The sequence below is a fragment of the Vitis vinifera genome, chromosome 3 (assembly GCF_030704535.1).
Source record: "Vitis vinifera cultivar Pinot Noir 40024 chromosome 3, ASM3070453v1".
NCBI lineage: Eukaryota > Viridiplantae > Streptophyta > Magnoliopsida > Vitales > Vitaceae > Vitis > Vitis vinifera.
Genome location: NC_081807.1, coordinates 7,029,088 through 7,087,225, shown reverse-complemented (window position 1 = coordinate 7,087,225; position 58,138 = coordinate 7,029,088). Strand labels below are relative to the sequence as shown.

General features: G+C 32.4%; 7 protein-coding genes across 7 annotated transcripts; 4 read left to right on the top strand and 3 right to left on the bottom strand.

Moving 5' to 3' along the window:
- Positions 1-3,053: 3,053 nt before the first annotated feature.
- LOC104878822 (uncharacterized) lies at positions 3,054-6,734 on the bottom strand. Its single transcript, XM_010649624.3, has 3 exons — positions 5,172-6,734; positions 3,698-3,759; positions 3,054-3,552 (listed from the first exon to the last, which is right to left on the bottom strand). The coding sequence occupies exons 1-3, from the start codon at positions 5,287-5,289 to the stop codon at positions 3,340-3,342; spliced, it is 393 nt and encodes a 130-aa protein (XP_010647926.1). The 5' UTR covers positions 5,290-6,734; the 3' UTR covers positions 3,054-3,339.
- Positions 6,735-14,385: 7,651 nt separating this feature from the next.
- Positions 14,386-14,973, top strand: LOC100253131 (ylmG homolog protein 1-2, chloroplastic). The gene has a single exon (XM_002263864.1). The coding sequence runs from the start codon at positions 14,386-14,388 to the stop codon at positions 14,971-14,973; it is 588 nt and encodes a 195-aa protein (XP_002263900.1).
- Positions 14,974-20,878: 5,905 nt separating this feature from the next.
- Positions 20,879-24,223, top strand: LOC100246442 (uncharacterized). The gene is made up of 4 exons (XM_010649627.3): positions 20,879-21,045; positions 21,201-21,337; positions 23,626-23,751; positions 23,833-24,223. Exons 1-4 carry the CDS (start codon positions 21,010-21,012, stop codon positions 23,993-23,995), a joined length of 462 nt encoding a protein of 153 aa, XP_010647929.1. The 5' UTR covers positions 20,879-21,009; the 3' UTR covers positions 23,996-24,223.
- Positions 24,149-29,503, bottom strand: LOC100263572 (FAD-linked sulfhydryl oxidase ERV1). The gene is made up of 6 exons (XM_002263782.5): positions 28,659-29,503; positions 28,023-28,100; positions 27,219-27,266; positions 25,583-25,647; positions 24,753-24,830; positions 24,149-24,425 (listed from the first exon to the last, which is right to left on the bottom strand). The coding sequence occupies exons 1-6, from the start codon at positions 28,866-28,868 to the stop codon at positions 24,308-24,310; spliced, it is 597 nt and encodes a 198-aa protein (XP_002263818.2). The 5' UTR covers positions 28,869-29,503; the 3' UTR covers positions 24,149-24,307.
- A 2,368-nt stretch (positions 29,504-31,871) lies between these two features.
- Positions 31,872-35,164, top strand: LOC100251585 (probable polyamine transporter At3g19553). Its single transcript, XM_002263520.5, has 2 exons — positions 31,872-33,535; positions 34,453-35,164. Exons 1-2 carry the CDS (start codon positions 32,562-32,564, stop codon positions 34,991-34,993), a joined length of 1,515 nt encoding a protein of 504 aa, XP_002263556.1. The 5' UTR covers positions 31,872-32,561; the 3' UTR covers positions 34,994-35,164.
- Positions 35,165-36,953: 1,789 nt separating this feature from the next.
- On the top strand, positions 36,954-39,434 carry LOC100256708 (uncharacterized). The gene is made up of 2 exons (XM_002263458.4): positions 36,954-37,084; positions 37,859-39,434. Exon 2 carries the CDS (start codon positions 37,979-37,981, stop codon positions 39,041-39,043), a length of 1,065 nt encoding a protein of 354 aa, XP_002263494.1. The 5' UTR covers positions 36,954-37,084; positions 37,859-37,978; the 3' UTR covers positions 39,044-39,434.
- A 1,445-nt stretch (positions 39,435-40,879) lies between these two features.
- LOC100241306 (uncharacterized) lies at positions 40,880-44,478 on the bottom strand. Its single transcript, XM_059735945.1, has 4 exons — positions 44,053-44,478; positions 42,650-42,878; positions 41,525-41,649; positions 40,880-41,301 (listed from the first exon to the last, which is right to left on the bottom strand). Exons 1-4 carry the CDS (start codon positions 44,365-44,367, stop codon positions 41,218-41,220), a joined length of 753 nt encoding a protein of 250 aa, XP_059591928.1. The 5' UTR covers positions 44,368-44,478; the 3' UTR covers positions 40,880-41,217.
- Positions 44,479-58,138: the final 13,660 nt, after the last annotated feature.

Genomic DNA, 58,138 nt, shown 5'->3' with positions numbered 1-58,138 from the left:
CATATGAATGTAATCATATATAGTTAATCAAAATAAACCAATGATTAACTAACCAACCGACAGCCGACAAGTTCCGAGGAGTTATTGGTCAGGTTTATGAAATAATGAGTTAATTTTTTTAACACAAGATATTTAATAATTTTTACCTTTTTTTTTGACAAATTAGAATGATGTTAGATTAAAGCTAATATTAGAGAAATGATGAAGGTTGGAAATATAGAAGGGCATGTGACTTAACATTCACTCCAAAGAACAATTGATTGAAAAGTAATACACCCACTAAGTGAAGTTTGTGTAGTAAGTATAAGTTAGCCTGCTTTGGAAGTGATTACAAGCTTTTATGAGAATGACTTTGTCTGGAGGTCCATGCCTCTCTTTCCACTCCAAACACATCAACAAGAAGAATGTGCCTATTTCAATAAGGGTATTCAGTCCTCTCCCATCTTGGTTGCCCAACTTATATGTAGGGTTGGGCTACATTAAAGAAATATCTATCAAAAAAATGAGATTAATCAAGTCATATTTTGAAAAATGCGATCAATCAAGTTACTTTTTTGAAAGTATTATATCGCGTAATATGTTTGTTAAAGTCTTAATTCTGATATTTATACTCTGTTTCATTCTGTGTACTTTGATCTCATTATTTGTATTTTCGTTAAAAAAAAATTAGAATTATGTATTTTATAACAAATAAAAAGTAAAAAAAATATTTGATAATTAGAAAATAGAAAATATAGTGTTCTATAATGAATGTAGAATAAATAATAGGATAAATATAAAAAATAATTAAAAATAAATCATTACATGTAAATTTTATTTTTTATTTTTAAATATTTTCAACACGTATTATATCGCGTAATATGTTTGTTAAAGTCTTAATTCTGATATTTATACTCTGTTTCATTCTGTGTACTTTGATCTCATTATTTGTATTTTCGTTAAAAAAAATTAGAATTATGTATTTTATAACAAATAAAAAGTAAAAAAAATATTTGATAATTAGAAAATAGAAAATATAGTGTTCTATAATGAATGTAGAATAAATAATAGGATAAATATAAAAAATAATTAAAAATAAAGCCTTACATGTAAATTTTATTTTTATTTTTTAAATATTTGTAAACATAAAAAATGTGTTGAAAATATTTAAAGTTTCGTAAATAAACTATTATTCTAAAAGACATTAAAAATTATTTTTTGAGAACAACTTTCAAAAACCTTCCCAAACAAATCCAAAAAGTTTGATAGGTCTTGAATTGGTATCCTCGCTCTTGTTGTTTTTTAAAATAGCTCTTAAAATATGGTTTTTGAAAACAATTGTTAAAATTAGGTTATATTTGTAAAATGTTTTTAAAAGTAGTTCTAAAAATCATTTTTACTGTTATCTTATTTTCAAATATGTTTAAAAATAATTTTATATGTAATGTTTTATTTCCGATCATTCTCCATATTTGTTTAATTGTTTTTAAAATATTTCTCATAAAACTAATGAAAATAATTAAAAATTATTGTCTAAAAACACTTTATTTTAAAAATAATATAAATCTATTTTTTTGTTTTCTACTTGTCAAATATGTTTTGATATCTTTTTCTTTATATTTTTTTTGCATTTTCAACTATTTTTTTTAAAAGAACTTTTATATATAATATTTTATTTTCAATCATTATTCCTATTTATGTATAATTATTTTTTATAATCATATACGGAGAACAAATGAAAAATAAAAATAAAAATTTAAATATATTCTTAGAAAGTAATCCACTTTAAGAACAAGTTCTTAAAAAAATTATTTTTTTGCAAAAAATTATCAAACCCGACCTCGAATAGAAGGGGGGCTTACCTCTAGATCATCCCTGCTTGCAGAGTAGGAAAAAGAAATATTATTTTGGGTTTTTCCAGAAGTAACCCTTCATAAATTTTCTTCAGCTTCAAATTGGTTTTTTTTTTTTTTTTTTTTACTATGAATCATATGCAAATCCCAAGTGAGTGTGTGTTAATGGGATGGGTGAAATCCAACTCCAAGCCTGATGTTTGTCTTGTGATCTTCAACTAGGCCCCATGGATGGAAGGATACCATTTCTTGTACAACATTCAAAGTACTGCTCAAACTTTTGCCTCCAAATCAGACATTGGACTCATTCAAATTCTACATGCCAACCTCAACTGAAGTAAATATAAATTTCCCACAAAAAAAAAAAATCCCCATTTCAAAATATTTGTTATGACTCCATGGAAATGTCATTCCAAACCTTCATTCCTATGATATGGACAAAATTTTGGCAAAAGATCCAGGGCACAAGGGTGTCTGCCGGACAATAATTTGCACACACATCTGGGTACTAATCATAGAGAAAATTGATTCATGTTTGAGAAGAGGAATGAATCTAGAGTGGGGTTGTCAAAAATAGCTTGAGGGAAAAGAAATTTTGATAGTTGTAACCCTAGTCAAAGAGGTTGGTGAAGTTTGTGCTTCATTTCTTTGTGAGAAATTTTGAGCTTCCATGCACAAACACATCAGCTGAGAGCTAGTCGGTGCAGAATAAAAGGTCACAGTGAATGTCTTTGGAAATCAAGTAGACAAGAGCTGTCACTGAAAATGAAAGATAAACATCATAATTAAGTAATTAACACAGTAGAACTGTGAAAATTGTAGCTGAAAGTGAAACTTTCCCAGGAAAATGAGAAGAAAAAGTATGGTAATATTCATCCAGATTGTTAAAATGGAAGCCAACCCCATGTCCATAGACAGCACACCAAAGTCACATCGTTGAAAAGAGTGGTGAGGGAGAAGAAAGGAAGAGAAGGGAAAGGATTCTACTAGCAACCTCCAAGTCTAAGCAAACATGATTAGTAAAACATCCCCTGCAACTGGTGAGAGTTTGGGATTACAGAAGGCCATGAAACCGACAATTCGATGAGCAATGGGATCTGTAAGAATAAATGCTGTCAGAGCAGGAAGTTGTGAGGCTTGGCAAACGATAAAGATATGAGACAAAATGACTTCAGTCGCAATCTTATCAGTACTAGAAGATAGACTGATACAAATGCCATGAATGACAAAGCACAATAATGCAGTGTTAATGGTAATTAGTAGAGTGAAAATGATACAAGAAAACAAAGGAAGAAAACTCCAAGACCTTAGAGGAGATATGGTCAAGAGGATGTTCATGGTTTCTGGAAATTCTTAAACCTACACTGCCCCACAAGGGGGCAGCAGGTTACACTCAGGTCTTCTTAAAACAGACGGGGCCTGATCATTGTTTCCAGGCACTCTAGCAGACAATCTTCAAATATATTACAACAGATAGTTCCCATTTTTTTACTGATCTTTCAGTAGCTTAAACAGGAGGAGAAGATCCACCATCCTGCTTAGGAGGACATGGAGGTGGCACGTTTGGAATGTAGGGGATAATGGGAGTGCCGTGCTCGATGGGTCCAGATGTTATTGCTGCCCTTGAACTTGGAGATGGATCAATTGGGTGGTAGTCTTCCAAATTCAGATTGCCTGGATTACTCTTCCTCTGCTCAGTGGTTGGCTTATAGCTTCCCAGCTGCAAACAGAGAAAATAAACATTGAAAAAGAATTAGGCAAACTCCGATTGGTTGCCAAGAAAACAAGTCCTGTGATCTTGGCAGCCTAACCAAAGCATAAACAGAAACAAACATTTGGAACAGAGTTGAACTTGGGAAGTATACCTCCAGTTTCCTGATAGATCGTGCTCCTTTCATCCTACTTCCCATCATGGGGGAATTCATATCTGGATTCAACTCAATCAAAGAATTAAGTATTTAGAATAGAGCACTCTCATAGCCATTACCACTGTCACAGTTCTACAAAGTTAAACTAAAGCTCAGTTCTTTCTGAAAACCTAAATTCTTTGAGTTCCAAACACTAGATACCAGACAGCATGGCTCTTTTTTTTTAATAACACATATAACCATATAAGACTATATTAACTTAACTTGGTGTGTCCAGTCACCGGGCTCGAGTTGAACCAAAAGCCAAACGGCTAGATTTAACACTCCATGACATAGTGAGATTAGAAGCCACAACGAATTCTGTCCTACTCCAAATCTACCATTCTCATTCTTCATGTGCTACATTGATTCTCAACACAGGCACCACTTGTCAGACGAGGAATGTAAATGACTGGCAGGTCTCTGATGATGATAATGCATGGGAATATATGTTCATAAGTCTTAAAGGAAATCATTAAGGAGCATTAAGCTTGGTACAGCTGTCATAAATAATTACTATGAGATTACTATTCTGTATGGCCCTTGATAGTAGTTCTTAAGTCATCATCGCCAAATATTGGACAAAAATTTAAGGGATAAAACAACTCATGCACCCACACACAAGATGATTGAATCCTATGCCCTCTCCGAATCATTTGAGTCTAGCTCTAACTTTGGATATTAGATTCAGTACAGGAGGTGAAGACATCAAGTAGGCCGTTTATCAATGAAAACTTCCCTATAAGGAGAAGATTCCATCAATAATAACATTCATCTGTAATCAAACAGCACAGGGAGGCTGTCAATGTATTTGCCGGAAGAGAAACTTCAACTGAATGTTGAGTTGACTCAAGAATCGACTAAACCTAACCCTCAAGGCTTGCTTAAAGGAGTGGGGCAGTGTTTGGGTAGGTCTAGGTTCAAGTCTCTTGATATTCTCCTTTGCACAAAATTCCCATTCCTTATGTTGCAAGAATGTCCTGAAAAGGGGAATTTTAAATATCTGAGCTCTCAAATCTATAGATGCAGCTCCAATCTTGTGAATATGGCTTGCAAATGGAACAACAACATCTTGAAGCAACAATAAATTGGAGCCCACCTTAAAATTTTACATGGCAAAATGTTCAGACGGTAGTATCCAAATCCAACATGCAACCTAACGCAGCCCATGGATCTAGACAAGAATTTCCCACTTGTACAAGAAAAAGTAAAGGTAAATTCTCTTTCAAAGATGCTAACCAAATAAGGCCTGTACATCTAGCTGCACTAAAACAACGAAGGTAGAGCTAACTTTACCAATAAAGAAAGAGACAGAGAAACTGTCACAGCCAAGAGAAAGGCGAAAAATAAAGAATATCGCTGTCACCAACAACTGAATTGAAAATGAAAAGACGGGTATGGTGAGAAATGTCAAAAGGTTGACAAAAATTACCAGGCGTAGAGGAAGAAGTACTAATGGTGGAGAAGGCAGGCAACATAAAGGCTGTCCCAGTCACCACCACCACCAGCATAACCCACAAGTAAAACCCTAGTAGTACCTTCATCTTCATCTCTCACAGCACTCAATATCCCAAAAACTCACTTTTTCACCAGAGCCCAGATGTCCTAAGTTGAAAAATCTATAGGGTAGAGGTGGTAAACCCTGTTTGTGAAATGTGGCTCTCTCTAAAACCCTCTTCCAAGCAACCTAAATCTATGAAGAAATGTCCAATTAACAAGGAAACTCACAATGTCTCTCTTTGTCTCCCCCTCATTAAGAAGGTAGGAAAAGAACATTTATTGTGTCATGTTAACCATAAGAGTGGGTGTGAATGGAATTGAATGCTGGGTGTTGTGGAAAGAGAGCCCCCTCTGAAAGCTCTGCAGATAGATAAAGTGGATATCAATTGGGCTCCCATCTCAAGCAAAATACTTTTATCCTCTACTCTTAAACTGGTGCTACCAGCCAAGATCTGAGGCACTACATCCCTATAAACAGTATGTCAATCATGGGCAAAGTCCAAATGTTCTGTATTAGTTATAAAAGCCCTATCTTCCAGGGATTTACCCCAACTTGAAGAATTCAACTTCTCTGAAACAAATGGTGGGTCAGATTGTTTTGTCATGATGTCATTGATTTGGGCATCTGCAATTTTTCCACTTAGAAGGTTAACATAAAAACGCCAACTTCATTCATTGCCGAAGGGGAGTTCAATATACATGGCAAACGATGGGGACACATACACAAGGAAGAACCGGATGTAAAAGCATAACTACCGTTGGTTCACAGCGAACAAAAATATGTCTAGTGTATCTCCTGAAAGATGAAAATATAGATTCAAATTTGCTTTTGCTCCCAAGACCTGTTAACATTCATTAATGCCTTGTATTTTTAATACGGCTGCAACCTACAAGGTGAAAACAATCGGTCATTGTCACATGCCACTGGAAGCTTGCTGCTCCATTTTGCCAGCAAGTTCAATCAAATTTTCGTCGCCTTGCTTCTAGCCCTATTTGTAACATTTACCATAATTGCCCTCCCAGTAGAAACAAAGAAATTGTCACTCATGAATAGAGCATTTCATCTAGGCAATTGGAATCCTGAATAATCCAATCAACCAGCCTCCCCTATGAATTACCCTCTTCCTGTAAATTTAGTGGGTGCATATTGCATAAGTGGAGGCTTTATATAACTTGCCCAACTTAAAAATTCATTGATTTATATCACATATATTTCTAAACTGTCATGTTTGGATCAAAGGTTCATAAATATAGACTAATGCCATGTTTGGCTGTTCAAAAAGGACAATAAAAATAACTTAAAAACACAAATCCAACTCAAATAAACATTTGAAAATTTAACACAACATCCTCCTCCTCTAAGGAAATAGTTTCACACTCCTCTAGGTCCCAAATTGAGCCGCTAAGTTATAAACAAAGTTGGGGAAGCTCCCAAAATTACAGGAAAGCAATTTCCTTTATGTGATATCTCATTCCCATTACCATAATTAAGATCATGTAAATCCATTCCAGCAAACAAATTTATGTTTGGCAACTTGCAAGAGGGAAGAGAGAAAAAGGAGAAAATACGCTTCATAATCATGAAGTGAAGTTTTACCTAACAAAACAAGTGATGACAAGTAATCACTGATCCAAACAATTAATTCAAAAGTTTTCAATGATGGTTTAACTAAAAACATGAAAGAAACATATCACATTGTTCCTTCAACTAAAGACAATACGATCAGCATTCTACTTTGACAAAATCCTCCTCTGTTGTGGAAGAGATACCAAAAAGCATTCAGCGGTACTGCAAAGAGCAACAAATGAACTTGCGTCAAGTCCCTCAAAGGATGACAAAGGTCTAGGTGATGAGTTACAAGCTTAAAGGTATAACACCGATATTTCATTTACCAGTTAGGGAAAATATGATTTACCTTAATAAAACCAATTTCCTTGGCATTGCTGCGGAAGCATTGTCTGCAACACATGAGCCCATACTTCCGGATCAGCCCATGAGGGTTCCCGCACACACGACTGCCAACATCACAAATGTATTAAAATAACAATCATCTCAATTTACATATTTTCTTAGAAACTATTCAACATACAACTGTCAATTTAATTCTGAAACTATACACCTAAAGCCTCCTTGCATTCAGAAATGGATAAAATCACAACACAATATACAGTTCAAAGAGGTCGATGAAGATAATTTAGCAGGGGGGAAATTTCAAATTGAAATAATACCATAAATTCGGAAAAGCAATGAAACCATAACTTTATAAAGTCAATACCTTCAACTTGCTGGATAGAAAGGTTCATTTTTGCACATGGAGCTCTGATAAACCAAAAATTGCTCAAGCAAAAATATCTTACACTTAATTGGTTGGATACAAAAGACCATTGATACATACAAAGCTCTAATGATTTCATGAATGGAATTATTTGTTTCTTTTATTGTCATTTTCTAATGACTTTGATAACTCATGCAAAAAGGATAAATGTCTCAAATGTAAAAAAAGAAACAAAAAAAAGGAAAAAATAAACCCAGCACAAGGGAGAATTAAATCCCTTGTATTTATGTCCAATTTTATCTACAATCCATATTCCTAAATGGGGTTATCTCACCAATAACATCAATAGAACTCCTGTTATCAATTTTTTATGCATATTTATAACTTCAAAAAGTACAATGTCAAATTCAGTGGAAGAGTTCTATGTCCATCTTTTTTTAATAGGCTAGAAGAGTTCAAACTTCAATGTCCACCTTGAATTGCACAAAAAAACTAATTAAAATTAACTTCCCCCAGTTATCATCAATTCTCAACTATCATCTCCTAGAGCCCTAAACGGACTCCATACAAGCAGTGACCATTAATATTCAACCAGCATTTCTTAAAACCCTAAATTGTCCAAATTTTAAACCATTCACAATGCACTATGAATATTTCATCAGCATATCATAGAACCATAAATTTCCCAAGCCTCAAACCATTCCCTAGCTTCCCTTAATTTTCCTCACAAATGACAGAGCAAAAAAAGTTTAAATCACATTGTTTTATAATTAATCCAATATTCACAAGAAAAACAAGTGTAACCCAATAACCAATAATATACAGAGAAACCTCATTGTAGAGTTCTCACAACATTCTCAAAATATAAGCCTTCACATGAAGATAGTGACCAATTTGAGTTATGAGAAAATGTATAATAGAATTTTATTTTTTTTGCTCATCTTGTTCCAGAATTTGAATTTGCCAAAATCCTAACTTCAGGTCAAAATCAGAATATCTTTGCTTGGTACAACCTTCCTAAATAGTCCTTTTTTATTAGGAATGGGACATCTTATCCACTGAAAGATTTGTAATTGATTATGGGTGCACCTCTTTCTAACTCAGCTTGATTTGCTGCACAACTCCAAGGAAACTTGCTTTTTCAAGAAGTTTGTGTTTTGTTTTTTTTTTTTGGCAGTACACAAGCCATTCTTCATTCATTTGGATTGGTCTTGCCTTGGTGGAAAAGTCCTTTTCATTAACTTCTTTAATACATGATAAGGATACAATATATCTTTCTTTCCCAAAATGTATTGGGAATAAGCATATTTATCCTCCCAATCCAATTTTAACTTATTAATTCTCTTCATTATTTCCTTACGGCTTAGTTGTTTTTCAAATTGTTTATATTGAATTTCTTTGGATAAAAACCATGTGTAATTACTCCTTTTTGAATAAAATTTGAGTTTTTCAACATTTGAGTTTTTCATCATTGAAGTTTCTTAAAGAATATTTATTTCTTTTGCTTTCATGTGTCTAATGAAATTCAAAACATATCTCTTGACCATTCATTCTTGTTTTTATTCCCTCAATTGTTGCAGATCTACTAGAAAAGGGTAAATCATTGAAAAAAAAAAAAGAGGTTTCCTAATATCATTTGTTGTTGCATGTCCTTTACAAGAATAAATGTAGTTTTTTTAATAGGTAAATAGAGCTTGCATTTGAAGCGCCTAAAAGTGGCAAAAACAGTACACACAAAGTATACAATCAAAACACCCAAGAAACTAGGCAAAGAAGACAAAAATCCTTTCCTCTAACTAGACATATAGTCATTCTATAAAATCAATCATAAACAAAGTGTGATCCCCCATAAACACCCTAGCCCAATTTACAAGAGTATACAAAAAGGAATGTTTTAAAGCTTGGTTCAACCATTCGATATCATTGAACGCTCTTTCATTTATTTCCTTCCATAAGGTCCACATTAAGCATAAAGGGGCAGCCCTCTAAGCTTTCTCCCTTCTCTGACCCACAAAGACACCATGCCAACCAAGCAAATTCCTTTTAATCGAAGAATGCAGAACCAATTGCACACCAAAAAGGGAGAAAATAGAACTCCAAAGCATTGTAGCCTTTTCACAAAACAATATTAAATGATCACTGGTTTCCTCTTTCTCTTTACACAAGTAGCACCTATTCAACATATTTCATCCCCTTCTTTTGAGTTGATCGATGGTTGAAATTTTGTTCCAAGACACTTCCCAAGCAAAAAAGCTCACACTCATCGAGGCCCAAGACCTCCACATAATACCCCAAGGAAAAAGATCACTAGAGGCCCTCCTACAAGAGCGTTAGAGGGGATCTAACAGAGAAAATGCCATCCCCACTTTCCTTCAAACTCAAAACATCCTCTACTTCTCTTCTCATTACCAAAGGATGCAGTTTTTGGAACAAGCCCTCCACTTCTTCCAATTCCCAATCATTAAAATGCCTTGAGAAGTGAAGATTCCAACTACCCAACTCCCCTCCCAAGCATTTGATAACCACTATTCATCTTTGTTAACCATCAACCGGTATAAGTTAGGGAAAGCTTCTTTCAAAGTTTGGTCCTCACATCACAAGTCCTTCCAAAACTTGACCTTTCTCTCACTCCCAACAATAAAACGAGATTTGCAACGAATACCCTCCCATTCTTTTCTAATGGCTTTCCACATCCCCACACCATAGCTTCCCATTGCTCCTCTTGAACACCACCCTCCTTCCTCTAACCCAAATTTGTTGATGATGACTTGTAGAATAAATGTAGTTAACAATGCATGTCTTAAATTTTATAGTTAATTTTAAATTTTTGAGAATTTAATCTATACAATTGTTCAACTGTGTTTTCATAATATTGGGTTGGACTTAATCCTTGTTGAATATAGCAAATTTAACCCTTCATTTGTTCTTAGTTCATATTCCTTTACAAGGATTTTGACAAATACATGGCCATTTATGAATACGTGTTCTTGATTTGATTCAAAAATGTTGTTTCTTCTTTTTCAGTATCCTCAAGGCCATTATTTTTTTAAAGTTAAGATACCTTTTCTGGAAATTTTGAAGAGTAATCTATTTCAAGAATTAATATTTGAACTGATTTGACAATAATCTTGTTCTAATTTTCTTATTTATTTTTAGTTCTCATTTTGCAGATCTTGAAACGTTATCAAATGACTTTTCCCTTATCCAAATCTTCTTAATATGTTTCTTAGCTGGTAGGGGTCTTGTTCTAAGCGTTAATATGTCTCTTTGAATGCTTAAATTTTCTGATTTATCTATTATTTCTAATATTAGATTCTGATCGTCTGATGGGAAAACTTAGTCTTGGCTAGATGAACTAGAGAAGTCGTTCATCATTCGAGAATACAGCTTAGTCTTATCCCAATGAATTGGAGAAGTCTTTCATTGTCAAAGATTACTTAACAGTGAAAAACATCTCCAACTCATCAAGATAAGAAAGACTCAACACCAACAATGAAAGGTCTTTTTATCAAAGATTCAAATTTGCAGATTCAAAACTCTCTCAAGTCCAAGGGATCAAGGCATTATGAAAGTCTTATCATTATCGCTATAAAATGGAAGTCTCTTCATGACAAAGACATTGTCGGAAAACTCCCAGAAACAACCAAAATTCTTTGGAAAACTATGTATTCCATGCTTTCCTTTTCTGTCCTTGTCCTTCCAACTTTTGTTACTCAATCCTCTGCATCTCAATTCCCTCATTCCTAGACCTTGTAATCAAGATCCTGACAGATAAATCCAAATTTATTCCAAATATTTGCGATTACTGATTCAAATATCACAATTTCAATTAAGACTATAATCAAACTACATCTAGGAATAGTGTTGGTCAGCCCATGAGAGAGTAAGAAAGACAATCCCCTAAGCCATAGATCTAGAAACCCATATGTGTTTGTTTAAGAGATACAAAACATAATAATTTTGGAGATTCATTAGAACATCTGGAAACAAACATGGCTTATGGACCATTCTATTTCAATTTTCAACTGCTATCCTAATTTGGCAGTAAGTTGTATAGATTATGATTACATTTACAAAGTGTTAACCTCAAACATTTGAACTAAACGATACAACTTGAATTCAAGAGTAAAATATTTACAAATAATCTACAAAATATATTATAAAGCAATTACCACTTCTCTCAATCCTAGATGCCTAGTCTCTTATCTAAAGAAGAGACTTCAATATTTTAAGCAAATATGGTGAGCATGCAACAACAATGCTCCATAAGCTGTTACCATGGGATCAATTGATGACTTCATCTAAATGGGACTTCAAAATTTTAACAACCTCTAAGAAAATTGAAAACATTCAACCAACCTATAATATTGAAGATAGAGAAAGAACCAATAACATTAAGTTCTGTTCTTCAATATCTAGGGATTGAGGAATTACCTATCAAAAAAAAAAATCTAGGGATTGAGGAAATAAATCAAGAGACTCTTCATCTAGATCTTCCTTTTAGTTATACTCCAACCAGAATTAGAAATCAAGAACAATATGTAGTAAACTTTCAACCCAGTATCCCAAGACCTCTTATCAAGACAATATTAATACTGAAAACGGATCACAAGGTATCTCCAATAAACCAAAACTTGCTCAAGCAAAAATTTTAATACTTAGGATTGGTCGGATATGAAAGACCATTAATAATTACAAAACTCTAATGATTTCATGAATGAAATTATTTGATCCCTTGATTGTCAATTTTTTCTTCCCACAGGAATCTCATAAAATCCTAAAATGCTTAAACTGCTAATAATTACCAGCTATCATCAATTTTCATCTATCATTCCCTAAAGGCCTAAATGGCTCAACGCCAAACAATGAACCAGTGACCACTAATATTCAACCAGCATCTCGTAAAACCCTGAACCGTTCAAATTTCAAACTATTCAGAATCCACCAGTAATATTTCACCAGCATATCATAGAACCCTAAATTTCCCAAGCCTTAAACCATTCCCTGACTACCATCAAATTTCCACACAAAGGAACAGAGTTAAAAAAAAAAAGTTTAAATCGCATTGTTTTAGAATTAATCCAATATTCACAAGAAATAAAAGTATAACCTAATAATCAATAATATTAAACACAGAAACCTCATGGTAGAGTTTCCAAGCATTCTCAAAATATAACCATACACATGAAGATAGAGACCGATATGCTGAGAAAAATATATAATAGAATAATTTAACTTCCGTGCTTTCCATTTTCCGAACAACCAAACAAAGGATGAAATCAAAAGAGATCTCTTACCAGGTGCGAGAGCCGGGACCGTAGCTCTTGGGATGCGAGTTCCAGACGTTAGAATGACCCATCTTCTGCTCTCAGTGAAACGCAACGTTTCGTGGAAGCACTAGGCACAGAAGACCGCAGCCGATGCAGAAGATTCAGGATCTCAACTCCGAGAAGAAGCTGCTTATTTATAGAGCAACCAAAACCCTAATCTTGTAAGATGCACGGTGGGCGTATTGCGCACAACCCACGTTTATTTGTACGTTGGGCGGGTTGAGCCCAACCCGGATCGTGCAGTGAAATCCGACCCGAGTTTCGGCCATATGAAGAAAATAATTCTTATGAGAAACCGATATTCTCTTTCCTTTTTTTTTTTAATTATATTAAATTTAGAAGTTAATTAACATAATAAATATTAAAAATAATTTAAATGTTTAAAAATATCAAGATAATGGCATAATGATTTATAATAAAATTAAAATGTTATTGAAATAATTTTAATATATTCAATTATTGGCTTTTTAAATCAAGAGATTTTATACTTGGAATAGTGTGGATTCATGCAACATATAGATAGATAGATTTTTTGTTCAATAAATTTTAAAATTAAAAGATATGATATATATAAAAATAATAATAATGCGGATTGTTATTATCTTGAAGACTTGTTTTAAAGTTGTTAGGAAGTGGCTTAAAATTTTTTGGTTTTTGAATAACGACCGTTAATTAATCCATAAAATATGAATATTCCTTATCCAATTTTAGTTTAAATAAATTTTAAATCTTTCCCTATGATAAAATGCATTATCTTTTCAAAAATAAAATTATTTAAGAAATGATATTGATTTAAACAAAATTTATCCCTCTTTATAGGGGTATTATTATAAATTATCATCATCATTTTTAAATCTATTTATTTATCATTTAGGTTATGTTTGGTTTTAAGAAATAATTGCTAGAAAAGTATTTTTTTTATTGTGAAAAAAATAAAAGAATAAAAATTAAATATAATTAAAATTAGTTAAAAAATTATATATTTTTAAATTATTTAATATTTATATTAAATTTTTAAATAAATAAAATAAGTTTGAAATAACATATAAAAATAATTTATTAATTTTAAATTTTTTTTATTTTTTATTTTTTTTAGATTTTCCATTAAATTTTTTTGGAACGTTTGGTTATTGGAAAATACTAAAAAAAGACAAAAATGGTAAAAAAAATGATTATATATATATATATATAGTTTTATTATAAAAGAAAGGAAAGAAAGTCGAATATAATTAAAATGAATAAAAATTTTATATAATTTTAAATTATTTAATTTTTATAAAAATTAAATAAGCATGAAGTATGATATAAAAATAATTTATTAAATATCATTTTTCTCTTTTTTTTATATATATATTTTTCTTCAAATTTTTCGATCCATAGCATTATTAACTTTGATACTAATTCGTTGGCTTAAAATAAAAGAAAAAAGAATTTTATTAGGGCACGCAAGGCATATGATAAAAAGAAGCTCCAGCTCTTTTTAACTGTTTGAGCGCAATCAACTACAAAGACCGCCCACCACTCACCACTAGCCTGTCTCATGGCTTCCCAAAGCCTCCGTCTCCGCCTCCCAACCACAAACCCCACCTCCTCCTCACCACCAATCCCATCATTCCACGTGTCCCTCCCCACCCTCCCACCACCTCCCAGGCCTCGCCGCCGCCTGTCGCTCTCTCCCTCCACCTCCAGCGCTGTTGTCGAAATCTCTAGACTCTTCCTCACTAAACTCCAACAAAATTTTCTCCCCAATGCCGAAGAGGTCGCCGCAATCAAGAGCCTCCGGGACACAGCGGTATGCGCGGCGGCGCCACTGTTCTTTGCTGCGATGCGGGACCGGCCGAGAGGGTACTTGAACACGCCGCTGACGGTGGTGGCGGCGGGAATGGCGAAATGGCTGGATATATACAGCGGAGTGTTGATGGTGAGGGTGATGCTGAGTTGGTTTCCAAATATTCCGTGGGAGCGGCAGCCATTGTCGGCGATCAGAGATCTGTGCGACCCGTATTTGAATCTGTTCAGAAATATTATTCCCCCGGTGTTTGATGCTTTGGATTTAAGCCCGCTGTTGGCATTCTCGGTGTTGGGTGTGCTGGGTTCCATTCTGAATAACAGCATGGGAATGTACTGATCAACATTCCTTCTTAAAAATATGTCCAGTCTCAGTAATAATATTTGTCTTATAGTATCGTTTATTCAATCATATATTGCACAACTCATTTCTTAACGGTGTGTTTGGTTCCGAAGAGTTTGAAGGAAAGTGAGAAAATTTAAAGGAAAAGAAAAACTAAATTTAAAATCAATAAATTATTTTTTTATATTTTTTCAAAGTAATTTTATTTATTTAATTTTTTATATAAATTTCTAATTGTTTTTAATTATATTTGACTTTATTTTATATTTTTTATGGTAAAATACTCCCTATATGCTATAATATAACTTATAAATAATGAATAATTTAAATTAAGTTCGGATTATGCTTGAGCTATTTTCAATTGAGTTTTCTTAACCTAAGTCTAATCTAATTATTAAAATTATTTGATCGAATAATTAAACCCTTCCCAACACTTGGATCTAAATATTTGTGTGCGGTCATTTATTAGAGCAATTATAATTTGGATGTAGATGTGCAAGTGTTCAAATTATATCACAATTAGGGATTTTCATTATCTAAAGTTATGATCATATTAATTATATTAAAAATGGGAAATAGGTATTAAGGTTCTTTGGTAACTATTTTAAAAAATAATTTTGAAAAATAGTTTTTAAAAATAATTTGTTTTTAGATTTTTATAAAATAAAAGTTTGTTTGAAAATCTAAAATATTTTAATTTTTTTTATAGTTTTAAATATGTTTTAAAAATAAATTTTATATTTAGTGTTTTATTTTTAATCATTCTATATATTTGTATTATTATTTATTGAATGATTGAAAACAAAACACTAAATATAAAATTTATTTTTAAAACATATTTAAAATTATAAAAAAAATTAAAATATTTTAGATTTTACAAGTGAAGACAATATAAAACAATTATAAAATATTATCTAAAAATCAAGGTTTTAAAAATCGAATCGTATTAGCCGATTCAACTAGTACGATATAAAACAATTAAGAGATGTTATCTAAAAATCAAAAATCAGATCAAACCAGCCAATTCAATTGATACGACCGTTGATTGATCACGATTCGGAGATTGGTTGAACTGACTAATCGGGCGATTCCCTTCGAACTCTGATTCAATCATTTTTTTTTTCCCGGTTCAACCTTTTTTCTCCTAGCAGCCTCTCCCGGCAGAACCCCCATCCGAAAGCCCCATTTTCTCCCTTCGGCAAAAAGTTAAAAACGTTTTTATCTCCCCACTACCTTCTTCCCCTTTTTGGTCGCCCCACTCCTACTTTCCTTTCCACAATTTTTTTTTAATTTAAAATTTTTACTTTATGATTTTTAAAACTTATGATTTTAATTTAAATTAATGAAAACATTACAATTTTTAAATAATTTTATGATTTAAAATAACTTTTTGATTTTTAAATAATATATATTATTGTTTTTATTTTTATAATTATTTTAAAATTTAATAATTTATAAATTATATATTTATAATATTAATTCATCGCCACCTTGTTCCATTCCTTTCCATATATATTTTATTTATTTATTTTACATCATCTCATTATTATTTATTTTCTTTTGATTTTAATTTAAATTAATGAAAACATTACAATTTAAAATAAATTTTTTATTTTAAAATAAGTTTTTGATTTAAATATAAATTTTAAATTTTCAAATTTTAAATTAAAAGTATGATTTTAATTTAAATTTCTAATTTGAAACTAATTTTTTGATTTTCAAATAAAAATTTAATTTTTAAATAATATATAAATTATTATTATTATTTTAAATTTTAATAATTTTTAAATTATATATTTATGACATTACTAATTAGACTGTCAGTTTGACCAGTGAACCATAAACCGATAACTTTTTCAATTCAATGACTAATCCAATTCTAAAAACATTGTTAAAAACATCTTGTTTTTTCACTTGAAAATAGAAAACAAAAAACCTTTTTAGTTGTTAAATATGTTTTGTGTGTTTTTTGTTTGGAGAACATAAAAGTGTTCTAAAAAAATAGTTACCAAATACCCTAATTATTTATAAAATCTCAATGAAGATATTTTCACATAAACAAAATTTAAAGGTCTGTTTGATAACTATTTTCGAAAACAGTTTTTTGTTCTTAAACAAAATAACAAAAAAAACATGTTTGATAATCAGAAATTGTTTTTTATTTTTTGTTTTTTAAAAACAGAAAACATAATGTTTTTCAAATAACATCTTTTAATTTTTTATATCGTTTTGTGGACCCCGCATTTCGGCTCGTGCGTTTTCCACTCGATGGCGAGCTCGACTCTTATTTTGAAAAATTGATTTGGATTTGATTAAGAAAATTAACTTGGAGTCGCTACTTATTTTTGTTTTATTTTTAAAAGGGTGAACAAAATAAGAAAGAAAAACCCTAAGTGTGACTCCTTACTTTGGAAAAGATGGCCTGTGAAAAACCGGATCGGGTTCGGGGGTCAGGTTACTTATCGGGAAGGTACGGTAAAGACCGTAGCACCCCTCTAAGTCCCTAAAGTCGGGTCTCTACTAATAAAGTGAAGCTGATGTGGCATAACAATTGATTAATTAAGCATGGATACCAAACAGTGATCAAATGTGTGAAAGCGAGACATGCATGATGATCAATAAACACAATCGGGGTACGGGATGTACCTTAGTCACAAGCTGAGCGCTATCATAAGAGACAAGGTTAGTGCACAAATACAAAATAATCGCATGCAGATCATAGAGTGAGGCAAGCTAATCAAGTATGGCAATCAAGCAATCAATAAGAAAATCACATATGTTGGGTCCCACCAAAACCCAATTGATCCTGCCTGAATTAATCTCACGAATCCCATTATTTCGGAATCATGAAGATTCATCATTCTTGCTTGTGTAAAAATCAAAAGAAATAGAACATTATTTAAAAATCGGAGTGGAATTAAAACTGTTCGAGAGAAAAACTGGGTTTTTTGAGATTTATTTGGAAATTGAAGTCTCGAAAATTATTTGAAGATGAGAGTCTTGAGAACTAAATTTAAGAATTAGAATTTTGGATATTAAATTCGAAAGAAATTAGAATTTTGGAAATCGGAAATTAAGTTCAGGAATTGGAATTTTGAAGAATTGTTTAAAATGGGATTTCAAAATAAAATACTAAAATAAATAGATTCATGTGAGTACTGGAATTTTGGAATTAGAAATTAAATCGGAAGTCGAAAATTTTAATGAATTATTTAAAATGGAATTTTAAAGTAAATAAATAAAATTATAACTAAATAGATTAATGTGAATTTTGGAATTTTCAGGAATTAGAAATTAAAATCGAGAGTCAGAAATTTTAATGAATTGTTTAAGATGGAAAGTAAATAAATAAAATAATAATTAAATAGATTAATGTGAATTTTGGAATCAGGTATTAGAAATTAAAATCGGGAGTCAGAAATTTTAATGAATTGTTTAAAATGGAATTTTAAAGTAAATAAATAAAATAATAATTAAATAGATTAATATGAATGTTGGAATTTTGGAATTAGAAATTAAAACGGAAGTCAGAAATTTTAATGAATTTATTTAAAATAGAATTTTAAAGTAAATAAATAAAATTATAACTAAATAGATTAATGTGAATTTTGGAATTTTTGGAATTGGAAATCAAAATCGGAAGTTGGAAATTTTAATGAATTGCTTAAAATTGAATTTTAGAATAAATAAATAAAATAATAATAATTAAATAGATTAATGTGAATATTGAAATTTTCAGGAATTAGAAATTAAAATCGGGAGTCGGAAATTTTAATGAATTGTTTAAAATGGAATTTTAAAGTAAATAAATAAAATAATAATTAAATAGATTAATGTGAATTTTGGAATTTTTGGAATTGGAAATCAAAATCGGAAGTTGGAAATTTTAATGAATTGCTTAAAATTGAATTTTAGAATAAATAAATAAAATAATAATAATTAAATAGATTAATGCGAATATTGAAATTTTCAGGAATTAGAAATTAAATCGGAAGTCGGAAATTTTAATGAATTTATTTAAAATGGAATTTTAAAGTAAATAAATAAAATTATAATTAAATAGATTAATGTGAATCTTGGAATTTTTGGAATTGGAAATCAAAATCGGAAGTTGGAAATTTTAATGAATTGCTTAAAATTGAATTTTAGAATAAATAAATAAAATAATAATAATTAAATAGATTAATATGAATATTGAAATTTTCAGGAATTAGAAATTAAAATCGGAATTTTGAGAAATTATTTAAAAGCCGAGTTTTTTTTATTTTTTATTTTTTTCTTTATATATAAACAAATAAGTAAATAAATTAAAATGATGATAATTAAATAAATCGAGGTGAGAAATTCGGAAATTGGAGTTTTGAGATTATTTGAAGATTGTATATATTGTGAGTAGGATTGGGAAGTTGGAATTTAGAAAATTTATTGAGGAATTAGTGCTTTTTAGAAACGTAAATTATATATATGTATAAAAGGCAAATGGGTTAACTTAAAGTGGGTGGGCTTGAAATAGGCATGGGCCAAGGTAAAGTGGGTGGACAGAAGCTTGGACTTGGGCTGCAGCTCTAGCCCATGTCCACTAGCATGAAGCCCAAGCTTTTAATCTTTAACAAAATTTGCCTTCACGCCTGGGTGCTACCTTCCATCTAGGAACCTCCATCATGGACGCCGCAGTCACCGGAGTTAGGACTGTCCCCGACGCCGGCGACATGGAGACCTTCGTCGTGAGTGCGGGTGACGACACGGAAGACGCTGCACTCGCCGTCCGCGAGGAGGGCGCCATCAGTGCCGGCGTCACGGGGGCCATGCGTGGCTGTCATTGGCGCATTCTGCTGGGAGCTCCGTCATTTGCGTAGCCTTCACGACCAGCATTCATCCCCAGCCCAACTATCTTGGCTTCCACGTCCAGTTTTGCATGCATGGTGATTGGTAGGCATGAAATGGGTGGAGAGTTTGGAGGGAAAGTGGGTAAGGATGATGCAAACAAGAAAAACACTACTACAAGTGTCAAAAGAAAACAGAGCCCAGCAGATCTCAATAATAAAAAAACCAAACAAAAGAGAACGAACATGTTAGGACTCTTTCAAAGCAACCTAAAAAAAAGGAAAACATTCAGAATAGTTGTACGACCCTCTACCCATTCACAGTCAACCTAATGCCCGGAAATGATCAATAGAAAACTGAAGAAAATAACGAATAGAGGGAAACGAGATGGTTGCCGCGTTCATACCTGGATTTCTCCCGTAAGCCAAAAAAATGGTTTCCCCCTTCCTTTCTTCTCTAGCTCCGGCAGCTTGCCTTCCCGTCCAAGCTCCCTAAAACCCTCTCTAGATCCCCCCCTCTCATGGATCTCCTTTTCCTTCCTTTTTCTTTTCTCTGCTCCTCACTCTTCCAGTCCCCCCCCTTCCCGTGTCTTCCTCAGCAAGTCTCAACTTGCTCTGCCCCCACATCTAATCTGGCCGCCCCCATCAGCATAAATCCCGGGGTGGTCAGAGGAAAGAAATATATAATATAATAATAAATAAATAAAAAAATCATCAGTTCTCTCATGGGGGTCTACACGTTTTTACTTATTTTCTAATAATTGTTTTAGAAAATAATTATATAAGCATGTAGAATGATTAAAAATTAATCATTAAATATAAAAATTATTTTGAAAATATATTTAAAAATAGGTTAAAAACATTGCAAGTTTCCAAGACAAATTTTTGTTTTACAAAATATTAAGAAATAGTTTTCAAAAACTATTTTTAAAGTGTTTTAAAAAACAGAATCAATTTTTAGGCCTCTCATTACTTTGAATTACATAGATCAACGGCTCAGATTTGATAGCAACAGTTGGAAACGATAGGATCAGTGATTCCCTTGAAATACTTTTGATCGGCCGAGACAAATATAAACGACACCGTTTCAAACTCAACCCAACACACACAACGCCCCCCCCCCCCCCCCCCCCCCCCCCCGGGGGGAATTCGAGACCCTGAACTTGATACTTCAAACGACGCAAACTCTGAAGCTCCAGCTACTGCATCAATGGCAAACCAAGCGTCCTCATCCTCTACTGCGCTGGTAGTGTCCTTTTTCTTTTGTTCATTTTTGTATGCTTCCTGAGAAAATTTCCTGAAAGAAAGGATTGTGAATTTGTGAGTCTCTGGTTTTTCATTGCTAATAGTATAACCACGAAACCTAACGGGAGGTTTAAATGCTTTTGGTTTCTCTTTCAGGAAGTCCTAATCGAAGATGAAGAGTTCTTGTATGGAGCTGAATCGGGTTGGGTCGAGGCTCGTACCTCGTGCGATCACTTGGCTTCTCTGTCGTCCGATCTCGTACACATTCCCACTCCTGAAACTCCCTGCAACAGGTCTGATCCTGTGTCTTTGAAACCCTAATTGCTTACCCAGGAAAACCCTATCATCAATCTCCAAAACTGGAACAACCCTATCATCAAACTGTTTTATCTACGCTGCATTTATTTTGTAGTCCAAAGATAGTTGCAATTGGTTCAAGTTTTAGGCAGAATGCTAGTTTGATTTTAAGATCTGTTTGGCTGCCTAGAAAAAGAGGGAAAAGAAAAGACAAGAAAAACTGAAACCATATCTTTCCCAAAATTTAATTCTCCCAGCCTAATTATATTTTCTGAATTGTATTTTGCTTGCTACTTCTTCGGGAGATCAATTTGCATGAATTCCAACTGTAAAATGCTACTCTTATGTGTTCTGGAGGGTGCTTTAATATTTTGTTGGATCATTGGGGTTTAGATTCAAGGTTGTTTCAAACAAGGATTGAAATATCGGTTTTTACAGATATATCGGTACTTCAATTTTACGGATATATCGGAAATATCGGTGAAATATCGGTGGATATTTTTTCATAAATATCGGTGGAGTGAAAATTATTTAAAATTAATAGGAATGCTTGAAAAAACTTCAAAAAATGATAACATAAGTAAGAATACACATTTTAAAGTTATCTTGTAAGTGTAATTGATATATATATAATTAAGAAGAAAAATATCGTAAATAGAGATATATTGGTAGATTCGATATTTGAATTTTAAAAATAATATATATGAATTTTGAAAGTGTATAAAATTAAAATTGAGTTAAGAAATATGAGATTGCAATAGTCCTTATACTAAGAAAGATATCGATGTAGTTTCAATATATTATTAGATGAAGGGAGTTCATCTTGTTGAAGACAGTATTTATTTTAAAAATTTTAAAATATTTTTATTAAAACATATTTTATTATATTTTAAATGAAAAATTAAATTAATTTATATAAAATATCTTATTTGAGATTTAATTTTTAAAATTTTATTAAAAATATGTGATAATAACTTTTTCTATTAATATTAATTTATTTAATAATAAAAATAAAGGTTGATAATTAATAATTATTTATATAGAGAGTGGAAAATTGTTCTCATGATTTTTTTTATATATTTTATTATATTTTAAATGATAAATTAAATTAATTTATATAAAATATCTTATTTGAGATTTAATTTTTAAAATTTATTAAAAAATGTGATAACAACTTTTTTTTATTAATATAAATTTATTTAATAATCCAAATAAAAGTTGAAAATTAATAATTATTTATAGAAAATTGTTCTCATGTTTTTTTTATTTTTTATTTTTTATTTTTTTATCTCCCCTAAATCTAAAAATAAAAAAAAATAAAAAAGGCACCCACTTCTCTCTCGGGCATCAAGAACCCTTTTCTGAAGGTGTCTTCCAGCGAGAGAATCCCTAAAAAGCCCTATTTTCCTCTGCTACTCTCAAATCTCAATCCTCGCAGGTACTAATCTAATCATGTTATTATTATTATTTTTTTTGCAACCCCCGTTTGATTCCCAAGAAAATCCATCCCCATTCGATTTCCGGGAAAATTCATCCTCGTTTGATTTCCGAGAAAATCCATTCAAAACTCCCAAAGAAAACCAAAAAAATTGCTTTTCTTTTGCTCCCTGTGTTTTCTGGATCTGTTTTAGGGGTCTCTTTGCTGTTGTGCCATTGGATTTAAATTTCACGAACCCTAAATCCACGATTTTTGAGCCAGGCTGAAAAACACAACTGCGCGGGCTGGACTGGTAGGAAATATCGCGATTTTTCTCCGATTTTTCAGTGCTTCACCGATATTTCGCCGATATATCGGAGATTTTGTCGATTTTTGACCGATTTTTCCGTCGATCGATAATCGGTGCCGTTTATCGTTTCCATGCCGCCCGATAACCGATATTTCGACGAAATATCGGCGACATTTTCCGATTTTTCAATCCATGGTTTCAAACGACCTTGGTATACGAATCGTCTTCTAGAATTTAGAGGCATAGAGCTAGATATTCCCCCATTTGCAAGGATGACTTATACAGATGTCCGTCTTACACCCAAGTTTTGGTTTTCATGTGGTTGGAAGTTGATAACATGCTACAAAAATTGAATTTGCTACTAGAATTCACATAATGCTATAAACCTTAACCGATATATAATTCTGCATTCTCGATTCCTGAACTGTATCTTATAGAGTAGTCTCCAAAAGGCAGCCGTTAGTGACCAAAAATTTCTTAGAATCAAAGCCTTTCTGTGAATAAGAAAATGAAGAAATTGCATTTGCTAATGGAATCCACGGCTTTACATTGTGAAGGTGCCATAACCCATCCGAAAATTGGTTATGTTTGTGCTGTAAGGAAGTTCTTTGCAGCCGTTTTGTAAACAAGCATATGCTTGAGCATTATCAGAAAGTAAACCATTGTTTGGCACTCAGCTACAGGTATGCATTAACATATCTGTTTTAATCTGTAGTTTCAGGATGATGCATTTGATCTGTTCTCTCTTTTGACTTTGTGAACAGTGATTTATCGATTTGGTGTTTCTCATGCGATGCATATTTGGATGCTCAAGCGATTTTGCAACTCCATCCTGTTTATGAAACTGCATATATACTGAAATTTGGCCAGGCCCCTCCATTTCCAACCACAGATAATCAAGCAGAAGCTTCAACTTCAGGCAATTAAGTTTCAACAGAGTACATTAGATTTGTAGGTTCTACTATTGAGTCCTTTTTTTAGTTCTTCTCATTTTGAAATTGGGAAGGATGTTGGGTTCTGGTTGGTTGTTAAGAAAAAACCAGTTGTTCACAACCATTGTTGAAATTATCCTTGAAATAGTTAAGGAAAACTGATTCTGTTTTATACAATACCAAAGAGAGTTATACAAGACATTCAGATGATTTCCTATATTAATTAATTTCAAATGACTGTTATTATTTGCAATTGTAACACTGAAAATCGAACAATAACATCAGTTGATGGTTTCTGGTAATTATGTTAATGTGATCTCTCACCAAAATCTGGAGTTCCTTGCAGATCACATGCACGCAGCTCGCAGTCCAGCTTGCCCCACCTTGCATCAACTCTCTTACAGGGAAATATTGGTTTATTAAGGCTGTTGAAACACAAAACAATTACAAATTAGCGCAAACAAAGCCAACTTGCAAGTTGATCAGGCGGTTCTGGTTTATGAGAAACTTGGTTTCATTCATCAAATCAGAAACCTGGATTGATTTGGTAAAATGGGTCATGTTGAAAACCCAGCAGAAAAACAGATGGTTCGGTACCTATTTGGTTTCATCTTTGTATCCATTCTATTTTCAGGAGATGAATGTTCAAACTAGTAGATGAAAAACCAACTAGCAGGGGGGCTAAGGAGAATATTTATATGTAACATTAATAAAATAGTAATTCTATGGTACCAGTATGGGTAATCTCTTACCTTCTGTTAACGACATTGTGCACGTGACATAGCCACTGGGAGAACTCAGCTTGAGATCCAGCTTGTACAGGATTGGCTCTGTCAATGATTCACAGAAGAAATATCCATTTTTTAACAAGATTACGAGATATATCCAGAGAAGATACTTTTCTATCTGAGAAGGTGCAAAAAGCGCATAAATGGATGTCCTGGAAAGTTAGTTTCTGTGTCTTTTTGGCATAAAAGCTGCAGTGAGTCCACTTTGTTTCGTAGTATTTTAAGGGAGTGTTTGTGCGTCACTTAAAGGATTATATTGGGATTTAAGTAACAAGGTTAACAACACCTTTCAACCTCACTTTTGCTAGTGACACCATTTATTCTGCACTGAATCCATTCTAAAGGACAAATGCAGCCTCTAATGCTATGGCAACAACGAAGAAAAATAGGAAGAACTTCATTTCAATATGCCATGCAGGGCCTCCTCCATCAGCCATTTCTTCTGTTAGTGTTCTGAATATGGCTCAACTTGAATATAGTAGCAGGAAGTAGGAACCCAAAGACATGCCACCAATATGGGGTCAAGAATTCTGTTGCCAGGAAATAGCCGTTTCACAATATTCCTACACTCAGTGGAGGGGCTTACCACAGAGAATAAGATGAATCACTGAAGATATGAATGCATGATCAGTTGAGCTTGAAATTCCCGTGTGTCAAATTTTGCTAGTTACACCAACACTTTTAACCACAAGGCTTTGGGGCACTGCAACCGGTTTGGTGGGTGTTTATGTAGGTAAGGGGGTTGAGTGGGGGTTTGGGATGTTGGATGGGGGGATGGGGTAGGGATATTGTACCTTAGAACTTCTTTGAAGTGATCTGCACATTCCTTGCATGGGTACATACGAGATAATATTGCCATCTGCATGCCAAATGCAATTATGTCAGTTTTCTTAATACAGAATAGGAACAATGCTTCAGCTCAACCATAAAATTCTGCTCCTACTTTCTTCCTAGATTGTGAATTGTGAATTGTCATACAAACAAACACACACACACACACACACCCACTGACATGATTGTAACAGCTTACTGCTATTACTTCCTTGAATGACAATAGGAATTCAAATTCACAAATAGCTTTTGTAGTGACAATAAAAATTCAAATTCAAATATGGTTTTTCTCTCTTTATTTATAGCTGAAATCAATAGGTTCTTTGGCCACTTCCCTTCATATTTAATAACTTTTTCCTCATCCAATTCCCAAAGGGATTCATTTTCACAACAGGATGCAAAGATACATAATACAAGACATGTACAAGACACCTAACTTCGCCTCACAAATTTCATGTTTAACTTAATTCACCTCAGAGAAATTAAACAAGTGTAAACAAATAGCTTAAAAGATTATTATAGAGGCCCTGCAATGTTTTTCTGTACATAGGCAGTAGAAACAGGGGAAGGACATTCAGGTTTCACATTTTTCTCCTAAACTTTTAATAAATCGACCATAAATTTTTAGAAATTTTTAGTAAATTTCTACATGTATTTATGCTTGATAAGTTAGTTGATCATTTCGGTTTCAGTGGATTTTTATTGATCAATAAACGAGCGGTGGGATTTTTTTATTAAGGAAGTATTACATTGTAACCTAGATAAAGTGATCGGCAGAGTGCAATCTGCATGCTAGACCCCAAAAATATTAGGGACAATGCTATAGTTTTAGTTGAGATAAGTAGTATTTCCATTTATTTGATCTTATTCCAAGTTCCACATCTGAAACTTCAAGCATAATATGCTCAATGAACAAAATATTTCCATACCTAGAAAAAACCAACTAAGGTATACTTAAATCAACAGATCACAGAAAACCTGATCATTCAAGCTGGAAGAAACATTCTGCCTTAATGATTAACCTGAGTTGATCATCAAGTCAGAAAGCATGAAATTGGTCCCACGTGTTTCAGAAGATGTTTTGGTTGTCCTCTGGAATGTGAATGAACTAGTATTGGCTAACCCTGTGCTCTGCTCTGGTTTACCATAACTATGAAATATATCACTAAATCTTGGGTTATCCATATATCTATTGCTGTCTATATAACCATACAAACATATACACATTGACCTTTAACATTAAAATGATCAATGATGCTTTTTCCCTACCAATTGGATCTGCTCCATCTAGTTTCACCCATTTCAGAATGCCAGATGTCATACTTGGTTAGAGATATGCAATGGAACATTTTCCCATCAACTCCAGCCACATCTTGGCTTTCTCCTTGTGCATTTAGACGTTTGATTTAGACCCAACTTAAATCCTTCTGAAGACCATACCAATGGCTTTACTAAATGGTCAGTTGATTCCCTCATTATATCTGCAATATATAAGGCATTCCACATGTTTCTAATCTTGAATTTTTTTGACAGAGTAGATGTTAGATGCTAAGTAGCATCACTACCATGTTGTTGAGAGAGTGAGGGAGAGAGTCATACCAGTTCTTTTACATCCTTCTTCTGCTGCCGAGTAGGATTGTCTGGAAACTGAAAAGTTGAAAATTTTTCTGAAAATTCAATCTACTTTGAAGGCTCAAGAGAACAATCATGAAATAATATAGAATTTTATTCTGACACAGGTGCATGTAAAGATTGAAGTTATCTTCCTGTACACTGTATTTACTTACATACTAGCACAAATCAATCAAGCTAGTTTTATCTTTGAAACTAAAACATTTCATGAGGCAATACATACAAACTAGCAATAGCAAGTTTTGCAGCATATAATCCAAGTGTACAGCCATTCTCATACATAGAGGATTTCCAGGTAATATGGGAGGTTACTAAGATACTACAGAAGCATGCAGAGACATTAAAACTTCTGCCTTCCCATTATGCTCAAAGTTGACTCAAGGTAAATAACTAAATGCATTCAGATAGTATTAAGACCCAGGACACAGATTTATTTGCTTTAATTGAAAGTTCATAGACTCTGATAGTGCAAAATTGTTACATTTTTCCTAAATCACAAATTACCAAGTTTGACTAGTTAAAGTACATGAAGCTGTTAACACACTTCAGAAATAGTGTTTAAAATTCAAGTTCAGATGAACTATTATGGCAGAGATTATCAAATACAGTGGTTTTGCTATTAAGTTGCTTAGATTAGTTTTGCATCAAGATTGTCCAAATTAGATTGATTTGAAGTAAATAACAATTGACAGTTGAGACCTAAGTAGTCGTCAACTGATTGATAATGTCAAAATCATATCCAAACCTCCAAAGCAAGAAGTTTAAACAGACCTGAGCTGCAAGAGTATGGAGAAAAGTCCAAGTAGCCCTTCCAAGCTCTACTTTAGTCACAGGATTAGCTGATATTCCCTGAACAAAGAATTAATGAAAAATTTAGCAAGAAAGCCAAGTCTTACACAATAACATATGATAGAATAAATTCACCAAGTTGATGCAAATATGAATAGATATCGGTATTAGAACACAAATCAGGCACTAAGAATCCTATATCTGGTATGTGTAGAAGGTTTCACTGGATCATCAATTTTGACATGGTAAGTTCCATGTAGCATGATAGAAGTACCAAACCGAGAGAGATGGCATAAAATGGGGAAAACCCACTTGAACCAACAAGCCAGGGTGATTTTACTGAACATAAAACAATAGAAAAAACAGTATCCATTTTCCCCAATTAAGAATTTTTAAATAAACAAAGAAATTTTGAAAATAAACGGCCATTATAGGAGGTCTGTGCATAACCCACATGATACGCTAAAACAATGCTAGACTATTCATTCAGTACTTTTATCGAACAGGTACTTAGCTTCAGCTCCATCCATGGCACAAAAAACTATCAAAAAAATTCGGACCACAAACTAAATCCACTGCAAATTATCAAGTGGGTACAAAGAGGAAACAAGTGGATACCTCGTCCACAAGACCTTTCTGCTGCCGAAGGGTAAAGTCCTTATTTGATGAGTTTGCCTTAGAGGATGATGTAATAGAGAAATGAGGCCTTTCATTTGTGGGTGATGAGTGGCTTGGAGTACCACCAATGAAATTGGAGAGATGGTTTTGAATGCAATGTGAGAGTTTTTCTAAAGTTTGAAAGAGAGGATGAAATGGGGTTTCAGACATAATGCACAGCAACAGTGATGTCCTCTAAAGGTTACAACTCGACGGCTCTGAATGGTTTTCGTTAAACCCGACCTTAATTCCAAAACTTTTCAATTCCCAAACCCTAAACCCTTAAACAATTTGAACAACCCGGGAAGAAGAAAGGAAAATTGATAGAACTTTTCTTCTGAAGGTTCAGAAAAGATTACAATAGCGAGATGGTTTTTCCCCTCCCTTACAATACCAAAATTAGGACCGATTCTCAAATCCCTTTTTCCCTGCTCAGGTTGAGTATGGAATCGATTATTTTTTTAAAAAAAAATAGATATTCTGGGCATCAATTGAAAGTAACGGTCGGTTGAAATTTGATTGTTTTAGATGACATGGTTAAGTTGGGGAGAGGATGAGAATGGTGAGTTAAATGTCCTGTAGAATTCAAGCATCTGGATGAGAGAGAGAGAGATAGGGTTTACAATTCGATTTTCATGGAGAAGAGAATGGAAAAGAACGAGGGGATTGGCTGCGAGAGGAAGGTGAAACTCCAACTAGGACATTTACACCGCAGGTGGAAGGAACGGAGATACGGTTGTAATGACGAGAAGAAGAAACGGAGTAACTAAAACCATGCGCCAACGGAGGAATCAAAACCAAAGTGGGGGAAAATAGAAAATGTAATACAAACCAAGCATGTTATGACTTTCACCAAGGGATTTTTTAATATATATATATATATTATTTTTAAAATATAAATTTAAAAAGACAATTCTTTTTAATAACTTGTTTGATTTTTACATTGAATTGACTTTTTCAAAATATAGTTTACTTTTGAACTCGTTTTTTTGAAGATTTCGTTGATCTTTAAAGAAAATGAATTCATTTTTTATATTTTGAATAATTCCTTGGACCATTGGATGTGCAGGATGAGATCTTGACCATCCATTTTAATAGGTATTATTTAATTTTTTTATTATAATTTTACACGTGTTAATGACCCATTTGATAATATGTGGAGGTATAATATCAAAAATTTGTTTTTCTATATCATAGTTTGATGAATTTTGTATACTCATTTTTTCAAAAAAATAATTCATTTTTTTTCATATTGAATTTATTTTTTAAAAACAAGATTGCACTTTTATCATTAAACTCACCCTTTTAAAAGACAAGTTACATATAAAATTAAAAAATAGGATAATTCTAGAATTATTTTTGGTGGAATGACTTTTTAAAAAATTATTACAACCATACAAAAAGCCCCAAAATAAGTGGTAGTCTATAGACTCATTCTCCATGGAAAGTGTTGGGGTATTAAGTTTTTATTCTATTTGTTAGTAATTTTATTCCTTTTCATTCTAACATAATAACAACTTACTTTCCATTCCATTGAAAAGGTTGGCCATGTCCGATTACTTTAACCACAAGGAGGAGGATGTCGAAGGCAGGGTTAGTGACTCGATTGAAGTCATAATAAGGTAGCTATACTAGAATGTATGACTAGATCACCTCCTTTTCGTAGAAACTGTTTATCTAAGATTATCCCTTAACTTGTTGATTCTTACACAAGATTAGAATTCTAACACTTACTTTTCATAGAAGTCGTCTATCTAAGATTGTCCCTTAACCTGTTGGTTCTTACATAAGGTTAGAATTTTAACTCTTTTAGGATGGTATCTCACTCATGGCCACCTCCTTTTCATAGAAACTGTCTATCTAAGATTGTCCCTTAACCTATTGATTCTTACACAAGGTTATAATTCTAACACCTCATTTTCATAAAAACTGTCCCTTAATCTATTGATTCTTACACAAGGTTATAATTCTAACTCTTTTAGGGTGGTATCTCACTCATGGTCACCCCCCATAAGGAGGTTTTCAGAGGTAACTTTGAAAGTATTTGTTAGAAGCAAGTTAATATGAAAAAAGGTATGGAAACAAGTTTATGGATTGACCTTATAGAAAAATTGAATTAAAATGCCTTAATTAATTTTTGGAAAGTTAAGATTTTATGTTTTAAAGAAAATTTTGTTTCTGACCTTCTAGGCTCTTATGTTTATGTATACATTTTTAAAACCTATTTCAGGGGTTGATGCAAATCTAACTTACTCTAGTATTTTCTAAACTTGAAGTCTCATATATTTTTTTGAATTATTGAAAGGACTTGTATCCCTTTAAAGACTAAACTAAGAGCATTATAAATGTTCCGTCATGGATGTTGATCATAATATAGGTATTTGAGAGTAAACCGATACGATAAATGGTCAATTAAATTTACGTATTTTATTTTTATACAGTGGATTGTTAGATTAGAGGTATAGATCTTATGGTTTTTTATTTTTATAGTTGGTGCAAAGGTTTAAGATTCATTTGTCTTATCGTGTAAATGTTTTTTATTGTTTATTCGTAATATCATACACATGTTAATTGTTTCAATAAGGGTTAATTCTCACTTTCTATTTTAATGGGGTGAAGAACTTCAATCCTATATCATAATATTTTACAAACACCCATCTGCACCTCAATGGCAGATATGAGTGACACATGGACAAAAAACCTCAACTCATAAATTATTATTTATTTATTTATAATTACATTATTTATTATCTTAAATATAGAAAAATAAATGAATAAGAAGTATAATCTTTCTCTTTTTTAATTATATTAAACTTCTTTAACAATTAAAATTATTTTTTATAATTAAAGTTCGAGCTTATAAATTTATTTATGTTAAATTAATAGTTAATAAAAAAAATTATTTTTCCATGTCCCATTATATTATGAAATACAAAAAAAATCAAAGATAATTATAATTAATTAAAAATTCATGTATTTTTAAATGTTTAATTTATAAATCGGATACATAAAAGAAGTGAAATAAATATGACGTAATATATAAAATTTAAATTTTATTTTATTTTTTTATTTTCCTATTGAACGTATTAATTTTCGGATTTGACGCAGACTAACTGCTCAACGGCCCTCAGCCTAATAAAATAAGGACGAGAAAAATGGTCACGAGACTAACGTTCAGTGATTTTTTATGTTCAATACGATCTCAAAATCGGCTTTGGCTGCTACCGGAAACACCCAAAACAAAAACAATAAAAAACGAAAACAAAACAAAAGGGAATGATGAGAAATTGAGAGAGGGTGATTGGGTTACGTGGGAAATGGGATCTGTGGACTAAACGCCATCCTGGATCAGTCCTGGCTTCCAATTTCTTGGAGACTCGTGCCGTAATCGAAGCCAAATTGCGAGATTCACGCGAACTCACAGCGCTTGTGTAGCGCCTCCCTCTTACGCCACTACCCCATCACAAACTCTCGTATATTCCCTTCGACAAGCATACTTTTTTTATTAATTGTTTCCGTTTTGGGTATTTCCTATACCCTCTGTGGAAAAAAGAGTGGGTTGAGTCATTGACCAATTGCGTAATTCAACATTGGTGTGGATCAAGGAATGGTAGGAGGGAAAGGGGGGTGAAATTCCGGCAAGACCCATCTCGGTGATCCTTCAAAGCAGGTAGTTATTGAACTTCTTTCACGCAGATTTGTGATTTGTGTGCTTTTTTGTTGGTGGGTCTGAAGATAGGATGCTTTTTCTCTAACGGATCTCTCAAATCCACTCGCAACCCCGGTTGATTAGGCTCTTCAAATCGTCTGAATTTCGGGATTTGTGATTCAACACCGCTCTCTCTCTCTTTTCCCTGTTTGTGAATGGGTGAAGAGGGAATAGCAAGTGATGTCAAGAACACTGGTAGTAAAACAAATCCAAAGCTTACACTCTTGCCCCTTATTGCTTTAATCTTCTATGAAGTTTCTGGGGGGCCTTTTGGTGTGGAAGATTCAGTCAGTGCTGGGGGTGGTCCGCTTCTCTCCTTGCTTGGTTTCTTAATCTTTCCCTTACTTTGGAGCATCCCAGAAGCTCTGGTGACAGCTGAGCTTGCCACAAGCTTTCCTGAGAATGGTGGATATGTCATTTGGATATCAGCAGCCTTTGGACCCTTCTGGGGGTTCCAAGAAGGGTTTTGGAAATGGTTTAGTGGGGTTATGGACAACGCCCTTTACCCGGTATTGTTTCTGGATTACTTGAAACATTCATTTCCAATCTTCAATGGATTGGCAGCCAGAATTCCAGCTCTTCTGGGAATTACATTTTCATTGACTTATTTGAATTATCGAGGCCTACACATTGTTGGGTTTTCAGCAGTTTCTCTTGCAGTTTTTTCTCTTTGCCCTTTTATAGTAATGAGTATTCTTTCAATTCCTAGAATTAGGCCTGGACAATGGCTAGTTGTAGATTTTAAGAAGGTGAATTGGAGGGGTTACTTCAATAGTATGTTTTGGAATTTGAATTATTGGGATAAGGCTAGCACTCTTGCAGGGGAGGTTGAAGACCCGAGTAGGACTTTCCCAAAGGCTCTTCTTGGGGCTGTGGTGTTGGTGGTTTCTTCATATATAATCCCACTTCTGGCAGGGACAGGAGCTTTGAGGTCTGCGTCTAGTGAATGGAGGGACGGGTATTTTGCAGAAGTTGGGATGCTGATAGGAGGGTTTTGGCTCAAATGGTGGATCCAAGCAGCAGCTGCAATGTCTAACATGGGGTTGTTTGAAGCAGAAATGAGCAGTGATGCCTTCCAACTTCTTGGGATGAGTGAGATAGGAATGCTTCCAGCTATATTTGCTTCAAGGTCGGTTTTTTTTTTTTTTTTTTGCCTGGTTCTGCTTCTTTTCTGGGCCTATATCATTGAGAATTATTTGCCATTTTCCTTTCTATTTGAACTTAAAATTTTTCATTGAAGCAACTTCAAGGGAGACTACCCTCTAAAATTCTAATAGCCTATTTCAATGTTTTCCACCTGCTCCCCCAACACACACACACACACACATCTAATTGCCTATTTCAATGCTAGGCAAGACACACATCTTCTTTTTAATTTCTCTCTGGAATCATGTGTTGCATGATTTTTTAAGAATTATTTTTGACAGGTAAAAAGAGTAATTAAATTAAAAGCGCTTGTAAGAGGCGCATCGAAGTACACATGTAGTATACAAAAAAGCACCTTCTGGGAAGCTAAAGGAAAGGGCAACAACAACCTGCCCCCCAAACCAAGGCTAAAGCTTAAAAGACCTAGAGAAAATAAAGTACCCCCAGAAGACAGTCTCGTAGGCCTGCCTACCAAACTGGTTGCTGTGACCCAAACATAGCAGAAGCCCATCTAACAATCCAAAAAGATGAAAAAAGGCATCTTCTAACCACTGCTGTGATTTCCCACCCTCCCTATCCACACCCTCATCGTTTACCTTCTGATCCCTTGTAATTCACAAAACAGGCCAGTTTCTTTAATTCCCTTTCAGATTTTTTAAGAATTATATCAGCTATGAGATTATATACATTGGATAGACCTTGAAAACCTATATTAACATTTCTAGTCTAAAAGGCTAGGGAGGATGATGAGATGTAATTCTTTCTTGAATTTACTTCTTTTGAGTTTTTCTTTTTTAGGTTTGTTGGAATTAGGAAAAGTGGAAAACAGATCACTGTTATGAGCAATTAGATGACATTTTTCATTCCCATTTTTTTTTTTTTTATGTTTTTTGATTGCAGATCAAAGTATGGAACGCCTACCATTAGCATCTTGTGCTCTGCAACTGGGGTCATTTTCTTATCATGGATGAGCTTTCAGGAAATCGTGGAATTCCTGAATTTCCTATACTCTATAGGAATGCTTCTTGAGTTTGCAGCTTTTATAAAGTTGAGAATAAAGAAGCCAGATCTTCATAGACCTTATAAAGTTCCTCTGCAAACATTTGGTGTGATCATGCTTTGCCTACCTCCTTCATTGTTGCTTGTTCTTGTTATGTGTTTGGCTTCTATAAGGACCTTTCTAGTCAGTGGTGTAGTTATTGTTCTGGGATTCTTCTTATACCCTACTGTTGTTCATGCAAAGGATAGGAAGTGGGCTCGATTTGTTACAGAACAGCCAGCAGTGCCCTCTGATAACATTCTTGAAGCCCATCCAATTATGTCACAACTGCATCAAGAAGCTGCAGATGAGGCTTCTGTTAGCCTTATTCCAAACTTGTCATCTACTAAGGCAGAACAAGAATCTGAACTTTTGTTGGAAGAAGCCTTGAAAATGGAATGAAAGGTCTTTAGTATAGGATTGTACTATATTCTTATCAGTAAATACTGCACACAGTCTATGAAATTAGATAAAGATTTTACCTTCTTGGGTTGTACCCTTATTGTGATTCATTAAGCAACAGCAACACTGTATTCAATAATTTGAAGTTATATCAGTATTTTTCTGGGTAAATCTCTTGCTGCGGGTTCCTGTTAAGTTGTATCGATATATACTCGATCTTCTGCTGCATTCAGATTGATGAAGCATGTTCTGAAGCCATGAGAACTTGCATTTAGGTCTGCGTGATTAGCATTTTTTTAGACCCATTTAGCCACTGTCATGGATCATGTCAGAAAAGTGAGGTAACTAGTCTCGCCATATCATATTCCTATTGATCTTAAGGATGGCTTGCCCTCTGTAGGTTCTGATGATAGTTTTATTATGAAATCACCGCCTCTGCTTCCCAACTTGATTCTTAGCTATATATGTATCACTGAAATGCTCCTCAAGGCGCAATTCTATGGTTTGCATAGGATGCAGAGCTCAGTGATTACTAGCATATGAAGTCTAGAGGGTTTTCAAACATGTGAGACTGAAATTTTTAACTTGTTCTTCAAGATCAAAGGCTTGTCTCAGCATGTGACATAGAAAATAATAAGGAAAGAAAAATAAGTTAAATAAGTTTGGAATAGCATATAAAATAATTTATTAATTTTAAATCTATTTTTTATTTTCCTTTATTTTTCTTTTCTTTTCTTTCATTTTCCTTCTCTATTTTATTTCCCTGCATTTTCTGAGAACCAAACATAACTTAATCTGTGTGCTTATATATATAATTTGCTTGTTCTTCAAGCAATTAAGAGTTGGTTTGGGACATTAAGAATGAAATGAAGGAAATGAAATGGAAGTTTTTTGAAATATCAACACTTGTCATATAAAATGTAAATTTTTTTTTATATTTAAAACATTTCTCTTTGGACTAGGATATCTAGGGGTAATTTTGATGGGTTGGTCCGGAGTCAATAAAATGTTTTGAGTAGGTTTTGACAACCATTTTTAATATTTTAGTTTCTGTTTAGATTAAATTTTTTTTAAAATTCAAGTCAATTTGAGTTAGACTAAACCAAGGTTTGCATAATTCAAGTTTAATTTGAATTCAATTTAATATTTCTATAATGCATATTATCTTATATAATAATAATTATTTTTTAAGAAAAATATTAAATTATAATTGTATCAAAATAATTTGTCAATTTTCTATATAGAGATATAAATTTATTTTTATTTTTTTATTATCTTGAAATTTTGTTGTAAATATATTTTAAAAAATTAAAAATATTGTGGATGAATTTTGAATCGTATAAAGCAATTAATCCCGATTAATCCTAATTTAGAAAAAAATTTGTGATTGAGTTGGACTTTAATTAAGTACTTTTTTTTGTAATTGACTCAATTGTCCATTTCTTAATTCAAATTGAACTAAACCATTCAAATTGCAACCCTAAAAATCCAAGAGTCACATGATCAAAAAATAACTTTGTTTGAAAATTTTATAAATTTTGTTTTAATTAAATATTAGAACTCGTGAATTCAGCTATATAATTATTCCACTTTATTTAGTAGTATAAGAAATTATTATTTAATCTAACAAGAATTTGAAATTAACGAAGACAAATAAAGAGAAAATAAGAAGAAATCCTTTTGTCTGAATCAAAATTTTTTAGAAAAATTGAAGTAGTAAAAAATTTTTACTACGCCAAAATTTAAAATATATATATATATAATAAATTTTTAAAATTTTGAAAAATCATTTGTTAGAGAAAAAAAGAAAGAATTTAAAAAGTGCACAATTTTATTAAATGTTTTCAAAATATTGTATTTTTTTTTGTTTGTTTGTCGGCTCCAGAGGTGAGAAAACAAAAAAAACTGAAAAACATAAACAAACAAGGCCTTAAACAGCGCACACATAAATACTCGCACATGTGTCTTAACTTCGGAATGGCTTGCACCAAATCAATAACATAAATAACATCAAAACGCAGACAAACCTTCGATCGTCAAACAAATTGGGGCCAAAAGAAACACTTCCAAACGTCAAACCCTATCAATCAGGTCTACCCTTCTCTCCACCTTTTTTTTTTCTTCAATTCGCTCAATGGATTTTCAATTCTCTTCGTTATCTGAGATGGGTATCAATTGCTTTTCAAAATCATAGTTCGAATCCCTCATGTTTGTTCTATCTTTTCCTGCTCTTTGTTACTTCATGGAATTACAGAAAAAAAGCAGGATTTTCTTTTCTTTTTTAGTTTCTGTGCTTTTGGTGGTAATTGATATTAGTTTGTAGGTATAAGATGATCTTGATTTCAGTAACGTTGGGAACTATGTTTTGAGCTGAATTGGTTGTGGGTTTTGTTCTTTTTTTGTTTTGGAATTCTATGAGCGTGTACATTGTAATCGTACTTCGATGCAATTGTGGTAAATTTATTGGTAGGAACTGTTCCGGATATTAGGGTTTCTGTTCTGGAGAGTTCGTTTCTTACTCAAATCGTCATCGAAACCTTAATTCGTTATTTTTTTATTTTCAATTCTGATTGAAATCTAAAATGGGTTTCAATTACTTCTTGAAATTTTAGTTCACATCTCTCCAATTTATGCAATTTTTTATTCTGTGCTTCTTCTTTAGTTTATATTTTGTGTGGTTTTAATGTTTCTTTGTTAATTGATTGTTAGTTCGTGATTCTAAGATGTCTTGCATTGATGGAAATAGAATGCTGGTGACCATGATTTGAGCTGGATTTTCATATTGGCTTTGTTCACTTTTGTTGCAGAATTGATCAAGTGTGTATATTAGAACTGTTTTTTTATGTAATTTTTGTACATATACAGATGGAACGATGTTGTGGAAATTAGGGTTTGAAGTTTCAGATTGAAAATGGTGAATTTTCTCATCTGAGGTTTTCTGCAAAATTCAAGGTTCTGACAAGTGAGAGGAACTTCGAAGATAAAATGGTGCCAAATCAAAATTTTACTCGAATTGACACATTAGAGCTAAAAGCTCTTATTGTTCGAAGGATTGGCCGCCAGAAAGCAGAAAAGTACTTTGATCAGCTGAAAAGATTATTTAGTTTGAAGCTTAGTAAGCGTGAGTTTGATAAGTTTTGCCTCTGGACGATTGGAAGAGAGAATATCCCTCTTCACAATCGACTAATTGGTTCCATTCTTAAGAATGCTTGCCTCTCCAAAGTTCCTCCATTGAAAGGTAGAAATGTGGGTGTGCCCAAAGATGTTAAAGTTGCTAATGGGTATCAGAGAAACTGTCTGCAGTCACTCTATGGAGACGCATTTCCTCCATCCCCTCGCAAGGGCAGGTCTCAAGTCAATCGGGATCGCAGGTTTCGGGACCGCCTGAGTCCTCTTGGGCCATTAGGAAAGCCCCAAAGTGTTGCATGTGAGGAATTGGCTTCCAAGGCACAAGAGCAGCAAAGTGCTACTGAATTGCTTTCTCTTGGTAGCAGACCTCCAGGTGAGGTGGTTTCCGTGGAAGATGGGGAAGAAGTTGAACAATTGGCCGGGAGCCCAAGCGTCCAAAGTAGAAGCCCAGTTAGAGCTCCTTTTGGAATTTCTATGAACATGGGTGGTCGTAAGTCTCTGTGTAATGGATCTATCTGCAATTATCATCCCGAAACCTGTCATAACAGCGGTGAGCTACCTGATACTGGATCTCTCAGGAGTCATTTGGAGCGGAAGTTGGAGATGGAGGGCTTTGGTGTCTCGATGGACTGTGTTAACCTGTTGAATAATTCATTGGATGTGTTTCTGAAGAGATTAATTGAGCCTTGTCTGCAATTAGTGGGATCCAGATGTGGCAATGAGCACTTGAGACAACTAAATGCCCAAACCTTGCCTGGTATGAATAGGATTTTACCTGGAAGATATATTCAGAAGTCGAGAAAACCCAAATATGCATCCGTGTTGGATTTTCGTGTTGCAATGGAGTTGAATCCCCAGATTCTTGGAGAAGATTGGCCTATACAACTTGAGAAGATTTGCTTGCATGCTTCTGAAGAATGAACAAAACTTAATATCTGTGATTCATCAGATGATGAGATCATGAAAAATTAGTTTGAGAGCACATTAAATTGGCGACTTAGTGTTTTTAGGCAAATATTCACTCAAGTGAATTTCAACCTCGCTGGTATGCAAATTCTACAAGCATTTTCAAAGGGAATAAATTGTTAATGCTGTGGGAAGCTTCAATCCAGTTAGGTGGGATGCATTTAAATGTTAGTGCTGGTGGGAAAGGGGCCCTGTCTATACAGTAAAATGTAAACATCTGAATACAATTAAGAACCTCACTGTTTCAAGAGTTCAAAACCATTCTTCAATTGATATCTGTTTCTGTTAGTTGCTGAATTTTGCTGTGAAATAAAAGATTATTTAGTTTCAGATTGGCTACAATCAACACTGTTGTCAGTTATAATCTCTTCCGAATTATGAATTGATCTGGAGTTTTCTTTCCTTATTCACATAATTCTATCTGAATATGTTATTCCTCCCTAATGTTATGCATGTCATTTCATCTTATATCAGTTTTGAGTTGTTTTTCAATATTTGTGACTCTGGTACTACAGAATATCTCCTTTGGGATATTTGCAGGACGGTCTTGTATCATCCTTGTTTGGAGTTAACTAGGTTGTTTCTTGGTTAAAAACAGCTTTTAGATTGATTGTGCATTGCAACATGATTTCAACAAAATGGATTACGTAACGGTATTTGGTAAATTGTCAGTGTTTGAGAGTCTAATGCTCCCTTATTCTCATATTTTTACTGCTTAAATGGTACCACCACATCATCAATTTGTCATTTCCATAACAATTATGCCATCCTCATTCTAACAGCATTAAATTACTCCCCCAATTCCTTATGCCATACATACGGTTCTTCACTGGAACTGTCCAATATTACTATAACTATGTTCTGGTTTGTTCAAGTTCTACAGAAAGCATCTTTGGGTAGCTTCAAGTTGTCATTACTCACGAAATGCAGGCCTTATTGCGGTTTCAAGAAGGTGTACGCTTTCCCAAATGGTCTGGTGAGATTACCTTTTGACTGAATATAATTCCAGTAAACCGCAGGGTCACCTGTGAGCTCATTATTCATTTTCAATTGGAGATAAAAATGAATTCTATTACCATATTCACGACATGCTTGCAAATTCTTGTTATTTCATGGTTATGAGTTGATTTAGATGGTCAAAACTTGGCACATCGTGTGCTGGTTAAAAATGAGTGAAATGTTTTCTTGTATTATCAAAGAAAAATCTTCAGTTTGGCTGGTCATTAGCACAAGGCTAGTAATTACGAAGACTGCAGATTGAATGAATGTGAAAAGGCACGCAATGTAAAGTTCAGAGTTTGTTTAATTATATTCGGAAGGTTAATTACATGTACCACCATCCTGGCGACAGGCAAGTGAAGATCCTGCTGATTGATGGACGTGTTCATGGAATTTCCTTGTTGATGTTCACCTGTGATTATTTTCTTCTTTTTTGGGACTTATTTTGTTCTTGGGATGGAACCTTTAAGTTCAAAGTCTGTACAGGCATTGTATCTAAAAGTTCAATTTGGTTAATGCTCTCTAATCACAATTACAGTTGTTTTTTAAGATTTATTCTGCAGTATCTTCCTTTGTAAGTGGTGCTGTATATTGCTACTCTGCTGCCGCCTTCTTTTGTGGCTTCCAAGTTCCATTGATATGACACAGATTTCCCACTACCCATTTCCATTGTAGATTCCTTCTTTTCAATTTATCAAGGGTGGACATGACAGGAACAATGTGTAACTTCTTCACTTGAGAATGTTAATAATAAATTCCAAATAAAACCAAAAGCAATTTTGCTGGAGAATGTTTTCAAGAAAACAGAAACAGGAAAAATATTTTTCATTATTAACCCAATGATTTACAACACCCTGAAACTAAAATTCAATGATTTGATTTCCTATAATGAAATGTTTCACAATTACAATGAATGCATGAAGGTTGGAGTTTGCTGCTCAGTCTAAGATTGAATATTAAGTGGCGCTCTTTAATTCTGCTTCACCCATGCTTCTGCCTTAAGATGTCACATAGGAGATTGATTTGAATTGATTCTGCTTTTGCTACAACTAGCTGGAACACAAGGGGACGAATTCAGAACATGGAGGATTCATGGGGCTCGATCAGACAACAGATACCGTTTATAATGATCACTGGGTGTCTGCTCTCTCAAGGCTTGCCATGTATGTCATGTAGATCGTCCATAGGTATGAAAATGAATTGCTTACTAATGGCTGCCAATACAAAAACACCCATTAAAAGATTGAAGTAAATAATGACCAGGTTTATCTTAGAAGTAAGAAACAGATGGATCACATATAAGGAGAAAAAACAAAAATAATAATTCCTAAGGCAACTCTAGGCACTTGTCTCAATGCATTTACTAGGCTTCACTATATACCCAACCACAATTTATTAATCTAAGCTTAATATGAATAACTGAAACCTTGCACATACCTGTAAATGGACAGGGATGAATTTGAATGTAACAAAATCGCATAGGGGCCAGTACATAACACCATTTATCAGTGTAGGAATCAAGTCTCGGTTCAATCGGGCAATGATATCTGAACCATTTTCACCTGAAAATGGCAATGATTAAGATATGAGGTTAGATATTATTAAACATAAGCTTACCTACACAAAGGCTATTGTCAATGGCAAATATAGATATGGACACTGATACAACAGTCGAGAGACAACACATAAAGATATCCAAAACTTGTATATGAAAACATAAAGCATACATTCACTTCCCAGACAATCATTTATTTCATGTCACAAGGAGAAAAACAAAAACAGATTTATTACAAAAGTTTAGACCCTGATGCATCTCAGGTTCCAACCTATATTCAAATCTCAACACTTAATAAAAGCAAATCATGTTTATTGCTTAGCTAGTGGATAATTTGCCTATTTTTGCTACCACTGTACCACAGAAGGAAAAGAACCTAACTAGTGTATTCTCATTTGTGATGAAAGCACAACCTCTGGCAAGCTGTTCCAACATCTTGCTGCAAGAAGCCCACATCTCAACATCATTGATTTCAAGTTACTCAAACTATATGCCTTTCTGTACTTATTTGGCTCTGTAAGTGCTCAATCTTGTACGTAATAAAAAAAAAGGATAAAAACTTTAAGAAAAAAATGAAAATTGGGTGACATTTTATAGAAGTCATGCAAGATGTATGGAACATAAGCAAAATTTATGTGCACCTCACTGGCAAGCAATTTGACAGCTCTGATGAGTTGACCATCATAAAGAAGAGACATAAGGCAACCTATATGGTTATGGAATTAAAAACTTATTATAAGTTCCTAACATCTTTTTTTAAAAAGACAATCACTAATGATATTAACAATACATCCAGTCTACAAACAAATACAGCACACTGGACACCCTGGATTAGTTTATATCTATTAAACATAATTCATAACTTATAACATATAGATTCCATAATGAAATCCTTGATTTAGAAATGAGAACACAGGAGACAACATTGACATTGAAGAATGTACAATACAAATTCTATCAGAAAAAAAAAAAGAAAAAAAAAGTGTAATATACAGAATCTTGTATACCTTGTACAGCTGCATTTGCGGAGAAGAAAATAGCAGTCATAAAAGGTCCAAAGGTTGTCTGCCCCAGGCATATTTTCTTCAATGTAGTGATTAGATCCCGCTGTGGAAGGACTTTTGACATGAAATTGAACCAAAAATGCAGTGATGGTCCTAAAATTAGCATACCATATCCAGCCATGCGCAGAGTCCTCATAAAATCATATGGTTCTGTAGATTGACGAGAAATTGTCTGCAGAGAATCATCATAAATGAAAATGGAGATATAATTACTGCTCAAAGAATTATTTGGTTGCCAAAAAAATAGAACTTGCAGGTAGTCAAAATAGTGCCGTGGTGTGCCACAACCATACAAGATCATAGATAGATTTGTATTAAAAGCAGAAGGAAGAAATTGCTAACTTGAATTATAAAAAACTAACAATAAATAAAACTTTTCAAAATCACAAATTAAACCACTCAATTCCTCATGATTTTTCCTCCGAATAGAGGAGATGGTACAGTCTACAATTAAGCCTTTAAGGAACCACCTATGAGGATAAAGGAATGAGAGAGATCGGCGATGTTGCTGCATCTAGTCACCTCTAACCAACCTCTTTAGCTGGCCCCCACTGGCAATAATTTCAAAGAAGACCGAAGATGGGGATGCACAAGCTCCTAATCCAGCTTCTCCATCAAACTCTAGCGTCTTTTTTCCCCTCCTAATCAGCCTTCTTCAAGTACTCCAATTGGTTTCTTTCTCTAGATAAATCATGGAGATCCAACCCAAGCAACCATATGTTATGCCCTAAAATTATATACCATGTCCTAAGATCTTCCACTCATTCATTCATCTGCTATGAAAATCTATTAATGTACCATGCATAATACCACAAAGTAAGGCTCCTAGGAATAACTTAAGTTATCAAATCCAAGCAGAATCCATGATGGACTTCCACAAAGGGTCATATGGAGATGTCATGGAAATTAAAACAATTTTCTGAGTTGAGAATAGGCAATAAATCTAGTTTTCTTTCATATCATTGTTCTTAACAGAGACATTTTCAGAAATGAACTTATTTCAATTTTATTTTGGGAAGGTAATGCCTCTGCATCAACCGATAACTTCAAGATACAATTGCAATATGGCCCGCCCCACTGATTGCTACCACCATATCCAAACACACCCATATGTGGAAAATTTTCTATAATTAAACAAATGAAGGTACAAATATGTGAAATAAGCAACACCAAACAAGGGTTTCTCTTCACAAGTTTTCTCTAGATGAAGTACAAATGTGAAAGAATTAACACTACTCAAGATTTTCTTGTTCTTTTCTTTTCCAGATAGGACATCCAAATTTCAACAGCAATACACATTCAAATACCATCTATCCAAAGAAAACAAAACAGGAGTTTTATTATACCTGGGATGTGCAATCCGCAGCAGCGTAAATAAGCGAGGAAGTGACACTTTTGGTGAGAAGGGGTCGTGACTGGACCAGCCCCAAATACCACGCAACAAATCCAACTCTTGATCGAGAAGGAGATGATGAAGAAGAAAAGGGAATAGAAAAGGCCCCCGAAGCCGATTCTCTGCTCTTGTTCAAGAAATTGTGATAATGGTGACTGCCCTTAGCATCACGATCTCTGGGGATCAGAAATGGGTTCTTCGCATCAGCTGACTTGCAAATCTGAGAAAAACGATGAACAAGACCGTTCTTGAGAAAAACGCCTCTCATTTTCAGAATGGTGAGAGGCGGAGGGTTTTGGAGGGTTTTTGGAGGAGTACTTATAGGAAAAGTGGAGGGAGAAAGGCCTCTGGTGGGAAATCTGCAGAGTTCAATTTTGTTCTCTCAAGTACTGAATGGGCTGCTACTCGCTTTTTCATACAGCGTCTCAAATTTAATTTTACAAATTTGGTGTCTTAAAAGGTAAATATATCTTACGGACGAAGACTACCATGTTTTTCTAAAACAGTTTTTAACCACAGTAAAATGAAAATTTAAAATAGGTAAAAAGTAAAAATCCAGAAATATTAATAAATAAATAAATAATTCTGGTTTTTAATTAAAAAGAAAACTTTTTTTGACCTGTGGGCACATAAATGGAAGGAAGAGCGAGTAGCGGAATTTGGAAGACGCGAGCGAGTAGGAATAGCTGAACCCTAAAAGTGAAACACTTTGAAGAGTCCCCAGCGTTGAAACCTCTCTTCCGGGTGTTTAGGTATGCAATAACTTTTGAACACGTGTTTACCTATGCCAACCGACTCTGCCACGTATACCTTCTTTTCACATGTTTCATACATGCTTTTTTTCTGCCACGTATACGTTCCGCGCCCTTTCTGGAAAAAAATTAAAGGAAATTTGGGTCGTGCTTGGGTTGGCGGCTCGAGCAACTTGAGTTTGACCCAAACCCCTATATATGAAAATTTTAAATTATAATTAAATATATATTATTTAATAGTAATATACTAATATCTATTTTATTTGAATTAAGATATATTTATTGTTTTAAATATTAAAAAAAATAATATAGAGTTGGGAATTGATTTATAATTAAAAACTTGGTTATTTAGGTGTTAAGAATAATTAATTTGCCCTTTTAATTTTAATTTTAAATGTAATTTTGTTATTATGTTAAATACTCCATATATTTTTAAATTACTTTGAAAAACATAGAAAAATCATTGTTTTTTCTATTTGTGATGAGTTGTTGGTTATTGGCTTTTGAAAAGTTTCATTCAATTTTACGTGATATTCTTTTGTTTTATAACTTTTGATTAATTTTTTGATTTATAGCATAGTGTAGGTATTGAATTGATTAATTAATGAATGTTATGAATAAATTTTTATTTATTAAATATAAGTTAATCATTATTCTCTTTTCATAATTTAGTCTAAAAGTTATTAAAAAATTATAATATATAATGAAATTTATTAAACCAATTGCAATTTACTTAATTACTCATTGTTCATAGAATCATGTTTTCAATCCTAGGGTGTCTCCAAATTTTCCTTTTATATCCCGTCCCCCAACTTCCTTTTTGAAATTTCGAACTTTTAACCTTTTTTTTTTTAACCTGTAATAAAAAAGTTATTTAAGATTTTTTTTAATAATTCAAATTGCCCTCTTTTTAGAAAATGGAAAATTAAAAATAAAATAAGAAAAAAAATACAAATACAAATAAAAACAAAGAACTAAAACTAAAAATAGAAATAAAAATACAAGTGTTAATAGTGAGTGGATTTTGGTTCAATATGAATTTATTATTAATTTATTGATATATAATATTACTTATAATAAAAAAAATATATCAATATAATAAGATAATAAATATTAATATAGTGTAAATCGAACTGGTTATAAATTTAAACTATAACCTATATTTTAATATCTAAGGTGGTGTTTGTTTTTTGGCTTAATAGAAAAAGCCAAATATTTTGGCTTTTTCTATTAAGCTAAAAGTAACTTGTTGATACTATTCAATATAGATAAAGTGAGCTTATTATCAATAAGTTTAGTTTAATGATGTTGGTTGATGTCAATAAGTTACTTTTAGCTGAATAGAAAAAGCCAAAATATTTGGCTTTTTCTATTCAGCCAAAAAACAAACACCACCTAAGTCCATAAGATGGGTTGAAATGGTTTGATCAATAACATTCAAGTTCATCTTATTCTTCTTTGGAGCTCATTCATATTGGCAAATAGGTTGTGCAATCATTTGAGCACGCCCATAATTTGGGAGCTATAAATTTACATACCTATTAGGGATATATAGTAATTCAACTCCAAAAATCATGAATCATGTCTTGTAGTATCCGAGACTTATTTAATTATATTTTAATGTATATAATAATATGACCAATTGATGGTGAATATATCTTTGTCAATGTAACCTAAAAAAATATTATTTTTGAGCTTGTGTCATTTAAACAAGAAAATGTTATTATGGGTGATTGCATTTGGTCATTATTTCCTTTATTATATACCTTATTTTGATACTTAATCAAGGTGACACATATACTTTTCATTCATTTATCATATTAATATATTATGTCTTATTTTGACTCTTAAACATATTGATTGGAGTGATCTTATGAGATAGCCAACCTTTATCTGATAACATACTTATAAGAATATATTTATGTGAATGCTAATTTCATATGCAATGATAGAATAACAAATACTCGTGTTATTTTACCACATGTATATAGTATCTTACATCTAATTAATAATGATTCATGACATATGATTAATATAAATTATAACCTACAAGGTACTACAACCATTTTACATATAGGTAAATGTTTTAGATTTATTTATTTATTTTTTTTGTGTAATATTACCTCATGTAAAATTGATTTTGTTATTTATATGTTTAGTTATTTCATGATATTTAAAATCCTTTAAATAAGTGATCATAGTTTGATTATTCTATAAACTATCGTTGATCCAAAAACGTTCGACTAGCATGTGTCACCAATATATATAAAATAAATGCAGACATGCAAATAAAAGACATGCTAATTTATCAAAAGATAAATATTCATATCATGTCTTACATATCAAATTGTGGACCTTTCATTTTTTGCTCGATCCGTTCCCACTCGAAGGTGAAACTCGTTTTTTTATTTATTAGATGAAAATATTGATTTTTAGAAAAAGACTTGGAGTTGTCACTTATTTTTGTTTTATTTTTGAAAGAAAAAACAAAATAAAAAAGAAAAACCCTAAGTGTGACTCCTGAACGAAAAACAAGTCTGTGAAAAACCAAGTCTGAGTCCGGGGGTTAAGTTACTTATTGGGAAGGTACGGTAAAGACCGTAACACCCCCCTAAGTCCATAAAAACGGGTTTACTAAATAAGGTGAGTGTGACAATTGATAAAGAAATCAATGGATGGATATCAATGAAATGATCAAATAATAAAACGAATCATGCATAAGAATAAACAAAGTGAGAGTGAAATCGTACCTTAGCAGCGAGTAATAGTGTACTATCATAAAAACAAGGTTGACTCAAATATAAAATATCACATGCATATCAAAGAGTAAGACAAAAATCAAATAATATTCATTAAGTATAGCAGTTGACAATCAGAAGAGATCATATGTAGGGTCTCCACCAAAGCTCAATTAATTTTGCATGAATTAATCTCATAAATTCCATTATTTATGAAGTTACGAAAATTCATTAATGCTTATTAAAAATTAAGGAAAACATGAAAATCAAATAAAATTTGTGAAAACACTTATTTGAAGGGAAAGGTAGCAAGTTTATTTAAAACATGATTTTTAATAACTTAAAACCTTAATAAATGATGAAAAATGATATAATAAAAAAATATTTGAAAATTGGAGTGAAATTAAAATTATTTAAAAAACTGAAATTTGAAAATTGAAGTCTAAAAAATTATTTGAAAATTGGAGTTTTGAAAATTAAATTTAAGAATTGGAATTTTGGAAATTAAATTTAAGAATTGGAATTTTGAAAAATTATTTGAGAATTGGAGTACTGAAAATTAAATTATGAAAATTGGAAACTTGGAAATTGTTTAAAAATGGAAGTTTTGAAAATTGGAATTTTGAAAAATTATTTGAAGATTAAAGTTTCCAAAATTGGAATTTTGGAAAATTATTTGAAAATCGAAGTTTTGAAAATTAAATTTAAAAATTGGAATTTTGAAGAATGATTTGAAGATTGAAATTTTAAAAATAAATAAATAAATAAAATAATAACAAAAATAATAATGATTAAATAAATAAATGTGAAAATTGGAATTTTGGAAATTGGAAATTAAATTTGGAAATCGGAATTTTGAAGAATTATTTAAAGATGAAAATTTTAAAAATAAATAAATAAATAAAATAATTATAATAACGAGAATAATAATGATTAAATAAATAAATGTGAATAATGAAATTTTGGAAATTGGAAATTGAATTTGGAAATAAGAATTTTGAAGAATTATTTAAAGATGGGATTTTTAAAAATAAATAAATAAATAAATAAATAAAATAATAATAAAAGTAATAATGATTAAATAAATAAATGTGAAAATTGAAATTTTGGAAATTGAGAATTACATTGGGAAATCGGAATTTTTGAAGAATTATTTAAAGATGGAATTTTAAAAATAAATACATAAATAAATAGAATAATAATATCGAAAATGAAAATGATTAATTAAATAAATAAATGTGAAAATTGAAAATTTGGAAATTGGGAATTAAATTTGGAAATTGGAATTTTGAAGAGTTATTTAAAGATGGAATTTTAAAAATAAATACATAAATAAATAGAATAATAATAACGAAAATGAAAATGATTAATTAAATAAATAAATGTGAAAATTGGAATTTTGAAAATTGGGAATTAAATTTGAAAATCGGAATTTGGAAGAGTTAATTAAAGATGGAATTTTAAAAAAAAATTAAATTTGAAAATAATTAAAGTATGGGAAGTCAAAGTTTTGAAAGTTATTTTTTTTTTAAATGATTAAATAAATAAATGTGAAAATTGAAAATTGAGAAATTGGGAATTAAATTTGGAAATCAGAATTTTGAAGAGTTATTTAAAGATAGAAAATTTTAAAATAAACAAATAAATAAATAAATAGAATAATAATAATAACGAAAATAAGAATGATTAAATAAATAAATGTGAAAATTGGAATTTTGGAAATTGGGAATTAAATTTGGAAATCGGAATTTGGAAGAGTTAATTAAAGATGGAATTTTTAAAAAAATTAAATTTGAAAATAATTAAAGTATGGGAAGTCAAAGTTTTGAAAGTTATTTTTTTTTTTTAAAAAAAATGGGAGTTTTGAAAAATTAAATTAAAATTGGGGCTTTAAAAAATTAAATTAAAACCAGAGTTTTGAAAAATTATCTTAAGATTAAAATTTTGAAAATAAAATTTTCAGGATAAAAGTTGAAGAAAACTAAGAAAATAATAAAACAAAAGACATATGACGTGTACATGCACATCCTCGAGGAATAAACAAATAAAAAAGAAAGGGCACCACAAACCCATTTCCTACTACTCAATTCAAAAATCAAAGAACTTTTCCCACAACCCACCAACCTTTGGCACAATACCCTATGCAAACTCCCATAGTTAGATATTTCATGCACATAAACTTTATTTTTTTTTTTAGGACGACATGTTCAGAGATAAAGAAAAAAAAACCAGAGCCAATTATCCTTGTGACGTCACCTCCAAGTAAAACCTTTAGAACCATATTGATTTAAGTATTCCATTTTACTTGAGAGCGAAGTGGCGAACGCACTGGCGATTTTTGCATGGCGAGAAGCAGCGATAGTTTGGGAAGGGAAAGGAATTCTCCTATGCAAAACAGTCGCAGCTCGTCTTAGAAACATTTTCTCCGCAACCCTGTTTTTGTGCTCCCACTCACAATAAAGCTACCACCCCCACTGAATCGATTTTCCAGCAGGAGTGCGAAGGTGGAATTGGTTTGGGAAGGTCACCACATCCCACGACGACTAGTTCAGCAGGCGCGCATATGTTTGGAGCATCTCTGGTGGGCATGCAGGACGAAAAATGAGTATGGTTATTTAATTTGGTGGGTATGGAAGATATAGATGGATGAGAGTGATGAATATGAAGGACATGGATGCCATTAGTGAAATGGGTAGTGGGAGAAATGGATTAATGGGGTATTTTGATGGAGGCTTGAGGAATGCTAAAAAGTCATGTACATGAACTACATGCACGTGGGATGGACAAGGAATGAATGAGTGGGAAATAGGTATGGTGAACTATTGCAAGATAATAGGTATGCAACTTCCTTGGCTTGATAAACTTCAGTTCATTGAACGTACAATAGGGCCAACGGTTTCCAAAGATTTGATGCTGAACTCTTCCGGGGACATTTCGATCCAGATAGCCAACTCAATGCAGGATACCCAACACTCCAAAAATACCAGAAACAGAGGAGAAAATGAAGAAAGAAAGAAAAAAAGAACAGAGCATGTAAGAGGAAGAAACACTGTTACATTTAGTTCCATTTCATGATGAGCAATGAACTATATATAGGTGGAAAAATCTCAAGAAGCAAGAGTATGATTTCTATTTATCAAACTCAGGGAAAGATAAATACATCAAGTATTTTCTAGAGAGAAACAAAGATATCAAAACATGAGAACCCTAATAGAGCATGCACATAAGAAATCGATATAGCAAAGCAAATGAGTGGCCCTTGATGTCCACACCAACCAGCAAATGAACCCAAAAAATAGGATAGAGCAGTCTGAAATGAGAAAATGCAAAAGAATGTTGAAATCATACCTGGACCGAATTGACAAGTTTCTTCCCTGTTTCTTCTTCAGTTTCTCTCTAAGGCTCCTCATTGGTTCCCTCTTAAGCTGTCTCATTCTCTTTAAGCAACCGCCAGCTTCCCTTTCCCTCTAACCCTCTCTAGAACAGGCTCTCCCTTAAACTAAAATCCCCTCCTTTTTTTTTTAGCTCTCTCCCTCTCCTTTTCAAAATATGTAGCTTACTCTGTATTTTTTTATTTCTTCTCCTGCAAGCCACTACCCGCTCCACTCACTACAAGAAAATGTACTTTTCGTGACAAAAGTTTAGGGGCGAATTCTAATTTTGTCGCTAAAAGTAACTTTTACCGATGAAATTTTAGATGTTGTCAATAATGCCAATTTTCTACAAACTTTTCCTAACGAATTTGAAATTTTTGTCGCTAAAAGATGTGGCGGGAAAATTTGGCGCTTTTTTTTTGGCGCAAACACTTTTGTGACAAAAATAAACTATTTCCCTACGAAAATATTTATCACTAATTATAATTTTTGGTGACGAAAATAATTTCCTCACTAAAAGTTACAACCTTTTATCTATTTTTGCTTACAAAATGGTTTCGTCGGTAATTATATTATTTCTTGACAAATTGAGTAATTTTGTCACCAAATAATGTTATTAAATTGTGATATTAATAAAGAATATTAATAAATAATAGATTATTTATACTATGAAATAATACAATATATATTTGTTGACACTTAATATTTATACTATAATATTTTATTTATATAAATAATAATAAAAATTAAGGATTCGCAAAATTAAATACTAGAATGTAGATTTATTTAAATTTAAATGTTCTATTATGTGATAATAGTATTGTTATGAAATAACAAAAATGTAAATTATTTAAGCAATTAATATTTATAGTGTAATATGTTATTTATATTTATATATATATATAAATAATAACAATAGATAATCCAAGATATGTAAGATTACATCCTATGATATAAATTTATTTAAATTTCAATATTATTATATGGTGCTACACATACATAAATACTACTAAATGATTTTTATTATATTAGGTAAAAGTTATCCATACAAGTCCAATGTAGTATTAAATTTATGTTAGCTATGAATAAGTAAATTTATTCAAAATCATACCTTATCCACTTAAGAAGTAAATTTATACTAACATTTAGTTACCTAGTTTAAATTAATAGATTTTTTTTTTAATTATTACTTGGTTTTTAAATAATTGGTCAAAATTAACTTTCTCAAATAAATTGTCTAGTATCTATAAAAACATTCTACCTACATAAAATTCCAAATATTATTTATGTGTACGAAGATATCATATATTATTAATAAATAAATAAGTATAAGTTAAATATTATATGATATAATATATTGTAAGTACTATATGCCTAGCTCTATTTTCATATTTACAAAATAAAAAATGTATGATATATATAGCACATATGAAATTCTATATAAATATAAAGTTTTTTTAAAAGTTTTCAACCACATCTTTATTAATAATTGGTTATTTTATTTTTTATTGATCAATTATATATTTATTATTTTTAATTATTAATTACTAATTTATCAAAATTGATTAGTTATTAAGAATAAAATCTTAAATTATACCGCAAAATAGTAACTTCTATGGCTACTAACTTGTAAAGGAGTTTTTATACTTGTATGCATTTTTAATCAAATATTTAAAACAAATGTAGTTATAAAAATAATTGAAATATATCATAAATTATTATATGATTTATATTTATAGTGTTTCATTATGTTTGATATTTTTGTTTGGAATAGATGAGAAAGGGAAAGAAAAAAAAATGATGTAGAATCCTAATTTCATTTTGATCATTATTTTATTAATGTCAATATGAGTATTACACTTTGGCATTCTCCTAACATTGTCTTTCAATTATACTTTTATTTTATATTTCAAATTTATCACTTTAATCCATAAGTCTGGAATTGAATTTATTCTAGCTATTAATAAACTATAGTCCTCTAATTTGTTCTCATTCAACATTAGGTTTGTTTAGAGGTGACAAAATTTGATATGACTTGTCAATATGACTTGAATCTAACACCCTTTCATGATTTTGGGTTGAGTATAATTGAGCTCAAGTCAAATTCATGTCGACTATGGAGAGTGACCTTAAATAATATAAGATCCCAATTCTGATCACCAATTGGTTTTCAGAACAAATGGGAGTCTTGTCATAAAATACTCTGTGGTTAAGCGTGCTGCAGTCAAAGAAATCTTAGGATGAGTGACCCACTGGGAAGTACAGAGCACCTCGATCTACAAGTGGTATCAGAGCTTGGTCACATGTTTGACAAGTGAGCTAGCATTGTGGGTGAATGGCGAAGGCCTAGGGCGTGGCCAAGACAACTAACAAAGACGGTAGACTATCACCGACGAAATTAATTTGTTACCAAAAATATTTGGCAATAAAAATAAAATTCGTCGACATTAAATATTGACGACTTTTGGGACAAATTTTATTTTTTTCGTGACAAAAATTCTTACTTTTGTCAATGAAATATTTCGTTGGAAAACACCTTCAGTGACAAAATTTTATTTCATCAAGGAAAACTTTGGGCGACGAAATAAGATTTTTGTCACGAAACTTTTAACGACGGGTCTAGGGTGACGAACAAGGCACGAAAGAATTTTCGTTGGGGAATGTTTTTTAAGACGAAATTTAGACTTTCAGTGACAAAATATTTTGTCGCTAAAAGTCAATTTTCTTGTAGTGACTACTCCTTATTCAAGGATGATGTCATCACCTTCAACCACCACCATGGTGAGCCATGCTTTTTGCCACATGTCCATGCAGCTTGCTCTTCCAAAAAGAGGTCCCCCACTTCAAAAGAAAATCTTTAACTCTTCCCGGGTGGTGGCCATGAAATACCCTTTGATGCAAATTATAAAAACAACAATAATAATATAAAAAAACAACTAGGACTTGGTATACAAAAAGGGGTCTACACAAATACTTATAATTCTATGTTAAAAAAAAATGAAAATCTAAAAAGAAAACCAACCTCTTCATTTGAAGCTAAAAGAAACAATATTTGGATTAAATGTTGTCCCCGCTTTAATTCTAGAAGTTGTTTTCAATAACCATAAGCATCTAAAAGTTTTGTGTTTGACATAATTTATATTTCTCAAACTTTGCAAGTTAGGAAAAACAAATAATGTTGGTGTTTGCTTAATAGAATTTGTCGCATTTCATGTTCACCAATGTTCCTTAAAAATGTTTATTAAGTCATCAAAAGATTTTTTACCGACCTCTTAAGACTTATTTGAATGATTTTTTATACATGTTGATATGGTTAGAGTTCCTCTTATAGTTTATGAGCACATCCAATTTTGGCTAACATTCTCTACCCCTTAGTACTTTTATAATTGTTTTTATTCATACCATTTCAGATCTTAAAAAAGATATATTAATTAATTTAATTTTAATGAGTAATATATACTTATACTTTAATTAAATATTTAAATAAATAAAAAAATTAATTATAAAAATCTAATTATTTTTATTTTTTTAAATAAGTTAGACATTTTGTATATCTTTGCCTAATTATATCTTCAACAAACCAATATACAAAATTTGACTAATTTAAAAAAAAAAAAAAAAGGTTTCAGGCTAAGTCTTAACTATTGTTTAATTAAAATATAGAATTAATTCTCCAATAAAAAAATCCAAAAAAATAAAAGAACTCTTAGATAGGACCCATAAAAAAAGAAAATCACATGAAAACCACTAAGAGAAATGGTCATCAACAAGAAATGCCTTATACAAATATAAGTTTGAATTCCCATCATGGTTGGTACAATCCCCCTTATGGGGAGAAAAAAATAGGCCGTAATACATGGGGTAGCTTCAAAGCTACCCCACCATGGTTGTACGGAACTTCCCTCCTAGTGGTATTTATTAATATTTATGTTTTTTTTTTAATTTCATAAACTGTAATGTTTTTCAAAACATACTAATAATAATATAAAAAGGCTTGTAGTTCTTTAGAATATTTTTTTTTTCATAAACATAATGAAAAAAAGGGTTTGTTTTTTCCAAAGTAAAAAGATTTCATATATATATTTTTATAAAATGCAATCCTTGTGAATTCCCAAAAAATAAAAATAAAATAAAATTAAAATTGCATAAAAAAAATCACAAAAAACTTGAATGAGTGATCAGGAATGGGGATACATGAAAAAAAATATATGTAAAATAAATAGAGAGAAATGAAAAACATGTGATCAAAGAAAAAAATATATATAAAATCAGATTGTGAGGTCTGTTAATGTGTGGACCTCGCATTTCGGCTCATGCGTTTCCCACTCGATGGCGAGCTCGATTTTTATTTTGAAAAATTGATTTTATTTGATTAAGAAAACTGACTTGGAGTCGCCACTTATTTTTGTTTTATTTTTAAAGGGTAAACAAAATAAGAAAGAAAAACCCTAAGTGTGACTCCTTACTTTGAAAAATGTGGTCTGTGAAAAATCGGATCGGGTTCGGGGGTCAGGTTACTTATCAAGAAGGTATGGTAAAGACCGTAGCACCCCTCTAAGTCCCTAAAATGGGTCTCTACTAATAAAATGAAACAATCATGACAATTGATTAATCGAGCATGGATACCAGATAAATATTACTCAAAACAAAATAATTGAATGAATAGAAGAGGCAAAAAATGTACCTGAGTGATGAACCGATTTACTTCAATGAAAGCGAATGTTAGCAATTAAACACAGAATAATCACATGCATATCATAGAGTAGAATAAATCAATCGCGCGTGACAAACAAATCAATAAATAAATCAATCAATCATAAAATCATGTATGTGGGGCCCCCACCAAAGCCCGATCGATCTTGCATGAATTAATCTCACAAATTCCATTATTCTGAAATTATGAAAATGACATTCACACTTATATAAAATTAAGAGAAAAAAGAAGATTATTTGAAAACCAAAGCGGAATTAAGACTGTTCGAGTGAAAACTGGATTTTTGAAATTTATTTGAAAATTGAAGCTTTGGGAATTAAATTTGAAAATTGAAATTTTGGGAATTAAATTTAAGAATTGGAATTTTGAGAATTAAATTTGAAATAAATTAGAATTTTGGAAATTGGAAATTAAGTTCGAAAATTGAAATTTTGAGAAAAAATGTTTAAAAATGGAATTTTAAGATAAACAAGTAAATAGAATAATAATAATCATAACAAAAAATAGTAATGATTAAATAAACGAATGTGAATATTAAAATTTTGGAAATTGAAAATTAAATTTGGAAGTCGAAAAATTAGAATTTCAGAAATTGGGAATTGAATTTGGAAATCGGAATTTGTTTGAAAGATTTATTTTAAGATGGCATTTTAGAAATTAAATTTGGATATTAGAATTTTTGAAAAACTAATTTGAAAATTGAAGTGATTGAAAATCTGAAATTTTGAAAGTTGTTTTAAGAATTCAATTTGTGAAAACGTGTTCGCCAAAAAACAAGAAAAGAAAATGGACATAAATATTCAAGCCCACCAAAAAGTCTTCTGCCATGTTATGATTTCCATGCAAGAAAGGAATAAAAAAAAAAAATATAAATGGCTTTGAGAGCTTTACTCAAAGTAAAAATAGGCACGAACCCAAATGCCTTGCTAGTAAAACAATTTGAATTAAAATCTTTTAAAAAGCATCCCACTGTCTTATAATCCCCTAGCCGCCCAATTCTTTTCTCTCTCTACAAAAAAAAAAACAACGAATTCCTCATCCCCACAGTAGGCATGAAGATTGAAGACTATACCTAAGAGAGAAAAAGAGATGTGAAGTTTACAAAAAAAAAACCTTACCTGAAAGACTCCTCCCGAGCACAGCTTTTTTTCGTCTCCCTCAGACTGTCTCTATCTCCCTTTTCTTTGTTTTTCTCCTCTCCAGATATCACCTTCTCCCCTTTCAGCTTTGGTTTTTTATCTCTAAAAATCCGGACCTCCACTCTCTTCCTCTGAAAAATCCCTTATTTTCCAAAACCTCCTGCATAGATCCCTAAACGCCAGCCTCAAAACGCCCTAAAAAAAAATCTTCCCATTTTCTTTTTCTCTTTTTCCAGATTTCCCCCCCCACCAGCGGCTGCCCGGTTTTGCCTATTTTTTCCCCCCTCCTTCTTTCTTCCTGTCGCAACCTTTCCCCTTCTGTTGCTGCTCATTTTCTCTCCAATGCATGTGCTGCCCGGTTTTCCTCTCCAATGCATGTGCTGCCCCGAAAACTCGAACTGACACGGAAAATGACCGATCAATATAGGTGCGGTCCCAAAAACACAAACTGATATGACAAGGAGATGGTCGATCGATATAGGTGCAGCCCCGAACTCTAACTGACAAGACAATGACCGATCGATATAGGTGCGGGGTCCTAGAAACTGAACTAACATGATGATGACCGATCGATATAGGTGCGGCCCCGAACTCTAATTGACAAGACAATGACCGATCGATATAGGTGCGATCCCAGAAACACAAACTGATATGACAAGGAGATGGTCGATCGATATAGGTGCGACCCCGAACTCTAATTGACAAGACAATGACCGATCGATATAGGTGCAGTCCCAGAAACACAAACTGGTATGACAAGGAGATGACCGATTGATATAGGTGCGGCCCCGACTCAAACTCAAACTGATAAGATGATGACCGATCGATATAGGTGCGGTCCCGACACAAAGTGAACATGAAAAGTGATAGGAACATGGCCGATTGATATAGGTACGGCCCTGACTCAGACTGACACGATGAATGACCGATCGATATAGGTTCGGCCCCGACTTAAGCTGAACACGAAAAGTAATAGGAACATGGCCGATTGATATAGGTGCGGCCCCTACTCAAATTAACCCGAACTGACAAGATGATGACTGATTGATATAGGTGCGGTCCCGACTCAAACTGAACTGACATGATAAGGAGATGGCCGATCGATATAGGTGCGGTCCCGACTCAAACTCAAATTGATAAGATGATGACCGATCGATATAGGTGCGATTCCGACACAAATTGAACACGAAAAGTGATAGGAACATGGCCGATTGATATAGGTGCGGCCTCGACTTAGACTGACATGATGAATGATCGATCGATATAGGTGCGGTGATTCGTCTCTAGCAGTGGCAGTGGCAACGGCACCATTTGATTCGGGG

Excerpts from the sequence above, each read along its gene's own strand:
- LOC104878822 (XM_010649624.3), bottom strand. The coding sequence starts at position 5,289 with ATGAAGATGAAGGTACTACTAGGGTTTTACTTGTGGGTTATGCTGGTG. Across the intron at positions 3,760-5,171 it reads TACTTCTTCCTCTACGCCTG|ATATGAATTCCCCCATGATG; the intron begins GTAATTTTTGTC and ends AGTTGAATCCAG. Across the intron at positions 3,553-3,697 it reads GATCTATCAGGAAACTGGAG|CTGGGAAGCTATAAGCCAAC; the intron begins GTATACTTCCCA and ends CTCTGTTTGCAG.
- LOC100253131 (XM_002263864.1), top strand. The coding sequence starts at position 14,386 with ATGGCTTCCCAAAGCCTCCGTCTCCGCCTCCCAACCACAAACCCCACC.
- LOC100246442 (XM_010649627.3), top strand. The coding sequence starts at position 21,010 with ATGGCAAACCAAGCGTCCTCATCCTCTACTGCGCTG. Across the intron at positions 21,046-21,200 it reads CCTCATCCTCTACTGCGCTG|GAAGTCCTAATCGAAGATGA; the intron begins GTAGTGTCCTTT and ends TTTCTCTTTCAG. Across the intron at positions 21,338-23,625 it reads CCTGAAACTCCCTGCAACAG|GTGCCATAACCCATCCGAAA; the intron begins GTCTGATCCTGT and ends TACATTGTGAAG.
- LOC100263572 (XM_002263782.5), bottom strand. The coding sequence starts at position 28,868 with ATGTCTGAAACCCCATTTCATCCTCTCTTTCAAACTTTAGAAAAACTC. Across the intron at positions 28,101-28,658 it reads AGAAAGGTCTTGTGGACGAG|GGAATATCAGCTAATCCTGT; the intron begins GTATCCACTTGT and ends TTCTTTGTTCAG. Across the intron at positions 27,267-28,022 it reads TCCATACTCTTGCAGCTCAG|TTTCCAGACAATCCTACTCG; the intron begins GTCTGTTTAAAC and ends TCAACTTTTCAG.
- LOC100251585 (XM_002263520.5), top strand. The coding sequence starts at position 32,562 with ATGGGTGAAGAGGGAATAGCAAGTGATGTCAAGAACACTGGTAGTAAA. Across the intron at positions 33,536-34,452 it reads CCAGCTATATTTGCTTCAAG|ATCAAAGTATGGAACGCCTA; the intron begins GTCGGTTTTTTT and ends TTTTGATTGCAG.
- LOC100256708 (XM_002263458.4), top strand. The coding sequence starts at position 37,979 with ATGGTGCCAAATCAAAATTTTACTCGAATTGACACATTAGAGCTAAAA.
- LOC100241306 (XM_059735945.1), bottom strand. The coding sequence starts at position 44,367 with ATGAGAGGCGTTTTTCTCAAGAACGGTCTTGTTCATCGTTTTTCTCAG. Across the intron at positions 42,879-44,052 it reads CTGCGGATTGCACATCCCAG|ACAATTTCTCGTCAATCTAC; the intron begins GTATAATAAAAC and ends GATTCTCTGCAG. Across the intron at positions 41,302-41,524 it reads TCATCCCTGTCCATTTACAG|CCATTAGTAAGCAATTCATT; the intron begins GTATGTGCAAGG and ends TTGTATTGGCAG.